This window comes from Cajanus cajan, chromosome 6 (assembly GCF_000230855.2).
Source record: "Cajanus cajan strain Asha chromosome 6, NIPB_CcT2T_4, whole genome shotgun sequence".
In the NCBI taxonomy this organism is placed as follows: domain Eukaryota; kingdom Viridiplantae; phylum Streptophyta; class Magnoliopsida; order Fabales; family Fabaceae; genus Cajanus; species Cajanus cajan.
In genome coordinates, this window is record NC_138522.1 from 49,364,597 (window position 1) to 49,418,587 (window position 53,991).

A 53,991-nucleotide genomic window follows, 5' to 3' on the forward strand; every position below is an offset into this window, starting at 1 on the left:
TCAGAATATTTTTACATTAATAGAATTAAAAATTCTTTTAAGAAGGATTTCCAACAGAAACCAAAAGAATTTGATACCAAAATTCAGAAAGGGAAAAAGCCGTTGGGTGCATATGGCGTATGCAATCGGTTCATTTTTTTTCCAACTACAAAATTATAAAATAAAATAAAATAAACCTACCTACCTTTAATGAGCAAAAGACAGTTTCAGACTTTCAGTACTTTTTTTTATTTTTCACAAGGTTCCTAAGGCTTGCTATTAACATTGGCATGTGGGGTATGGACCTTACAAATTTATTCATTTTTTTCCTCATACAGGGAGTTCATCCCTGTGACAGAAGAACCGTTAGCCAGTATGAATTTCTTTTGCTGCTGTTGATTTTTCACTGGCATGTACTTACATTTCAAGTGCCTGAATGCTTGGCATCTAATTACATTCTCAGAAGATGTAACAAAGACATTAATATACAATTCACTTAGAAATATGTCTAGATCAAACTCTACAATCTGACACTAATTACAACTTACACCAAATCTGGAAAATTCTACCATATAAAGCATTGCAATGGAATCAAAGCAGTTTATTTAGGCTAAACTAAGCTACTGTTTAAAAATTAGAACATTACAGATAGCTCCTATTTATGGAAGTACACTAGTTTCAAGAATAAAACTTCATTAGATAGACATCATCGTAGGATTACAGTATGGTCAAACCAATCTCTTTTCGAACTGCTTCAGCTGTTTCATTCTTAACTGGATTTCCAGATACATCAGTCACATAAAAAACATTCATGGCTTGGGAACCTTATGTGCTTTTAGAGACTAATTTTTTCAGGGTTATTGAACGACCATAAAGTTTGTAGTGGTTTTACATTAACAAATTCTATTTTGTGATGATATAAGTTAAGGGTATTAAAAAACAAATGAAGTGATCATATAACGACTAAAATTAAACAAATTCAATCGCATTGAGTTGATGGAAAAAAGAATTAATTTGAAGATACAGGTTCATGACTCTGATTTAGGAGGTAGCAGGTTGGCAAAACCAACCGCAGGAGTTGGAATGGGACGAGTTTGGTTTGGCCAGGCCATGACATGCAGCTGAATCGTCTCATATTGCTCTATAGCTGAACTCAGAATCTCCTTTATTTCAGATTGGTCGCAGCAATGAACAAGACCACCAGAACAAGCATTGCTTGGCATTATGCTCTTGCATTGCAACCGTGATATCACCAGAAGAAACCCACTTGCACTTGACTCTTCATACAATTGTCTCATTCCAGCACGATCAGCTGCTGAACCTGTAATCACTGAATAGATGCACACAAAGCCCTGCACACGTACGTAAACCTTTTAGTAAAACAATTTTTTTATCAATATAAAATATTACAATAATGACATGACGGCAGTAATGTTCAAACCTAAGATCTTACATATACTATGTCAATCTCATCACTAAGCCGATACCAGTAGTTTAGTAACACATTTTGAGGAGAAATTAGTATTAAGCACGTACCTCTTCAGTTCGTTTAATTTCCATGCCAAAGCGCACCTCTCTAGGTCGAGGGACTAACACGAATGAAATTTCTGCTAGTCCTGGTAGAAACCACAGCCTTATACCATGCATTATTTGGGTAGCGTTGTTTATTTTTTGTTTGTATGTAGCTGTTTCCCTTTTCCAGAAATGAGTTTCCCCCTGCGGTACAAGTGGGGTTGAAATTGATCTACTATTAGTTCATTATATATCTTAACTAAGCTACTTGAGATTTCTCAACCAATACTAACATGGCAAAATTTCAAGCTTATAAATATGAAATAAATTAAGAATTTATTACCGTGGAGGGAATTAGTTCTGTTTGGATATTGACAAAAACAAGAGGGACCCCAGAGGAAATTGCTGCACTAAACCATGCCATGCACCTAGCTGTCGTAGTATGGATGCAGTACTCACTAGCTAGGGGCATAAACAGAATGGAGCTTATTACAGAACAGCATTGATCAGGCATATAGGTGGCTACTTTCATTTTCCAGTCATAATTCATCCCACTTCTGCGGAATTCTCTGCCCCTCTTGTTCACTCTCCTGCTCATTTCTGCAAATTAGAGACAACTCACAATGTTTAACTGCTGCCACAATTGCATTAAAAGTTTTCATGTCGAAAAAGATCCTTCTTAATTAGCTTGTTAAAGTATGAGTTTAATTTTGATACACTTGAAACGTAAAAATGTCAACTAATTAGAAATCCCCTGAATATGATTTTTAAAGTAATTCTTACTGACAAAAGCCAACAATTTTCAATTATATAATATTTTCAGGTATCTTCAGGTTGTTAAAGAATTTTCAAGTAGCAGAAGATCCTTCTGAGGTTGCTAAAGAATGAGTTTAATTTTGATACAAGAAGTTTACTATTGTCAATTAATAAGAAATCATGCTAAAGTAATTACTTTTAAAGTAACTATTACACATGACAACATTTTCCAGTTATATAACATTAAATGACAGAATAAAAATTCTTTGTATTATCGGTATATTCTAATTAATTTCAAATAGTATATTAAGCATGTATAAGAATATATAATTATCTTGAGCTTCAAATTAATCCCCTCTAAACATAGACAAGAATAAATAACTACCCTTCTGATATATGTGTATGTGTGTTAATTAGTGTTTAATAAAGCATGGACAAGAATAAATAACTTGATGGTTCCAACTTTTGATTGTTGCTTAACATATATGAAGACTTGATGAAAAGAGTACCCTGCAGTTCATTGCACTGGTCTAATGTCAGATCCCCTAATTCTGCAACATGTCTGTTATCTGTTGCAGCTTGGATAGTATACTTCCTTTGAAGTATGGAACCCCTCTGCTGCACAACGCGTGCTTGGAGTTTCACTAAGGTATCACCTCTTCTAACCTTTATCCATATGAATTCCACCCGCTGGTTAATCTTGCCAAGCTGAGAACTAAGTTCTGAAGTGGCCTTGACAGGTAAAAAGGAATCATCAGCACCATGCTCAGAAAACCCTTCAATGATGTCCCCTGGTAATGGCATGCTCTCATCCCACTCTTCTGCCACCTCTTGCTTCACTTGTCTCACACAAACAAGTGCCTGATGGTCAGAAGTAGCCATGTCCTCCCAGTAGATGAAGCAGGATTTGACCATGAAACTCGATCCAAGTTAACCCCGCAAAAATATTCATATTATGGAGAATTTTGTTTGGTTTCTTGAGTCCACGTCTTAATGGTTAATTAACGTTTTTGTATCGTATCTGCATGTATATGCTTTTAGCATGTTCTCTTCTTAGCTTATATAATATCGTCCTTCGTACCTTTCTGATAAGACTCTTACCATAATAATGCCAAGCTTTGGCCAGCTCCACATTATCGTTACCGACGGCAAATTATATTTTATCTGTTGTTATTTTATTTCTAAGAAAAGAATTCGTATTATTAATTCGTATCAAAATAAATAAATAAATAAATAAAAACGGAAGAGGTTATTTCTTCCTTTTTTACACATTACTAGTATCAATATACGGTTAGCGATAAAGGAATGAGATAGTATGAATGTAACTTCTACGGATAAAAATAAATAATAGGTATGAGAAAAGTTTATTAATAGACTAGTACACTATATAGTATAGTATGTTAATAGAATTTATAAATAATGGTATAATGTGATAGTCCTTAAACCATTGAAAAAGATAATTAATTTGTTTATTTTATTGGCATATATTTGTGTAAAATTTCCCAGTAGTTTATATATATATATATATATATATATATATATATATATATATATATATATATATATATATATATATATATATATATATATATATATTCAATCATTGACATGTATAATAAATGTATTAATTTATCAATAACTACTTAAAAGATACCTTTGTAGTTTCTAATTAGTTAGTAGTGTAAAATGCTTTACAATAATATTGTATACAATTTAAAGCCTTAAAAAAAACCTAAACAAACAAAAGGTAAGGTGCTTTAATTAATTATTGAATTTATTTGCTATAAAATAAAATACACTCTTTAGACAATAAAATATAAATTATAATTTTAAAAACTAACTATCGAAATTTTAACTTATAATTTGTTATATTTTTTTTTATTATATTACAAATTGTTGATTTTTAAACAATAATTATGACCAGAACTTTATTTATTTCTAAATTATAACGTTTAGAGTTTAAGATTTTTAACAAATATTGGTCACTAACCGAAACGAAGATAGCATGTACAGAAATTTAAATTTAAATTCTTGTCCTATTATTTTTTCTTCATAAAAGTATTGTGTTTATTTATAAAAAATATAAATGGAAAACGTTATATTCTTTCATAAAAGTATGTATTTTTCATGAAAAGATATCGGTAACTAAGGTTCATCCGTGAAAGAATGTCTTTTTACCAACAGATATAAAATGTGTCTTTCATTTAAAGACGTGAGACATGTCTCTTCACTAATCGTTATAAGTATATCTCTTTCGAGGATTGTATCTCTTCATCAAAAGATATAAAATTTAATTATCTATACTAATATATATAAAGAGAATACCTTTTCAGTAATTACCTTGATTTCTATTTTTTTAGACTATTATACTTTTTATTTTAAAAAATTAGAAAAAATATTGTTAATCAAATTTAAAAACTTCAAATTAATGAATCTATACTAATCTATCTATACTAATATATAAAGGGGATACTCTTTTCGGTAACTACCTTGGTCTCCACTTTTTTTTATCATTATACCCTTTTATTTTAAAAAATTAGAAAAAATATTTTTAATCAAATTTAAAAACTTCAAACTAATAAATTTATATATAAAGGGAGTATCATTGTCAATAATTATTTTTGGTTTTCATTTTTATATGGACCATTTTATCCTTTGTTTATTTTTTAATAATTATCTTTTTATGAATAACTTTTCATTTTTTAATTTTTTTAATTTTTTCTTTTAATACAATGTAGGCATGTAGTGCCTTTTTCCTACTAGATAAATAATATAATCATATAAATAATTTTACAAGAAAACATATATGATAGAAAAGAATGGAGGAACAAATATGCACGAACTATTTTTGTTCCTTTCGATTCGTATAAACATATCCCATTTGCATGAATTATCCAATACGAGGTGCCTCGGCCCCTCTAGTAAAGATAATTTTATTTTATATTTAAAGAAAATAATAAACCTATGTAAGATATAAAACAAAATATGTTTCTATCATATATGTTTATACGAATTGAAAGAAACAAAAATAGTTCGTGCATATTTGTTCCTCCATTCTTTTCTATCATATATGTTTTTTTGTAAAATTATTTATACGATTGTATTATTTATCTAGTAGGAAAAAGACATTACGTGCCTGCATTGTATTAAAAAAAACAAAAAAAATGAAAAATTACTCATAAAAAAATAATTATTAAAAAATAAATAAATAATAAAATGGTCTATATAAAAATAAAAACAAAAAATAGTTATTGACAATGATATCCCCATTATATATTTAGTATAGATTTATAAATGAAATATTTATTTTCATTTATAGAAAATATCTTTAACACGGAACTTTATAACAATGAAAAACTATACTAATTACATTTCGATGGAATAATTATAACAATGGAAAAACTATACTAATAACTGAATTGTAATTTTATCTCTCGTATTCAAAGTATCAATTGTAATGTTATTATTCGTTATAAAGTTTCAATTAAGGTTAAGATTTAGCTTATAGGATTTAGGGTTTAGGGTTTAAAAGATGTAAATAAGAAAAATTAGAATTATACCTATGCTTTCAAATTTCAATTACCTTCCCCCGAATTTTCCAATCCTTAATTTATTTTCAATTATTAATAATTATTTGAAAATATTTTTTAAAATTAATTCTTAATTGATCATATTGAAATTTAATTTTTAAAAAAAGGTGGTTGAAGTTTTGTTCGTGCAGCAATGTTTCGATATCTAATTAACCTTTCAAGTTTACTACCAATTAAATTGGGTAGAATGGCCACAAATAAATTGATTAAGATAAATGTCATTTTTTTTTAAATGTATGTAACTACCTTTTTTCTTTAATCATTCGATACACAACTTCCATACAACCCTGTGCAATATTATAAATATGCATGGAAGTAAAAATCTGTGCAAGGCATATCAAATGGAAAGGAAACAGTTGGAAGGCACAAAGAATCAGAATTGGGAATTGGCATCCAAGACCACATATTTTAAAACCAATCATTGAAAAATTACGTCCTATAATTAGAAGGTATGCATGCTAGGTTATATATTCTCCACAGAATATAAAATGTTGTAGTGAGAATTTATTGGGAAAAAAACGTAAACATAACGTTTATTTCAACTCTCAAGTATGGACAACTTAACTTTACAGGATTCATAAAAAAAGTTACACTTATCCACACAAACACTCGCTCACCACCGAGAAAGTCTAACTATATGTAAACAACAGTCTAAAAAAATCTAATAACCCACCTCCAAGCAACATTTCAATCCGACTCACTTACTATACTTGGAGCATTTCTATTCCAGTTGGGGCAAGTCCACCACAATACTCAACCATTTCTTGTTGGAGTCTTTGAATTTCCACTCGAGTTTTTTCCCTTGTTCCTGGATTAGCCAATCCTCTTCTGAGCACTGTGATCTTCCTCATATTACTTTTCACCTGAGCACAATAACTGCATGATGTTAGCAAATCAAATCACATAGAGAAACAGCAAAAGATTGCAGTATATAGCAACCTACCTTTCTTTGGGGCCATCTATATAACTCTGCCTTGCGACATACTTTCTTCACCACAGAAGTGCTTACTTCCAGTAGTTTCGCTGTCTCCTTAATCGGTATATGGAAGTAATCGCTCAAATCACCCAATGTCATCTTCGCTACTCTCTCCCTCTGTCAAATTCAATGCAGGCAGACACAACTAATTGTCAAAACTCAATTTTTCAACAGATTAAAACATGTATGCACACGTGCATGCGCATGATGCAGCAACACTTCTTAAGAAAACAAAAACTATAACCTGAAGTCGTCTAGCATTTGAAGCCATTTCATTCTCAGGTTCATGCTCCGGCTCTTGATCTTGCTTCATGTCATTTTCTACAAACATAACGATTCAAGAATGAAATTGTCATAATAATGGATGAGGAGAAAACGTGACAAAGACCGACCTGATATCAAATCATCGTCTTCGTCACTGATATCTTGAGCCCAATCCATTCCAGTGCTGAGGGCATCATAATACGCAGACAACGGATCATCCATAATAATGTACCCGAATATATTTTGCTGCTCACAGTACTGTTTTAGGAAACTCTTAATTTCTTCTTTTTTTCTGTTGCAGAAACTGGTAACCACCCAAAACAAAATGACCGTTAAAAAATGCAGATAAATGTAATTTTATTATTATTATTTTTAAACTAAAAAATAACAATGAAAAATTGTTTTAGATAACAGTTAGCGCTCGAGAGTGACATGCATGCAAATAGTAGTACCCAGACTATGAGTTAATTAGAACGTACTCAACCATTTGATAATTGCTTGAAGGATCACCCGGAGTGGTATTCCGGATTATTGCATGGCTAATCATCCCTATCGTTCCATGTATCTCAAGCTTGTCAAACCTAGAACCTGCCATATATTATTTCAAATTTAAAGAAAATCGAAACGGGAAATAAATAGTTAAAACCAAAAAAATAGTGTGGAGGCCATTTATTTATTTATCTATATATGGTGACATGAGTGAAAACTTCATTACCATTGGTGTGAATTATTTGTCTAAGAACTTGACAGCAACTGCAAAAGAATGGCTTTGGTGACGGTGGCCAATGCGGAAGTGACATCATATGTTCATGTTGGTAAATGAGTGGACCAATATTCTCAAATTCCGGTTGACTGAAGTTACCGAATGTTTCTCCATTGATAAAATTATCATTTCCATCATGCAAGAATTGATCTTGCATCATGTGTTCCTTACCCCTCATGGTGGATGATGAACCCGCTACACAGTTAGCAACTCCTTTTCCATTTGGTTGATTTTGAATCACTGGATCCGGCAAGAAAACACACCTACCACCAAAAGAAACATGTTGTTGCTGCAGGGGCTGCTCATTGGGTACCTCATCATTGGATAAATAGACAAGTGGGTCCTCCTCCTCGAGGAAGTTTTGGAGAAGTGTAATGTCAAATGGGTCAGAACCAAACAAAGGAAACTCCGAGACACTATCCATGGATGCGTCACAGGAAAAATTGAAATGTGTGTGGTGGTGGTGGTAGCGGCGCCAGAAAGACAGGGCCGCTACGATAAATTTTTGAGACACGATTGGAAACAACGGTAAAAACTGTGAAAGACATGTCTGAATGCAGGAGAATTATATAAGGGAGTAAGAGGCTCGAAAGGCGGTTATTATGAATGTTGGAAAATTGAAGTCGCTTCGGTCAGGCTTTTCAAAAACTTCATAAAGAGTAGAGGCACTTCAAAATAAAAAAGAAGGTTCTGAGAGAAAACATATTTTGTTTTATATCTTAAGTACGGTTTATTATTTTCTTTCAATATAAAATAAAATTATTTTTATTAGAGGGGGCGAGACCCTTCGTACAGGAGAATTTATGTAAAAGGGATTGTTTATACGAATCGAAAGGAACAAAAATAGTTCGTGCATATTTGTTCCTTTTCATTCTTTTCTATCAGATACGTTTTCTTGTAAAATTATTTGTACAATTGTATTATTTATCTAGTAGAAAAAAAGCACTACGTGTCTCCAATATATTAAAAGAAAGAATAAAAAAAATGAAAAGTTACTCATAAAAATATAATTATTAAAATATAAACAAAAGATAAAATGGTCCATATAAAAATGAAAACAAAAAATAGTTATTGACAATGATATCTCCGTTATATATTAATATAGATTTATATATTAATTTGAAGTTTTTAAATTTGATTAAAAAAAATTTCTAATTTTTTAAAATAAAAGGATATAATGGTCAAAAAAAGTAGAGACCAAGGTAATTACCGAAAATGGTATCTCCTTTATATATTAGTATATATTATTATAGATTAGTATAGATTCATTAGTTTGAAGTTTTTAAATTTGATTAAAAATATTTTTTTAATTTTTTAAAATAAAAGGGTATAATAGTCCAAAAAAGTGGAGATCAAGGTAGTTACCGAAAAAGGTATCCCCTTTATACATTAGTTCAAATAAAACAAAAAAATAAATAAATAAGAAAAAACTGAAAAGTTACTCATAAAAAGATAGTTATTAAAAAAATAAACAAAGGATAAAATGGTCCATGTAAAAATAAAAACCAAAAATAGTTATTAACAATAATATCCCCTTTATATACTAGAGAGGCCGAGGCACGTCGTGCCTCTAATAATTATACATAGACATAATATTAGAAATTTTAGAAGATATAAGATTTCTTTTTTACATTCAAGGTATAATAGTAATAAGTAATGTAAAATTATTTATACGATTGTATTATTTATCTAGTGGGGACCGAGGCACTTCGTATTAGATAATTCATGCAAAGGGGATATGTTTATACGAATCGAAAGGAACAAAAATAGTTCGTGCATATTTGTTCCTCTATTCTTTTCTATCATATATGTTTTCTTGTATTATTTATCTAGTAGAAAAAAGGGACTACGTGTCTGCATTGTATTAAAAGAAAAAATGAAAAAAATGAAAAGTTACTTATAAAAAGATAATTATTAAAAAATAAACAAAGGATAAAATAGTCCATATACAAATGAAAACTAAAAATAGTTATTAACAATGATATCCTCTTTATATATTAGTATAGATTTATTAGTTTGAAGTTTTAAAATTTGATTAAAAAAAAATTCTAATTTTTAAAATAAAAGGGTATAATGGTCAAAAAAAGTAGAGATCAAGGTAGTTACCGAAAAGAGTATCCCTTTTATATATTAGTACTAGAGAGGCCGAGACACGTCGTGCCTCTAATAATTATACATAGACATAATATTAGAAATTTTAGAAGATATAAGATTTCTTTTTTACATTCAAGGTATAATAGTAATAAGTAATGTAAAATTGTTTATACGATTGTATTATTTATCTACTGGGGACCGAGGCACTTCGTATTAGATAATTCATGCAAAAGATATATGTTTATACGAATCGAAAGGAACAAAAATAGTTCGTGCATATTTGTTTCTCTATTATTTTCTATCATATATGTTTTCTTGTATTATTTATCTAGTAGGAAAAAGGCACTACGTGTCTGCATTGTATTAAAAGAAAAAATAAAAAAAATGAAAAAAATGAAAAGTTACTCATAAAAAGATAATTATTAAAAAATAAACAAAGGATAAAATGGTCCATATAAAAATGAAAACTAAAAATAGTTATTGACAATGATATCCTTTTTATATATTAGTATAGATTTATTAATTTGAAGTTTTTAAATTTGATTAAAAAAAATTCTAATTTTTTAAAATAAAAGGGTATAATGGTAAAAAAAAGTAGAGACCAAGATAGTTACCGAAAAGAGTATCCCTTTTATATATTAGTATTAGTATAGATATATTAGTATAAATAAAAGAAAAAAATAAATAAATAAGAAAAAAATGAAAAGTTACTCATAAAAAGATAGTTATTAAAAAATAAACAAAGGATAAAATGGTCCATGTAAAAATAAAACAAAAAATAGTTATTAACAATAATATTCCCTTTATATACTAGAGAGGCCGAGGCACTTTCGTCCCTCTAATAATTATACATAGACAAATATTAGAAATTTTAGAAGATATAAGTTTTTTTTTTACATTCAAGGTATAATAGTAATAAGTAATGTAAAATTATTTATACGATTGTATTATTTATCTAGAGGGGGCCGAGACACTTCGTATTGGATAATTCATGCAAAGGGGATATGTTTATACGAATCGAAAGGAACAAAAATAGTTGGTGCATATTTGTTCCTCCATTCTTTTCTATCATATATGTTTTCTTGTAAAATTATTTATACGATTGTATTATTTATCTAGTAGAAAAAAGGCACTACGTATATGCATTGTATTAAAAGAAGAAAAAAAAATGAAAAGTTACTCATAAAAAGATAATTATTAAAAAATAAACAAAGGATAAAATGGTCCATATACAAATGAAAACCAAAAATAATTATTGACGATGATATCCCCTTTATATATTAGTATAAATTTATTAGTTTGAAGTTTTTAAATTTGATTAAAAATATTTTTTTCTAATTTTTTAAAATAAAAGAGTATAATGATCAAAAAAAGTGGAGACCAAGGTAGTTACCGAAAAGGGTATCCCCTTTATATATTACTATAGATAAAAAAAAAAAAATGAAAAGTTACTCATAAAAAGATAGCTATTGAAAAAATAAACAAAGGATAAAATGGTCATGTAAAAATAAAAACCAAAAATAGTTATTAACAATGATATCCCCTTTATATACTAGAGAGGCCGAGGCACTTTCGTGTCTCTAATAATTATACATAGACAAATATTAGAGATTTTAGAAGAAATAAGATTATTTTTTTTACAGTTAAGGTATAATAGTAATAAGTAATGTAAAATTATTTATACGATTGTATTATTTATCTAGTGGGGGCCGAGGCATTTCGTATTGGATAATTCATTTAAAGGGGATATGTTTATACGAATCGAAAGGAACAAAAATAGTTCGTGCATATTTGTTCCTCCATTCTTTTCTATCATATATGTTTTATTGTAAAATTATTTATACGATTGTATTATTTATCTAGTAGGAAAAAGGCACTACGTGCCTACATTGTATTAAAAGAAAAAATAAAAAAATAAAAAAATAAAAAGTTACTCATAAAAATATAATTATTAAAAAATAAACAAAGGATAAAATGGTCCATATACAAATGAAAATCAAAAATAGTTATTGACAATGATATCCCCTTTATATATTAGTATAGATTTATTAGTTTGAAGTTTATAAATTTGATTAAGAATATTTTTTCTAATTTTTTAAAATAAAAAGGGTATAATGGTCAAAAAAAGTGGAGACCAAGGTAGTTACCGAAAAGGGTATCCTTAAAGGGGATATGTTTATACGAATCGAAAGGAACAAAAATAGTTCGTGCATATTTGTTCGTCCATTCTTTTCTATCATATATGTTTTCTTGTAAAATTATTTATACGTGTATTATTTATCTAGTAGGAAAAAGGCACTACGTGCTTGCATTGTATTAAAAGAAAAAATAAAAAAATGAAAAGTTACTCATAAAAAGATAATTATTAAAAAATAAACAAAGGATAAAATGGTCCATATATAAATGAAAACCAAAAATAGTTATTGACAATGATATTCCCTTTATATATTAGTATAGATTTATTAGTTTGAAGTTTGTAAATTTGTTTAAAAATATTTTTTCTAATTTTTTAAAATAAAAGGTTATAATGGTCAAAAAAAGTGGAGATCAAGGTACTTACCGAAAAAGGTATCCCCTTTATATATAAAGGTATCCCCTTTATATATACTAGCAGGAAAAACGCACTTCGTGCCTGGATTGTATTAAAAAAATGAGAAATTACTCATAAAAAAGTAATTATTAAAAAATAAATAAAGAATAAAATGATTCATGTAAAAATAAAAACTAAAAGTAATTATTGTAAAAATGATTTATTAGTTTCAACTTCTTAAATTTGATTAAAAAATATTTTTTCTAATTTTTTAACATAAAAGGGTATAATGGTCCAAAAAAGTGGAGACCAAGGTAGTTACCAAAAAAGGTATCCCTTTTATATATTAGTATAGATAGATTAGTATAGATTAGTATAGATATATTAGTATAGATAAAAGAAAAAAATAAATAAAAAAGAAAAAAATAAAAAGTTACTCATAAAAAGATAGTTATTAAAAAATAAACAACGGATAAAATGGTCCATGTAAAAATGAAAACCAAAAAATAGTTATTGACAATGATATCCCCTTTATTTACTAGAGGGGTCGAGACACTTTGTGTCTCTAATAATTATACATAGACAAATATTAGAAATTTTAGAAGATATAAGATTTTTTTTACATTCAAGGTATAATAGTAATAAATAATGTAAAATTATTTATACGATTGTATTATTTATCTAGTGGGGCCGAGACACTTCGTATTGGATATTTCATGCAAAGGGGATATGTTTATACGAATCGAAAGGAACAAAAATAGTTCATGCATATTTGTTCCTCCATTCTTTTCTATTAGATATGTTTTCTTGTAAAATTATTTATACGATTGTATTATTTATCTAGTAGAAAAAAGGCACTACCTGCCTGCATTGTATTAAAATAAAAGATAAAAAAAATGAAAAGTTACTCATAAAAAGATAATTATTAAAAAATAAATAAAGGAAAAAATGATCCATATAAAAATGAAAACAAAAAATAGTTATTGACAATGATATCCCCTTTATATATTAGTATAGATTTATTAGTTTGAAGTTTTTAAATTTGATTAAAAATATTTTTTCTAATTTTTTAAAATAAATGGATATAATGGTCAGAAAAAGTGGAGACCAAGGTAGTTTTTGAAAAGGGTATCCCCTTTATATATTAGTATAGATCAGTATAGGTTAGTAGAGATTCATTAGTTTGAAGTTTTTAAATTTGATTAAAAATATTTTTTCTAATTTTTTAAAACAAAATGGTATAATGGTCCAAAAATGTGGAGACCAAGGTAGTTACCGAAAAAGGTATCCCTTATATAGTATAGATAAAAGAAAAAAATAAATAAAAAAGAAAAAAATGAAAAGTTACTCATAAAAAGATAGTTATTAAAAAAATAAACAAAGGATAAAATAGTCCATGTAAAAATAAAAACTAAAAATAGTTATTGACAATGATATCCCTTTTATATATTAATATATATTTATTAGTTTGAAGTTTTTAAATTTGATTAAATTAGTGTGCTTTTTCTATCATGGATGTTTTCTATTATTTTTTTTTTGTTCCTTTGCATGAAGTTGGCGGTGACATAGTATGGTCGAAACTAAACTATTGTCATTTACTCAACAAATTCAAATTTCATTTCGACATATATACCTACAATTTCACAAATTATAATTTCTAACATATTTAATTGAAGATGATTTATAAAAAAAATACTTCTCAATGATGTAGTTATCACAATCAAAGTATTATTTTTCTTCACCATATTTTAATATATACTAAAATTTCAATAGAAAAAGTAACAAAGAAATTCATTAAAAAAATATTGGAACATTAAAGAAGATGATTTAAAATATATTACAACTTGAATTGAAATGTGATTCATACCGAGATATAGTGTGATTGAGTTTGAAATACAGAGAAAATTGAGAATCGATTGGGATGAAAAAATCGTAGAGGGTGATATTGTAAAAAAATGTACAAAAGAGGGAGAAAAAACTTTTAAGAGTGAAAAGATAAAAATAGATTAAAGCATAGGTATGTTCAACGCTTATTGTTTTTTTTTTTTTTAAATAGTTATTGTTTTAAATTAAAAGAGAGTTACAACCAATAAGGATTGAAATAGGATAAAAAAAATGGAGACCAATACCTTTTTGTATTGTTTTGTCTTAATTTTAAGTTATATATAAATTATAGAAGTTATAGATTATAGAATAATCACATGTTTTAAGGGTAAAATAGCGTGGATATCAAAAGGATTAATATATGTATTGTTATAGATTATAAATTATAAATTATGGATTATAGATTGTAAATTATAGATGATAAATTATAGATTATGGATGTTATAGATAGATGCATGTTATAAATACTAAAATACAATATAAATTTCAAAACATTGATAAACAAATAATGTGTATCTACCACCATATAGACAGGGACGTATCTAGGTTGTCCATAGTGGGGCACTTGCCCCCACTTCCATTTGATACATGCATATTTTCTTTATTTAAAAAAAATTATATTTAAAAATAAAAATTATATTTTAATAAAATCAACATACATATTTAAATTATCATATGTATAAAATATAAATTTGAAGGAGATATTCATTTATTAGATGTTTGTCAAAATTTTGAAGGAGTTCTCTTATATAATAAATAATATTCCTTAATAACGAATCAATTTTTTTAAAAAGTTTAATTATACTATATATATATATATATATATATCTTAATACTCATATATAATATAATATGTTAAAAAATTAATTTTTGTTAAAATAAAGTTTGCAGCATATATGTTTACCTTTTGTGTTTTCTATTTATTATATACGTTGATTAAAAAAAATCAAAATAAGAAAGATCAAAAGATTTGTACTGTATTTAGAATTTTTATTATAAAATATATTTTAAAATAAATTATCATCTAAAAATACATATTAGATACATGTTTATATCATAAATAGATTAAACTTAATTTTATAAAATTTAACTTATTTTTTTTAATATTTTTTTATTAGTGTTAAATTATTATAAATTAGATTTTTAGGATTGTAGTTCTAATCAAATTTATGGCAGATAAATAAGTCATATTTAGGATATATATTTTTTAAAAATTTATGTTCAAACTTACTAAATTATAATATAATCTAGTATGACCTAATTTATTTTTATCTTTAATTGTAATCGACATGGTGATAGGTTAAAGATACCAACCACTCCACTCAACCTATTTTAGCAAGTTAGACAAGTTTAGAGTTTAACTCAACCTGTCATCTTAATTTAAACTCACAAATTTTAAATGTGTGATAGTTCAATGACTACTAAACTAACATGTGTTACAGTTGGATAAATATTGACATTGCACTGTCAAGATCAATAATACAACATTTTTTGGCAACATAAAATTATATGGGAATCAATATATAATAACAAAGTATGGGAATATGTGTGGGGTGACTATTGTGTAATGTATTTGGAATACAAGAAACAAGTGTGTATTTAAGGGTGAAAATTTTAATAGAAGGGAATTGGCACAAAATATAATATATACATTTTGGTTGTGACTTAAATCGTTATCTCAATTCCAATATTCTTATATATAATGGATAAATTGCACAAGTGTTTGTATCATGTAATAAAATGTTGAATTATTTTATTTTATTTTTGTATTGTGGTGACTTAAAAACGAGGGTTTGAATTAGATTTATAATGAATTTTATACAATGTAAAATGCTTAACAAAATATCATTGTATGCTTAACTATAAAATATATGTTAAGATTTCAATTAATAAGATTTTTTATTGCTACATTTAGGAGGATAAAGACAAGTAGAAAAGCTATTAATTTTTTCACATATATATTATGGCATAACTTTTAATTTGTATATATTAATGTAATAATTTGCTTATTTAAAAAACCTAATTTAAAAATCCTAATCATTAAAGATAATTAAAATGATTTTTATAATATACATTTAATTTTAAACTAAATGCTTAATCATATATTAATTCCTACATATCAATGAAAGATATGCATCGTTAAGATTTTTAAGAATATTTATATAAGTTTATATAAAATTTGGTAAGTTTGATTTCTTGTTTAACAAACTCTAATCATAATTTAATAATTTTTAATAATTTTAACCAATAATAAAAAAGTTAAAAAATACTACTATAACTCCTTAATATTGTTCCATGTTTTGGAAAGTTCACATTAACCTTTAAATAAAGAAATTAAGGTAAAATATGAATATTATTTATTTATTACAGAAAATAAGACCCGATAAGGTGAAAGCGGGTGGGATCCGTTTGTGTGAGCTGACATGAAATAAAAGCGAAGGGTTTGGATTTCCGATAGCAGAAAATGAGAGCATTCGCGTCATCGTCACTGATTAACTTGAAATCTTTCACTCTACACCACACTCCCACCTTTAAGAACCCTCGCTCTCTATCTCTTTCTCTCCCCTCTCTCTCTCCCTTCATTTCCCCTTCTCCAATCATGGCTGCATCCTTCAACTCCGAACGCGCCCGCGCTCCACCCGCCATTCCCATGCCCCCTCCTCCTCTCACCAAGGCAAGTCCTCTCTCTCTCTCTCTCTCTCATTCATTTTCTCTCACTCTCACTCACGCGCTTTGTTCCATTTCAGTTCAAAATCGGTCTCTGTCAACTCTCCGTCACTCCCGACAAGGACAGAAACATCGCCCACGCGCGCACCGCCATTCAGGACGCTGCATCCAAGGGCGCTCAACTTGTTCTCTTGCCTGTCAGTTCCTTTTCCCTTTTTGCTTCTTCCGCGTAGGATCACGCGCCTTACTGACTGCGATGCTACTTTCTTTATTTCAGGAAATTTGGAACAGTCCTTATTCCAATGACAGTTTCCCCGTCTACGCCGAGGATATCGACGCCGGCGCCGGCGCTTCTCCTTCCACCGCCATGCTCTCCGAACTCTCGCGTCTCTTAAAAATCACTATCGTCGGCGGTTCCATTCCAGAACGTTCCGGAGGTCGCTTGTACAACACTTGCTGCGTCTTTGGCACCGATGGAAAACTACTCGCCAAGCACCGGAAGGTACCTCTCTTCCTCGTAATTTGTACGCTTGCATCTTTTGTAGATTGAATTCCTTGATTGAACGGAACGGAATCTTGCTGTGGTGACTGATGCGTGAATCGATTTTATTATTTTTGTGTGATTTTTGGCATACTGGTTTTATTGCAGATACATCTTTTTGATATCGATATCCCTGGGAAGATTACCTTTGTTGAGTCAAAAACTCTTACTGCTGGGGAGACTCCGACCATTGTGGACACAGGTCTAACACGTTCTTTCATCGCGGTAGTTCTGTCTGTTTCACTATTGATGCAGTCTTTTGTTCTGCTATTATGTTTGTTGTGAACTTGTGTTGAAATGAGAATGTATATTTGAAGTGTAAGTACAGAGCTGACGCTAAAATTAGCCAGCTGCAGGTTTGTATGACGAAGGGAAATGAAGGTTGTTGTGGTTTTGTTCTGTTGGATAAACCTCTAAAATGATTGGCTTCTTGTACTGTTCCATAGTTCATCTTCAAGTTACATGTTAGGCTATCTTATGAAGTATGAACAATCACTGATTGCATGTCTCTGAGTCTGAGAGAAAATTTTGTTAATTATATCGCTGGTTCAGACTTCATGCTTTTGTCTATTTCTGGCTTCTCCCGTTTGTGCATGTGTATGCATGATATGAAAGGGGAAAAATTATAAAGAAATCAGGAAATTAGCTCAGAAGGAGAGGTTGATGTGTATGCGTGTTTTTAACTAGTTATGGAGTATGTTTTTTGACGACCATGTCACAAGAATGATTTAATTTTTTGGTTCTTGCCACTTTTTTTTTTTTTTTCTTGCTATGAAGATTTCTATGTTGGGGTAAACAAATTAAAATAATGAGTTGATTCATGCAGAGGTTGGACGCATTGGCATAGGCATCTGTTATGACATCAGGTTTCCAGAACTAGCTATGATATATGCTGCTAGAGGTTTGTCTTTTCCATTAATATGCTTGGAAACAATTAATCTTGCTCTATAGTTTGAAGTCTCCAAAGTTTTTTTTTTTTTTTTTTCCATTCCTCCTAAGGGCCATTAGCATCATAGAGTAGCAATTTTGATTTTTTGGGGGTGGATAGAAGAGGAGGGTTCATATACATAGGGCAACACTGCCTGTGTATTTCTCATTTCAGGAATATACTAAAAGAAATTTCAAATTCATATTCCTTGGTATGATATTTCATTCCCTTTATTATGTTATCTGTCATTCCTCTTTTCCTTTATAGGCTGTAAACTGTAAGGTTTTCTTGAGATTAATTGTCAGTTGTGTTGATTTATTTTCAAATCAACATAGCTATTATTATTATTATTATTATCATCATCATCATCATCATCTTTGGCAAACTTACAGTATCAATCAGCTTTTGACTTCAGGTGCTCACTTACTCTGCTATCCTGGTGCATTTAACATGACAACTGGACCATTACATTGGGAGTTGTTGCAGAGGTCAAGGTAATAATGGATACAACTTAATGAAACATTTAACAACCTGGAATATATGTTGTGCTTGTGTTCCTTTTAAATTTTAGTCTTGTAACTTGCAAGTTTCCAGTAATATATTAATGTCCAAATAAGACCTAATGTATTTTTGATCCCTAAAAATATGATGATATTTGAAATTAATACCTATTACATTTTTTATTCATTTCTTGTTCTTAAAAATTATATAAAAAAAAACTGGGTGCTGTTTTTTGCTAAATTTTGGACTAATCATGAATAAAATTTGATAGGGACTTGAATCCAAAAATGTCTTTGAAAACATATTTAAGCCAATTACGAGCATGCATGTTACTGTCTGGAAACAACCTCATTAAGCTTGATAGTTTAATGGATTTTTGCACTAGTTACATTCAGTATAATGGACTGATAGTTTCCTGTACCATATATATCATTTTTATTTTGTAATAGGATTTTCTTTACAAATATAACCTTGGTTGTAGAAATTATGAGAAACTAGTTATCATAATTAAAGAGAGAGTATACATTTACATTTAAGTTGGCTTTCACCTTGTTTTGCTTCCATTTCTTTCTGCTGACTCTTCCTTGTCTTTGTCACTGCAATTTTTTTGTTATTTTTTATTTTACTTTTATATAATATTTATGATTACGTAGTAATTACTAATCAACATTCCACGGCTAATATGTGTATTCCTTCTTTAAATGCAGGGCTACAGATAATCAGGTAATGACTTCCCTTATTTTTTGAATTTTGGTGGCTTTTAGTGCATGTATTCTGATATTTTAGTTTAGAAGTGTATGGAATGTGAAATCATCTATTTGTTGTTTTTGGTTGTTGTTGTTGTTATTATTATTATATATTTACACTTAGTGTAGTTCTTGATGGATGAACTAAATAATAGGCTTGAAATAGTAACTATAATTTGAGAGATATATGCACTGTGAATAAGAAATAAAACCCCCTTCACACTCTCCACAAGGAATTTATAGTAAATGTGAGAAGTTCTGGAAAACGTACGCTACCTTACATTCTTACAGTGCGATTGAATATGCATTATGCCAAATGTGATCTGCGTCTTAAGAGAAGCTACTCTGTGGCTTCCGCATTTTTCCCTTGTTTGACATGGTCTCCAAACATGCTATTGGTCTGATTTAGCCACTTAGATTGATTATCCACAAATGAGCAATGAATTTTGCGAAAGGTCCATGACTCTACACATCTCATCTCAGTATTTTACTGTTGAATCATTGGGATTGCGTTTGTAAACAGCCCATTGAAGGTTTATAGCAGGAAGAGGAAGAGTGCTAACAGAATATTAAGAGTCATTAGGATTTATTAATTAATAACAGTAACAGTTTAGTGGGCAAATAATTTTAATAGAAGGCATGAATAAATAGGGAAGATAGAGTTTTCAACTGTCCAGTAAACAGTAATTTCTAATAAAGAGGAGGCTGAAAGAAAGAGGAAAGGGGGATAGTTATGGGGTACGTGATATTTGAATAAGAATTTCAGTGGGAGAGTCAAGGTCTCTTGAATACAGAATACCCTAGTTACATTTTCTGTTTTCAGTAATTGTGAATATCCATTTCAGTTTATGTATCCTTCTGCTACTGACTGAGCTACAAAGTGCGGATTGATTTAAATAAGTTTTCCATTTATTTCTTATTGTTTCTGATCCAGTTCTATTAGATTGATGCGGTTGATTGTGTGATTAAAGCAGGGTATAGTTAGGGGTTTCTCTGTATATTCTAACCATATTAATCATTTGTGAATTGTATCCTTTACTGACAGTTATATGTGGCTACCTGTTCACCTGCCCGGGATACTGGATCTGGTTATGTGGCTTGGGGCCACTCTACTCTTGTTGGACCAGTAAGTAGATCCTTTATAAACAGCTTTCCTTGAATAGAGCCATTTAAATTAGCTTATGGAAATCAGAATTATATTTTCCGAGTTTTAATAACAAATATAAAGGGGAATATCCAGTACTTACCGTGTAATATATCAATTTGGCAGTTTGGAGAAGTTCTGGCTACTACAGAACATGAGGAGGCAATCATCATAGCAGAAATTGATTATTCAATATTGGAGCAGAGAAGGTTTTGTTTTCTACTTTTCTTCACACAATTCTGCACATGTTTAGCTTTTGATTGCCCGTCATAATAATCATTTGAAATGTTTTCATAAATTATTCAGGACAAATCTTCCTGTAACTAAGCAAAGACGAGGTGATCTTTACCAGTTGGTGGATTTTCAGAGGCTGAATTCCCGGTGATGAGAACATAACTATTGTAATTGAGATATCCGGATTACCTTGTATGTGGCATTAGCATGCCATTCATTTATATTATCGCTATTTGGATGCTGTATTATTGCTGATATGGAACTCGAACCTTGTAGGGAATAAAGAAATAAAGGAAATTGTGCTTTCTCGAATACTTTGTTTTGTTTTTAATTGCTTGCATTTCTTCTAATATTTCTGAATTAAGGGTTCTCCTCTAAGTTTTTGTGACCTATATGATGTGACTCAGATTGATTTCAATGTATAATCCAGATCAGGCGTTTGGGAATTGGTTTTGTACAGCCTCTGCTCAATTCACAAATCAATGAATTTATGGTTATAACCTACAATCTGTGAAGTGCCTCTTTTGAGAACACACACCAGCTGAGTAAATCCTGCACCCAAATAGATATTTTTGATGATTCTTAATTAAATCATCCTCCACTTTTAACAAATTTGAATCAGATTGCTGTATGCACGATCTATCATGTGAGGATCAGCTGGGATGGTGTGTTTAGGCTTAACAATCAACTATTTGTTGTTGTCCATGGTGGAAATGTAAGGGGGGAGTGGGTGCATTTGTCTGTCGGACTCTGACATTAGACCTGAGTAAAACTGTTAAGGTATGTTTGGAAGGAAAAACGTGTATTATTAAGGTTAAGTAAGGTCGCTATACCGATTATACATTAAAAAAAACCAACTTTTTTAGAAATGTTATTTATCATTATATTCTTTAAATAATTTATTTCAACATCTATTTTGGGTCTTCTATGCTTTTCACAAGATTAAGAATCACGTGATATATTCTCCTCATTTATCCCTTCGGTAATTCTACATGTATTCAAAATTTCTTAATTATATATATATATATTTATTACAGAAATAAGTTTATTTAAACTTCATTCAGTAACTCATATTCTACATCAATTTTTAACAATCTAACAATTAAATTTAAAATTCTTAATGTATATATTAAATTTGTAAATTTTTAAAAAATTTAAAAATTATTTGATACTTTATTTTATTTATTTAAATTGATAAATAATCATAAAATTATTTTATATGTTGATTTGAATTAATGAAGTGAAGTATTAAATAATTTTTACTTTTTAAAAAAATTTATACATTTGATTTATATATTAAGAACTTTATATTCATCAGTTAGATCATTAAAATTTGATGTAGTATATAAGTTATTGAATGGAATAAGTCTAAATAAACTTACACCTAGAATAAACAGATCCCTTTGTCACATTCGTATACAATTATTTTTAAAGATAGAAGTGATAGATGACGCAAAAACAATGTAATTTGCAATGACAACAAAAGGAGTGGAGTAGTGTTAGTAAAAATAGGAGAAATTGTGATGCAAAAATATCTATGGAGAAATGTCAGCCCATTAAATGGATCTAATATTTAAAGGAATTACTCATAGACTTCTTTTAGTTAATGAATACTCTGTTTCACCAAAGTGAGAGAAAGTTTACAACATAACAAAAAAATGACAATTATAAGATATTACTTAACAATTGCCGTTAATTCTATTATGTAATGATAATAAATTGTAAATTTTTAGTATAATAACTGTAAGTTATATATATTAGAAATTAAGATAGCAATAATTTTATTTTTGAGATTTATTTAACTTGAAAGAATATTAGAACAGCTTTTCAGAATTTTAAAAACTAAAATGTAACTTACTGATGAAATATGGGCTAACTGAATTGGAGGTTGAAACAGTGGGTAACTGGCGGTGCGAATTCCTTTTAGGAGAACCATACATTGATACATATATACTAGTAGTTGATTCAGTCTGAATCATCAGAGAAGCTTCATTTAGTAGTGCATGAGGAATGTCAGGGAAATGGAGGGACATTTAAAACATGCACGTGACGATTAAGAGGAAGAGGGAACAAAATGAAGAGGCAATTGATGAAAGTGCACGTGGGTGCGAGACTCACTTATATTAAATTTTGCATTAGTATGAAGACCAAGTTAAGCCCCACTTGCTCCCCCATATGTGTCATTGCCAAGTTTGGTTCCGAATGGAATGAATACCAAAGACACGACAAAGAATAAAGGAGATGAACACACAGGAATGTGACGATGCTGATATGACCATCAAATACACACGACTACTATTTCACATTCCCAACTGGAAAAAAACACGTAACTTACTAAATTCTATAGTATTCGGATTTATGATCTTAAAAATTATACTGCATTATGTCGAAATATATGACTGAAAATCTTGCATTTGAGGAAATTTCAAGAAGAGATATACTCCTTTTATTCATTTTTTTTCTCTCTCTCTCTTTTTTATTGTATTTATAAGAAATAAATACTCATCTTTTTTGAAAAAAATTTAGCGATAGTCACTTTTCAAAATAATAGTATCTTAAAAAAAATATCTTCTTTGCAAGTGTTTGACTAATCATATATTTTGAGAGTGAAATGCAGGAATATAGATAATAAAGGATTTTTTTACCATTCATGTGAAAGTATTAAAGAGCATTTAAAATTTTTAATTACCATGTAATATATAATTAGACCTTATTTTCTCTTATTTTAGTCACAGGGTAATGGGTCTCGATATGCTCGAGACCATTTGAATTGACAATGACACCTTCTTGACATATCAAATAATAATAGGATGTATCTTGATTTTTCCTTCTTGATACTTTTCCTTAAGGTTGAGGTGTCTACGATTGCTAAGGTGGTCCAAAACCTATCCAAATTATTTATAAAAATTATTTTATATATTTTTGTACCCTCTTGACTTTTTTTTCGAGAGATTTTGGCTAAAAGGTTATGATCGAGAGGATAAGGTCGAGAGGGTTTGGCCGAGAGGGTTGGCTGAAAGGATCGGGTTGAGTGCCATAACTTAGTCTCTACGTCTCTCAAGGTTAATGGGCAAGTGTACCCCTTGACTTTTTGTCAAAAGGTTCTGACTAAGAGGATCAAGCCAAGAGCGTTTGGCCGAAAGGTTTTCACTGAATACTCCTCCAATCATACCCCTAATAGATTGAGTAACCCAAATCCCAAAGGAATGTCAACAAAAATTTGACCTGAGACCCGTATCTGGTACAAAATCTTATCTTTATTAGTCAAGATTACATACTGATAAGTAAATATCCTATCAAATACCAAAATTATTAGGATGCATAAACGCATAGTAGTTAAGTATAAAAATCGTAAACCTAAAGTAAATAGGGACAAATGACACTTTTGAATGCACTAGCTTTGGTTGGCACCTATACAAAAACTCTAGACGTTCTCCAAATTGGAATATTTTGGCGCCCACTATGAGACTACGGTGAAACTTCTATTACGCCCTAAGGACGAATAGTGAAGAAAGGTGTAATGAGGTTTTGAGGGAGATGGCAAGGGGAATGGCATCAAATCATGAAGCTCAACATCCAACAATGAATGAGATGAAGCTATTAGAAGGAAGAGAACATTCAGGCAAAGGAGAGAGAGGAAGCTATTAGAAGGGAGAATGAAGAGATACAACGACGAGTAAATGAGATGTAGGTGACGATAGAAGCTAATCTCAGGTTGGTGGATGAAGATGCGATGGTGGAAGTATAAAGAGATTTTAGGCCTTTTAAAAGGCAAAAGTCATTCCGCGAGACCATAGAGTACCCCCAAGTTGATTCCTTTGATGGAACATAGGATCCCAATCAACATTTGATGAAATTTCAAGCTCAAATGCTAATCTATGGAGGGAGCATGGGAATGCAATGCAAGCTATTCATGGGAACCTTAACGAAAGTAGCTTTGAATTGATTTATTAGCCTACCAAATTGATCCATTACCAAATTTGACATGTTCAATCGTTTGTTTGTGGCTTAATTTGCCACAAATAGGTGAAAGCCTCATATTATTACAATTTTGTCCAATTTAAAATAACAATGAGGGGAATCTTTGAAAGATTTTCTTCAAAGATTCAATGAAGTTTCTTTGAGGATAGCATCCTTGGACGATAGGATGGGGATCATAATGTTCTAGAAGGACCTAAGATCAGGGGATTTTGATGTTTCCTTAGAAAAGATGAATTAATGGAAATGGCTAAAGTAAGACCATTTGCTTTAAGTTATATAAAGACGAAGGAAGGACGGATTAGTAAGAGAGCAATTGAGAACCAAAAGTTGGTTGTGAATAATAAAGAGGGGAACAATCATCTCTGCCCACGATTTCCAAAAGAAAAGACCGTTATATTCTAAGAAGAGAGGAAAATTTCAAGCAATCAAATTATGGAGGACGACTCAAAGACAATTGGACGACGACTTAGCATGAAAAGTTTACACCACTTAATGTAACTCAAAGACAAACTCATGGTTGATCGGTAAAAATCTTACCAAGTGAGTATAAATAACTAGAAGGCAAACTCGTGATTGATAGATAAAAATCCAACTGGACAAGTATAAATAATTCGAAGACAAACTCTTGATTGATGAGTAAAAATCTGACTAAGCAAGTATAAATAACTTGAGGGCAAACACGTGATTGATCGATAAAATTTTGACTGAATGAGTATAAATAGCTCGAAAGCAAACTCGTGATTGATTGGTAAAAATCTGACTGAACATATAGAGCTGTCAAAATGGGCTTGGCCCGGTGAGCCAACCCGGCCCACCACGGGTTCGAGCCGGGTTGAGTTAAAAAAAATTTGAAAATTTTAATACGGGTCAAATTTGAACCCGGCTCACTAACAACCCGGCTCACTCGGGTTGAACCCGTGGTGAGCCGGGCTGGCCCACCAACCCGTGATTAAATTTTTTTTATAAAAAAGTACAATAATTATTGGGTCATAGTGCAGCCCAACATGAGACTAATGATTTAATGTTGGATTGTGATTTGTAATTTTTTATGATTTTGGATTGTATTTGAAGTTTAAGATGATTTTGGATTATATTTATCTATTTGAGATTATTTAGATTTGATTTGATTGTATTTAAAATTATCATTTAATGTTTGAGATTAATGATTTATTTATGGATGTCTTAATTAAGAATCTCAAATTTTTAAAATAAGTTTAAATTTTTGGGCTTTAGTTGTATATTAAGGAAAAAAAAAATAAAATTTATTCTTTTTTAAAGGTGAGCCAACCTGTTTAACCCACCAACCCGTGAAGGTCGGGCCGGGTGCGATTTTTTTGAGCTCACTGATAAATGAGCCGGGTTGGGTTGGCCCACCGAATGGTCAACCCGTGGTGGGCCAGGCCGGGCCAGGCCGGGTAGCCCGTTTTGACAGCTCTAACTGGACAAGTATAAATAACTCAAAGATAAACTCGTGATTGATTGGTAAAAATTCAACTAAGCAAATATAAATAACTTGAAGGAAAGCTTGTGATTGATCAATAAAAATCCAACTCGACGAGTATAAATAACTCGAAAGCAAACTCATGATTGATTGATAAAAATCTAGCTGGATAAGTATAAATAACTTAGAGACAAACTCATGATTGATAGGTAAAAATCTGACTACACGAATATAAATAACTCAAAGACAAAACTTGTGATTGATCGTTAAAAATTAGGGCTGCCAAAATGAGTCAATCCCGTTCGTTTGGCCTGGCTCACCTCAACCCACTTAAAAAGTGGGTTGGCCTGACCTGACCACCAACCTTAATATTCAAAATTTTCTAAGTCAGTGTGACATCTAATTTTTTTTAAAAAATAAATTTAAAATAAATTTCAATTTAAAATAAACTCAAATCTAAAATAAAATTTGTCAAACTAAGTATCATGCATATAATAATAAACTTAATTTAAAAAAGTATACAACTTTAAAATATCAAAACAAAACAAAAAAAATTCTTTCATTAGATTGATTGTCCATCAATAGTAAATCTCATTGAAGGCTTGATTAGATAAATTTATAACAATTTCATGTTATTTAACATCAACTTTATCTTTATCTAAAAATAAGTGATACCTTGTTAAATAATACTTATATAATAATAAATGGTTAGGTGGGTGGTTGCTGGATTGAGTTGATGAGGGCATAAATGGGTTAGGTGGACAACCCAACCCACCATGGGTTCAACTCAGGTGGGCTGAGTCAAAAATAGGTCAGGTTGGATTTTTTTGACCCATTATGAAGTTTTGAATTTTTTGGCCCTGTCCAACTCATTTTTAAGGTGGGTCAGGTTGGCTCACGGGCCCAAAATCTACTTTGGCAACTTTAGTAAAAATTTGACTAGGCGAGTATAAATAATTCAAAGGCAAACTCATTATTGATTTATAAAAATCTAATTAAACGAGTATAAATATTTAATTCATTCCCAATCCTAAATTGGTCCATCATTCTTGGCTACAATGTCAACATTAGGCCGATATGGTCATAGACATATTTTAAGAATTTACATTTAATATCATAACATTAACGATATACATGATGTGTTTTCAAAATATACCTTGACCTTATCATGTTAAGAGATTTTTAACTTAGTTATTTTTTCATTTATCATGATATCAAAATTTAGATGACATGTCTGAATACATTTTCAATTTGGGTTTTAACTTAATTAATTTTTCATTGATCATGATATCGGAATTTAGATGACATGTCTTTATATATCTCAACATGGCTTTTAACTTAGTTAATTTTTTGTTGATCATGATATCAAAACTTGACATGTTATTGAAATTTAGATGCATGACTATATACACTTTCAATGTGAATTTTAACTTAGTCAATTTTTCGTTGAGCATGATATTAAAATTTAGATGATATATTTATATACGCTTAATGAGGATTTTAACTTAGTCAATTTTTCGTTGATTACAATATCAGAATTCAGACAACATGTTAGTAGAGTCATAACGTTTTAAAAATTTATTGACATTTGTGATATCAGAATAATTATATATTTAGTGTACTCATCATCATTTTAAACGAGATTTTGATGTAGTTAACTTTTAAGGAAATACCAATAATGAAAATAGAAATGTATAGAACATTCATTATTGATATTAGAGACTAACTATATGAGATTCCTAATCAGCGTATGACCAATATTATAGGATTGAATATCAATTATGTCCCAAATACACCTAAGTCTTCGTAGTTGACTTGTCACATCTCCGATTGGTGGGACGAAAAAATATAACTTAGAGTATTATCTCGATATTGTAAAGTCAAAACCAAACCCTATTTTTAATAATCAAAATAATATGACAATTGTATCCTCCTAACTTTTAGTCAAGAGGGTTCGATTGAAAGCTTCGAGCCAAGTACCTTAAACATTTGTCAAGAATGTGACTTAAATTAGCCTTTACACTTTTTATGCTCGAGATTGGTGGGCAACTGTACCCTTTTAGTTTTTTCTCAAGTGGTTTTGGTCAAAAGGTTCTAATCGAGAGGATCAAGCCAAGTGCTGCAACTTAGCCTTTACACCATTCATACTTAAGGTTGGTGGACAAGTGTATTCTCTCGACTTTTTGTCGAAAAGTTCTAACCAAGAAGATCGAACCAAGAGATTTTAGTCAAGAGATTCTAATCGAAAGAATCAGGTCGAGATGACTTGTCCAAAAAATTTTGATAGAGTACTCTACCAAACATACTCCTAATAAATATCTACTTTATCAAATCTCAAAATTTTCAAAATCCATAATCTCATAATAATCAAGTATAAAAATTGTAATCTTAGAATAAAAAAGTACTCATAAGACTCTTGAATATTTTACCATTACTTGAACGTTTAAACAAAAACTAAACATTTTTTTTGGATTGAAACAAATTAATAGAGTAAATTTTATTATCCTCTCATATTCTCAAATTCTTATCAATACCTGTTTATATCTCTATACTAAATTTTCCTGAATTATTTAAAATATATTTTGGCATTGAGGTGTTGGAGTACTGGGCCTGTGAAGCACGTGTGTATTCACGTGGCTATGACATTGGAGATGTTATGCCCGTGCCCTGACACGTGGTACACTGCTCAGAAGCGTGCTGTGGGGTTCAGTTCACTTCTTTCCCTTTGGTGTGACTTGTGGGGTTACGTACCATTAAATTAAGGTGACGGTATACGACAATCTTTTCAAAAAAATTTACACTTTTAAATAAATGAATAAATTTTAATTTAGTTAATAATATTGAATTTATTAATAATTTTAATTATTCAAAATATTAATCTATTTTATTTATCTAATTAATTAATGTTGAAATAAGAAAATATATAAGTGTTGTATCCGAAAATTGTGTCTGTTCATTGTTCGGAAATAACCTCTCATTAATTTTTAGCTTTTCTAAAAAAAATAAAAAGTAGCTTATATATAGAGGGGCAAACGATATCTTCTCAATCAATTCTCTTATTTGTCATCTTGAAACTTTTAAATATTCATTATTTTATTTAATATTTACATAGAGACAATTGATATTGTGAAATTATAATGTTATTTTTTAACTATATTTGACATATATATATATATATATATATATATATATATATATATAGGAAAACATAAAATAATTATCGATAATTTTTTGATAACACTTTATATAAATTAAATTATATTTTATATTGATATAACCATTGAACATTTTAATATTAATTTAACGATTATTAAACTAAATTTTAAATAAATCAAATGTTTGTAGATGTATAACACTATTTTTAACATTTACCTATTTTTTTAAAGTTATATTATTGAATTGGATTCATTTATTACAGTGTTGTATCGTTATTTTAAAATTTTATAGAAAAAATACACACTTAATATATTAAATAACAAATTTAATTTAATGTTTGAATTTATAAAATTAAATTTGTAGAAACAATTATAAAAAAGATAACTTTGTCGAAAAATACTCTAACAATGATTAAACTAATTGACTAATTAACATGTTGATTAACTGTATTCTAAAACGCGAAAACAATCATAAACTTTTATTATTTTTATAAGTATAAATATAGATATATAATTATATATGCATGAATAATTAAAGTTTAATGCTACACAACTACATTAAAGAAAAGGTTATATATATATATAATTAAGATAGTATTTTAACTATGTTACTGTTGTTATAATTTTGATAAATATAAAAAAAAAAGTTATATTTGTTTCAATATTATTCATTTATAATAGTCAATTCTTACACCAGTAAGAAAAATATTTTTCTTGATAAAATATCTAAGAAAATCATTAAAATCTTAAAAAATTACAATAAGATACAAACTTCGTTCAAATTCTCCTAAATGTCTGCCAGCATATCCAGATATCCTTATATGTTTAGAGAAATGCAAAACTTGTTTGGTAAAATATACTTTAAATGTTTTCATATCATAAAGCTAAACAAACTCTTCATTTTTAAATATATAAAAATTTATACTACATTTAATTATGAGGAGAAAAATAGGTAAGAAATAGGGTGAAAAGAAATATAACAGAGAAAAATAAGTGAATGAAAATAGTAAGAAATGAAAATTTAGTTATTTGGTTTAAAAGAAATAGATGAGAAATAAGTGAGAAACAGATGAGAAATAATATTATGTATATTTGGTAAAATAAAAAAATAGGTGAGAAATAATGTATATAATAAAAATAATAAATACAAAAATAGAGTTAAAACAAGTAAAAAAAGAAAATAAATAGAAAATAAAAAAAACTGAGAAATAAAGTATATAAAAATAAAAACTAATTAAGAAAGGAATAAAAAAATACAAAATATTTTAACTTTTTAATAATTACTTTTATTTTAATAAATTAAATTTAAAAAGTTAATCAATACGTAAAAATCGTTATTCAAATATGATGGTTGTTATTCGAATATGTGATGACTTTTATTAGAATCACTACTAGATTTTAATCCTTTAGCAACAATTTTTTGTTTACATTTGTTAAAATGTTATTATATATTAAATAAATATGTTATTTTGTAACATTTTTTTAAAAAAATGTCATTATAGGTAGAGTAACATTTTTTATTTCAATATTATTCTTTTTAATTATTTTCAAAATCAAAGTCCCATATTGAGTAAATTTTTTTTACATAAGTTATTTTGCAACATTTTTTTTGAAAAATGTTACTATAATTGCTTCTAAAATTAAAATCCCACGTCGAGTAAAAAAAAAGTATATTTCTCTTATATCTAATTGTAACCTATAATTAAAGTCTCATATCGAATGAATTAATGACTCATAAAGAGTATATATACTCATATAGTTATATTTAAGATAAATAAAATTTGATATTCTATATTTAATTAGTGGTGACTAACTAAAAATGTCTTTCTCTAAACTTAAGGAACTCCTAGAAGTTTAGGAGATATAAAAATATAATAATTAATAGTAATATTTAAATTAAAATTAATTATTATTTTATAAAGTTAACAAAATTTTGGCAACATCATTAAAATGTTACAAAAATCTATTAAAATGTTACAAAAATACTACTTTGATAACATTTAAAAATGTTACCTAATTATACAAAAATGTTATTAAAAGTCTTTAGCAACATGGACTATATACAACATTTGATAATATGTTGTTAAAATAAATTAGTAACATTTATACATAATTAAGTAACATTTTTTAAATATTGTTAAATACCATTTGTGTTGTAATAATAGCTGGTGCCTTATTCAGATATACGTGAAAAACAAACATATCTTATTCAAATGGATGGTGTTTTATTTGAATACGTTTATGTGAGAACAAATTTCTCCGCTATTTCTCTTAGGTTAAGCTTGAAAATAAAATTTAAAAAAAAGTGTGGGAGTGGCACTTTTATATTTCTCACCTCTCTCATTTCTTATTTATTAAACTCACATACTTGTTTCTCCTCTCTCATTTCTACTTTTTTTCTTCTCCTGATTCTTGGCTACTAAACAATATTTTTTACAATACCATCTATTTTAAACTATCTTAATTCATTTTAAGAATTTTCGTTTGTTTTAATTTTTATATTACTTTACTCATGTTGTTGCTTAATCCAAATTCTAATTAATGACACGGTTAGTAGTCAAGTAGAGTAAGATGAAATATTGCATATGACATGTTTTAAGTCAAGTCTCTATTTATGATTTTAAGTGAGATACATGTAAATATCTTTATAATTACTTTAAGTTCGAAGGTTTTCCCTGTTTTAGATTGAAGCATCATATTCTCTCTTAATTTATAAAAAAATAAAAATAAAAATTAATGATGTTCTACTCCTCCTGAGTCCCGATATACAATGGACGATCATTGATGTGATTTAAATTTTAAAAAATACTATTTGGGTAGTATATTATTTTTATTTTAAGATAATATAATAATATCTATATATTTTTTTAAAAAATATTAATTGCATAAATTATATGTTAAACTATTGTTTTACCAAAATTATGGTCATTAACTATGAGTTAGATGTACTAATAAATTTAACTAAATTTTTAGATGGGATAATAATAAATAAAAATGTTATTGAAAAAATACATTTTCTTAGTTTTCTTAGATGGAATAAAATATTTCTTTAAATGTTATTGAAAAATCATAAATGTGTGAAAAGATATAAAACATTACTGTATAATTTTATATATGTCTTTTTATGATTACTCAAAATCTTAAGATATTTCAATTCAATTTTACTTAGTACATTATTTTTTTCATTAATCATTGTGTTATTAGTGTACAGTATCTCAAATTTTTGTTAATGATTAAAAATTGACAAACTAACTATTTTTAGTAAAGTATTTTCTTCTTACCACATTCTTTTCTATTAAAAAAAAATCGAACTCGATGTCTTAAATCTTAATCAAACAATCTCAGCCTATACTATATATATTAACATGTTAGTGTTACGTTGGTACTTTAAATTAATCCATGATACTTATATTTTTAATTTTTTTCACTTTATAGTTAAAATTGTAGAACAATTAAATTTTATTTCTTCATAGATTAATTGTAAAAATGAAAGTATGAATGTTGATTCCGTCTTTACTCCTTATTTGTTTACTTCGACGCATAATTTTCATTCCTAGGTGGCCTGAGTGATATTGTCGTCAAAATCAAACGAACCCAACACAAATTGTCGTTACGAGCTTTTGAACAGATCCTGAAGAATGATTGAAGCTGTGGGTCTCAATTCCAATGCTGAGAAACAACAATGTTTTCCTTTTTCCCACACCAATTCTTTCTTAGCTCAATTATCAACCGCTTATTCAAAATTTATTAAATTCGTCAATATCCTCTTGCTAACACCATATACATGCAATTATTCTAATATATATATATTCAGCACTGTCCCTACCAACAATTAAATCCCATTGATCTGCATCTGCATTGGGATCGGACATTGAAACTTGAAAATATGTAATGAAGATCATTCTCTTACAGTTGTTGGAATTGCCAGCTTCACCTTGTCTTGTTATAACCATGTTCTAACTGGTAACATACAACACCCTTCATTCAAATTAGTTATTACTTTTTCATGCTCTGAAGCCGAATTAAGGGACCAAATCAAGGACCTTTCTGAGTCATTTAACCTTTTCCTTTATCTCCAAGATAGGGTGCACAAAGGGTGTGGGTCATGTATGTTATAGTTTATGTCTTGAGTCAACTAAACCAAATATAGGACGACATGTGATCATGGCATGTTCTATGGGGGAAAATCCATGTATGCAGCTGATGGCAATACATATTGTGGGGTTTGTTGCATCTTGGTTTTATGTCTGATACATATCTTTTTCAGTGTAATTAATCATAGTGTTTTGCTTTCCATATCTAAATTAATTAATAGGCATATATAGTGCCTTATCAAATTAATCGGATGACAACAAACACTATCCATGGACCCTGATAGAGAGATGGAAATGGACTAATGGTGTTTGCGGTTACCTAGTTACGAATTATTTGATTACAATCATCAAACACATTATTTGATTGCTAATGGATTTATCAGTTGGATGGTTTTACTTTTCACGTAGTTCATCGATGGCTACTGTTCCATTGATTTTCTTATGGTGATTTGTTTAAGATATCACATAATATTATAATTAGAAATGTTATTTTTAAATATTTAAAAATGTATTTTTTATGGACATAATTCATGTAGTGTCTCAAAATTGACATAATCAATAACTAATACACATTTGTAGGATGTAATTTTTATTAACCAAATATTATTTAAAAATATATTTGGTTATATTTTATTGAGTTCAATAATTATTATATACAATGTTAGTGTAAACCTTTTTACATTGTTAACTAATAAAAACACTGTTAGTGTATCTTTTAAAATAATTATTATAAAGCTCAATAAACTTCCTATATGCGTGGTGTGTGATTAATTTTTTTTTATTTTAATATTTTTAGGAATATCTTTAAAATTAATAACAATTTAAATAAAAAATAAGTACAATTAGAAGTTAAAAGTGTGATGGAGCAATTTTAATCACACTACTTGCATGTCCTTCGTTTAGGTTCTTCAACGGTCAAAGCATATATGGTAATGGTGATCAGCAATTTTCCAGCAAGCTTTTGAGACTTCAACGTGTGTTTAGCCTACGACAGATTGATGAAAGAAATTTCCAATAAATATTTGGATTGAAGTTCTTCTTAAAATGTAGGTTTGGACTTATCTCAATGAAAAATGTTTAATCTTTCAAAAGGAACAGTAGAAAACATAATAACATTTGCACATTAAAACCAATAATAAATATTTCATTCTATTGATGGATGATTGGACAATTTGGATCAGAAGATACAACATAACTCTAATTTAATATTATAAAATTAATTTGTAAAATAAAAATTATCTTTATTTATATACTTTCTTTTGATCTTATATTTAGTTAATGTGAAACATAATTTTTTTTTTATATTATCTCGCATCTAACAATATTTAGCTCAATATATGATAAAAACAGTAAATAATCTTTTTAGATCTCATATTAATTCATAGACTTAAATTTTACTTAATACATTTTTTTATGTTTAACATTATTAGATTTTGCACATGTATAAATGATAAGTAGATCTTTTCTAATGAATTTATGACAATTTTGATATCATATTAAAATATAAATTATGTATTTAATTCAATCTTACAAAATTATTTTGTAAAATAGGTGTTATGTTTCAAAATATACACTCTATTCTTAACTTAGATGTAAAATTATTTTTTTTAATGTACTTACATTTAATACTTGAATAAATGAAAAATAACACTTTTAATAAAAATAATAATAAATCTAATCTAAAATAAATCAATTAAAATTCATTGATTTACACTTTATTTTATCTCATACGAACCAGATGCCTCGATGAGTGGAGCACCTAATGAATTAGACCTATACAAGTATGCAATAAATACTTGTTTCGAACTTTCAAATTTTAGGCGCTTTACTTGCATAAAAATTATTTTCCCGTACAGCATATTTGGTGAATTCATTTATGTCATTTCATTTAATTAATTTTAGAATTAAATATCTTTTATTCTTTAAAATTTTAGAATTCTGATTTATTTTTTATAATTTTTTTTGTTCATTTTTAATCTTTTTGGAAGCTGACGTTGTGATGAAAAATAAACGAGAAAAAAAATTATAAAGACAAAAAAAAAATGAAATTTTTTAAGGATCAAAATTATATTTAACTCCTAATTTTATTGTCATATCATTACTTAAATTAGTTCAAAAAAATAAAATAATCACTCTACTCTTGGTAAATTTACAATTTATTCCTGAATTATAACATTTTTAAGAATTTTTTTTATTTTTATTTTAAAATCATGTGAATTATTTTTATATTAATTATACAAATTTATTTTCTTATATTGTTTTAGGTTTCACTAATTGGTGTCTTAGGGCATTGATAAAATGAAGAAACTTGTTTTTATTGAAAAACTAAACTTTTCAATTAGAAGAAAAATCTATTTTTTTTATAGTTTGCATCAAGTATATTCACCAAATGGTAATTATAATAAATTAATTCTTTTTTAAGGCATTGAGATCCTTTTCCGATAAAGCCTTTGCTATACACAGAAATTGAACTCTGTTAATATACTTCCAATTACAAAACCTAACTATCTATGACTTTGTTGGTTAATTAAATATTTGTTTTTTATTTGTTAAATATTTTATTAAAAAAATAAAAAATATCAGTCAAAACCAATTTGATTGTCTTGGTTTTAAAAAAATGTCACTTTGGTATCTATTCTTACCAAAGACTAATGATAAGAAATTTCGATTTTCTTTTTAGCCTTTTCTCTGATTCTCTCTTTTTGTGAGGATGTTCTGATCTTTCGGATAATCTTCGAAGGGTGTTTACCTGCAGAAAATACTATGGCAATCAAGTTAATATTTTTCTTAAGTTAATTCACATCAAAATAAAAGATTGTTACATATTCATTAATGACCGTCTATTTTACATAATTGATAATCACCATATTTTCTAAGTTTTATTACGTTAAGTCAAGATATTCTAAGAATATTCAACTATGTCGAACTATAATAAAACTCAATCGAATAGAATTTGACTTTCATACTCATCTATCCGAATTTTAATTATATAGTTAATAATGATAATAATAATAATAGTAATAATAATAATAATGTTTATTTAATTATATATAAACAATACAGTTAAAAGAACATTATGGAAAAAATATCTAAAAATTTTCATCATTTATTGACATCTATTTATCATCTTATATTTATTGTTTATTTTAAATTTGCTTTAATTATTTATAAAAAAGGTCACCATTTCATTCACCTCTATCAGATAATACACCATTCATTGCTTTAAACATGCTCTTAGGAAACATTGTTGTCATCTTTGCTTTGTAAGAACTCTCAAAGATTTTCATAAATTTTCATATTACCCGATACCTTTCTATTCTATTCTATCTTTGATAGCTATGAATTATAATTTTGAGCATCATGAGTCATCTGACTCTAATAGATCAAACTCACAACGTCTACTCTCTCGTGAGGTTCTTAATATAGGTGGTGAAGATACATCTTCTTCTAAAATTGTTACTAAAAAACATTATTTTCCTTCTATGGATTCTTTTGAACAACTAATGAATTTTAGGAAAATTAAAGTTGTTAACTATTCTATTTCATATATTATTTCTTTATTTAATATTTCTATTAGTTCGCCTCTTCCATATACCACATTTGTGCCTCCTGTTGTTCCACATTTATAAGTTCCTCGTAATGTTACTTCTTTTGTTTGTAATTTTCCCATCTCTTCCTCAACCAAACAAAGAAATAAAAGGTCTCTACTCCCAGAAAATACTAAAGAAAAGAAAAAGGCAAAACCTGATAAGTCCACCACAATAGAAATTCTTTTTTTTTAGAAGGTTTTGGTTGGGTGAAAAAATAAGTAAAAATATATATCTCTTATTACAATGAGTAATCATCAATTCAATCTCTTTAACTATTTGTGTCTTTCTGTTCTCTCTCCCAAAAGGTTATTTTTATTGTTGAACCTTGCTTACCTTACGAACTCATTTTCCTTTCTAAACTTGAGGAATTTCTAGCCTTCATCACTTTTATGTATCGAACTTTATGTGATGACCTTCAAGTCTCTATCCCTTTATCTAAACTTGAATGTGAACTTTTAAGAACTTTCAACTTAACACCTTCATAACTCCATCCAAATAGTTAGGCCTTTATAAAAAATTTTCAAACTCTATGTCATTATCTTCATATCTCTCCAACTAAAAATAAATTCATGTACTTTTACCAAATCAAATATGGTACCAAAGTCAACCGGGTATCACTCAATGGGGGACATCTAGGTGGATTATTTGATTTGCATAATTCATCTTATAAGAACTTTAAAAATGATTATTTTAAAGCTTGTCCTTCCAATACACACTCAAAGTCAAAAATGATATTGTTTGATATCAATGATAAGCCTAGATTTCCTTTTTATTGGCAATCCGAACCTTATAGGTTAAGAAAAAAATGTACTTTTAAGCTCGAAAAAAGTTACTGATACTAAAAAAACTTTTGTATTTACCTTGTCCTCTCCCTTGCAAATCTATTATCTAGTTGCCTATTCTTGAAACACCTACTGGCAATGTCAAGTTTAGCAGTAAGTACCTAAACCTATACTTCAATGTCGAGTTGTTCGGATTTTTAATAGGCAAGCGCACCCAAGTCTCTGTAGTAAAAATAAAAGGTTGTCGAACCTCAGGGACTTGTGAGATAACTTAGATTTCTATTATATTAGTTGATGCTTATAAATTTAAAACTGGAATAGTTACACATATTCAAATTTGAGATATATGATTTTCCAACTTCAAGAAACCAAAGAGTAATTTGATTTAAAGAAAACAGATATAAGAAACAGTTGGGATTTGACTTCATCAATCTCCCTCCTATGCATTCCTATTGATTCTTTTCAAAAGTTCCATTACCCATTGTCATTAAGTTCACTAAATTCATTCCAACCCAATCCCTTGGCATAAGAAATTCTAAGATATCTAACTTAATGAATGATCCCTCACTTCATTTAGTTAAACATCCCGCATTAAGAACTAGAACTTGAAATAACTATTAATCTCAAGACCATTCCTGGATCTCAAAACTAACAGGTGATTCGTTCCAAGTCTAGGCTTGCAAAACGTCTTCCGACCGAATCCCAAACCCCAAAAGCATGGATAAGTGATCAGTTTATCAAAGCATTAAGAACAGGAAGAAATCACTAACATCAAGTAATGGATGATATATATATATGAATCAAAGAGAATACATAGGAGTTTGATGATTACATCTATCCCAACCCTGGAGATTAGCTCTCCATATTACAAGAAATCACCAAAACCCAGGTTGAGAGGTAGAAGAAGAAGAAGATCCCTTGAAGATTCGCGTTCCCACGAGCTCCAGAGCACTCTGTTTCTCTCCCCCCTCTGTTTCTTTTCTTTCATGCAGCCTCTTCCCCCATTTTCTCTCTCCTCCTTTTAATATATATGAAAACAGGGTAACACTAAAAAGATAAATCCGCTCAGCGCCTTGGAACGGCTGAGCGGATTGGGAATTCTTCACCCTGAAGAAATCTCAATGGCTGAGCGCCTTAGATCCGCTGAGCGCTTTAGAGGCAGAGAGCACCCCTTGTTCCTGGATGAAATCCGCTGAGCGGATTTGAGTGGCTGAGCGGATTTGAGGCAGAGAGCACTCCTTCTCCAGCACAAGCTAATCCGCTGGGCGCTTTAGAATGGCTGAGCCAGTCTTCTCCAGGTTCCAAAACCTACAAAATGCACACCAAAATGGATCAAAAGCTTCATCATTCCATGTACTTGCACAATCAAAATACCTCTTTGATTCTAAGCATATATAGATCAAAATAATGTTGATATGTACACAAAATGTGCTAGATAAGTGTCTCAAATGGTTGTTAAATCAAGCTTAATTAGACACTTATCAAGCTACCCCCAACTTGGAAATTTGTTTGTCCTCAAACAAAAGGTCTTAATTGAGAGTATAATATCACTAACTTATCTCTATCCGGTGAATCACTAAAAGTTTCACCCAAAAAATATATGTTAATGCACTTACATGATTTCAAAGAGTCCAATGAAAACTTGTTTACAAATCCAGTGAGTACATGCTACAACAAATGGTGCCCACATGATAACAAAAATTATAAACCTCAAGCACACTCAAGGGCAATATTCACTCATCTTCCATTGTTTTCAGTCAAGAGCACTAAAATTCCTCACCAAAGTGTATCTCTCAATGATATATTGTGAAGGGTGAGTGTTTCTCTCATTTCATGCACTAAAACATGCTAAGTCTGTTTTGTTATTCGTCTCCCACAAATCTATTGTTAAGACTACACATGGATCACTAAGGACTTAAGAGGGTTGTAGTGTGGCCTGGCTATCAGAGATTTGGTTTTTCTTTGGGAATCTGAAGGCCTGTTTGACAAGAGACATTCTCACTCATATGGGTTAATTCCAAATTCATGCACTAGTTTAAACTCTCTTGACTCTTTTTTTGTTTCATCCCTCTTTTGATTAAGTTTGTTAGTTCCTTCCCTTTTAGACTATTTACAATTTGATGAACTGGTAACAAGGAACTTTGAGCATAAAATTAACTCTTGAAATTTTTATCTCTTTTTTTTTTTTTTTTTTTTTTTTAACATCAAGTAATTGATTCACCCAAGAAACAAACTTTGCCTGTACAACTCAGCTCCAACCAATGATTTCTTCATGCAAGCTACCCCAACTTGGTTCAAATCCCACTTGTTTCATGAGAATGTCTCTTACCAAAAAGGCTAGGGACAATCATGGTTTTTCTTCTTAAGCTTAGGGGTTCTGTTTAGGCTCACATTTGCTGATTAAAGATCAAATATAATTCAAGGGTTGGCTATTTGGTTCCTGGCTAAGTAAAACAATTGCCTTAATGCATTCCAGGCTAGCTTAACTACAACTCATGGGAGACTCAAACAAAACTGACCGCATGAACCAGTGATGACTCTCAGAGATTAGATTTCAACTGTTTGGCTCACTCACTCACACGGCTTGGTTAAGTGCCCTAGACATCAACAACTTAAGACTCGTTTCAACTTCACTTGAACAAACTTGAGGCACACAATTAAAATCAACCATGTACAACCACTTGTGCAACAATGTAAATTTCCAGATCAGAAAACACTGCTCATTGAAAGCTTGAATCATGAAATTGCTTCATCCAGAAAAATTTTTTAGTTAAGTTCCCAAAAAGAATTTTGTGTGTGTGTGTGTTTTTTTTTTTATTTTTTTTTATATATATATATATATTAATAGACAAGTATGAGCTTAAGTAATTGAAACGTGCAATTAAGGTAAAACAAAGCAACCATACTTATACTGTTGTCCCAAAAAGTACTTACCAACCAACTGAAGAACCACAAAAGAGTAATTAAACCAAAGACAAGAAATTAAAGTCTAAGCAACTACTGTACCCAAAATAACTGCAACTTAAAGTACTGAAAGTAAATGAACAACTACTAAAGCTATTGCAAAATAACAAATTAAAGTGCTAAAGAACCCTCAAGTGTCCTCCTCATCATGGTCTTCCCCTTCTTCTTCTCTTTCAACTCCACCTTCTCCTTCTTCATCCTCAGCTCCACCTTCTCCTTCATGCTGCTCCTCCTCTCCTCCTTCAAAGTTAGGACTGTCCCCAGGCCAATAGAAGTGTTGCTGGAAAGTCTCTGGGGATGGCCACTGAAAGGGAGGTCCTCCATGAAACTGTTGTTGATGAGCATGATACATGCTTGTGTTGAGAGACATCAACGCCAGATGATTAGCCAAATTTTGCTGCTCTATATGGTGAAAATGGGCAACCATGAACTCTTGGCCAGGTAATTGGGAGGAAGAAGATCCTTGCCATTGCCTTGGAGGCCTAGGTTGAGAGGCATCACCGTGCGGCTCACTTTTACAATGAATTTTAATATATGCAGCATTGATGGGAGGTCTAAGAGATTTATTTAAATTACCAGGCAGACGAGAACCATTAACTAAACATAAACCAATAATTAAACCTGGAAAACCCAAAGGTTTATAAACACCTGTTGAAGAAGAAGAGGATAGCACAATCTTATGTATTTCATCTGAAATAACAGTGGCTATATCTATCTCAGTCTTTTGCAAAATGGAGTAAAGAAGTGTGGCTCTGGGCATGTTCAAATCAGATATGTGGGTGATGCAGTACACATTGCAGTATAAAAAATTTTGCCAGATACGTGCAATGGTAGTCAGGTTCTTCCGTAAGAATGAAACAGGGTTACCTGTGATTCCCACTGTATATGTACAGCCCGGTAGACACAACACTTTGGCCATTTTATCAGCATTAAAAGCTCGGGCCTTCTTCAACCGGCCATATTCATCCAAACCATCACCTCCCATAACATCACGAGTGCTCAAATATTGCTGAATGGCATCTCTAGAATAACTGACCACGGCTCCTCTAACCCAGCTAGTTCTGTTCTTATCAGTCCTCTGAAGTGGGAGAGCATTGGCATAAAAATCCTTGATAATCTCTTCATTATATTTCTTCTCAGGAGTAGCCAGTTTATTCCATTTCCTGTGAGTCAGTTCTCTTTGAAATTCCATATATTCTCCAGCTTCCAACTCCACCCGTCTTTCAGCAACTATTTGGCGGGGCTCCAACTCAGTATATCGCTGCTGCTTAGTTTTGGTCATGAATCTGCTTCTATCCAGACGGATTGAAGCCACAGGTGACTGAGTAGGTTCCTTAGTTTCAGACTCATGTGGAGGATGATTTGAAGAAGTAGCCTCCTTCCTCTTCTTACTAGCTGGGATCTCATGAGTGGGTCTCGATTTTCCCATCTGCAATTCATTTAAAAACAATGGCAAACCACAAGTGTTAGGTAAAAGTTAAATAATTCATTTAACACAAGGAACTATGACTCTCTGTTGTCCATCCGCTCAGCGCCTCAAAATCGCTGAGCGCCTTTGAAAAGGATGTGTTTCTGACCTCTTTCCGCTCAGCGCTTTGAAAGCGCTGAGCGCCTTGAGCACTGGGTTTCTGCCCCTAATCCGCTCAGCGCCTCAAAAGCGCTGAGCGCCTTACTCCAGGTTTGAAAAATTAGGGTTCTCTGTATTTGAAAAAAATCTGGAATTTTCTGGGTTGCTTGAGAACCCTAGTTCATGAAAACTTTTCTCAACTTCAAATTTTTGAAAGACAATCAAGGAAAAGCAGCAGAATTTGAAATCCTAGAGCATGCATTGTACAATTATCAAACAGCCACACAACTATACACAGGATGTGAACCCTAACACAAACTTTAACCCCAAACATGTATTGTTGAACGAGACCACTGGGATAACAAAATTTAACCCCAAAATGGTGAGAGCATAACAAGAATCAAACCCTAAACCTATCAAAGCTGAGGGCTATTGCCCATAGAGGGGTGAGAGTGGACATACCTTGAACCAGAGTAGTCTCGTTGTACACAGGAAAATCAACCACAAAATCGAAAAAAATTAGAGAGCAAATGCGTGAAGGGGAATAATAAGAACGCGTGCCAAGAGCAGTTACAAGTAGTGGGATGTAGAAGTGGAAGAATGGGAATATGCAGTTCTTACTCCTTGGGCCATTGGGTTTTATGTTTTAATACCTTTTAAGTAAGGCCCATGCCCGACACTCATCCGCTCAGCGCTTGGGAAGCGCTGAGCTGTTTAGCTCCAGAGAGCTCATCTTCCCCAAGGCGCTGAGCGCCTAAAATCCGCTGAGCCATTTGGCTCCAGAGAGCTCCAGGTTTTTTTTTCTCATTTCCAGGCGCTGAGCGCCTTCCAAGCGCTGAGCGCTTTACCTCCAGAGGCCAATTCAAATCTAAGGCGCTGAGCGCCTGTCCTCCAGGGACTCATCTGGTTTACTTACTGATATAAGGGGCTGAGCGCCTCTGAGTGGCTGAGCCACTGAGTCCTGGATCAGAAATTCTGGTTTCTAAATTTAACTAAGTGTTGATCCAGGATTCCTAAAATTCTTCTTCTACATAATTTTTTTAGCAAACAAACATCAAACATCAAGGGAGAATGTATGATATCAAACAAGCATACAAGCAAGTTACTAAGTTTTAAATCCTACTTACTCCTAAGTACTAACATAAAATCAAATCAACATGCAAAAAGTGAATAATCAAAGCCAAATTCAAAACATATTCACTGGGTTGCCTCCCAGAAAGCGCTTCTTTATTGTCATTAGCTTGACACTCCTTCAAGTCATGGATCATTTAAATGAGCAACTGTGATGAGTTTCTCAACCTCACCACCCAAGTATGGCTTAATTCTCTGACCATTCACCATCCAAGACCTTCCAGAATTTGGCTCTTCCAACTCCACTGCCCCATATGGTTTGACTGATTTGATCACAAAGGGGCCTGACCATTTGGATTTGAGCTTTCCAGGGAATAATCTCAACCTGGAATTGAACAATAACACCTGTTGGCCTGGTTGGAAATTTCTCTGGACAATCTTCCTGTCATGGTAAGACTTGACTTTGTTCTTATAAATCCGGGAAGATTCATATGCTTGTAACCTCATTTCTTCAAGCTCATGTAGCTGGAGCTTCCTTTTTTCACCTGAGGCCTTCAAATCAAAATTCAAAGTTTTCAAGGCCCAATAGGCCTTATGTTCCAACTCAACTGGTAGATGGCAGGCCTTCCCATACACAAGCTGGAATGGAGATAGTCCAATTGGAGTCTTGTATGCTGTCCTGTAGGCCCACAATGTATCATCCAATTTCACAGCCCAATCCTTCCTTGAGCTGGCTACAGTTTTTTCTAAGATCCTCTTTAACTCCCTATTGGAAACCTCTGCCTGTCCATTTGTCTGAGGATGGTAAGGTGTAGCTACTTTGTGCCTCACACCATAGTGCTCTAACAACTTCTTCAGCTGTGTGTTGCAGAAATGAGAACCATCATCACTTATGAGCACTCTCGGTGTTCCAAATCTGGTAAAGATGTTCTTTTTCAAAAACTTGATCACCGTTCGTGCATCAGCTTTCTGAGTCGCTACAGCTTCCACCCACTTGGAAACATAATCCACAGCAACCAGAATGTACTCATTGGAATAAGATGATGGAAGGGGTCCTACAAAGTCAATTCCCCAGCAGTCAAAAACCTCAACTTCAAGGATATTCTGCAATGGTAATTCATGTCTCTTGGAAATTCCTCCAGTTCTCTGACACTTATCACAATTCTTGCAGTGTTCATGAGAATCCTTAAAGATAGAAGGCCAGTAAAATCCAGACTGAAGAATCTTTGCTGCTGTGCGATCTCCATTGTAATGACCTCCATAAGGTGAATTGTGGCAGTGCCACAAAATATCCCTGATCTCTGCACCTGAAACACATCTTCTCAACAAACCATCAGCACCAATCTTAAATAAATAAGGATCATCCCATACATAGTAAGTGGAATCCTTGAAGAATTTCTTTCTCTGCTGCCAATTAAGATCTTCTGGAATGACCCCGGCTGCTTTAAAATTTGCCATATCAGCAAACCAAGGTCTTTCCTGCACAGAGAATAACTTTTCATCTGGAAATTCTTCATGGATAGCACTCTCTAGTATGGTCACCTCTTCATTTTCTAATCTTGATAGGTGATCTGCGATGTGATTCTCACAGCCTTTCTTATCCTTTATCTCTAAATCAAATTCCTGTAACAACAAAATCCATCTTATCAACCTGGGCTTGGAATCAGATTTAGTTAGCAAATACTTAATAGCTGCATGGTCAGTGAATATAGTAATTTTTGAACCAATCAAATAAGAACGAAATTTCTCAAGTGCATATACTATTGCAAGTAACTCTTTCTCTGTGGTTGCATAATTCATTTGAGTCTCATTTAAAACTTTACTTGCATAGTGTATGACATGAAAAATTTTGTTTTTTCTTTGACCCAGCACAGCACCCACTGCATAATCACTAGCATCACACATTAACTCAAAATCAAAATTCCAATCTGGGCTAGTAATTATGGGTGCTGAACACAACTTTTGCTTTAAGAGTGAAAAGGCAGACAAGCAATTATCATCAAATTTAAACTTAACATCCTTCACAAGGAGATTGCTGAGCGGTTTAGCGATCTTTGAGAAATCTTTGATGAACCGCCTATAAAATCCAGCATGTCCAAGAAAACTTCTAATTCCTTTCACATTTGATGGTGGAGGAAGCTTAGAAATGACCTCAACCTTAGCTGGATCCACCTCAATACCTTTCTCAGAAACTTTGTGGCCAAGCACTATTCCTTCAGTCACCATAAAATGACACTTCTCCCAATTAAGAACCAGATTTGTTTCTACGCACCTCCTCAGTACCATGTTGAGATTCTCCAAACATGAATCAAATGATGATCCAAACACTGAGAAATCATCCATGAAAATCTCAATACATTTTTCAACAAGATCAGAGAATATGGCCAACATGCACCTCTGAAACGTGGCTGGTGCGTTACATAATCCAAATGGCATCTTTCTATATGCAAAAACGCCAAAAGGACATGTGAATGCTGTCTTTTCCTGGTCCTTCGGGTCAACTGCTATCTGATTATACCCAGAATAACCGTCCAAGAAGCAATAGAAAGCCTGACCCGCCAACCTCTCTAGCATCTGGTCCATGAAGGGCAATGGAAAGTGATCCTTCCTTGTGGCCTGGTTCAGCTTCCGATAATCAATACACATCCGCCAACCAGTGACTGTCCTTGTAGGAATTAATTCGTTCCTGTCATTCATCACCACCGTCATGCCTCCCTTCTTAGGTACCACCTGAACAGGACTAACCCATGCACTGTCAGAAATAGGGTAAATCATTCCAGCTTCAAGTAACTTAATCACTTCCTTTCTGACAACCTCCTTCATTGTTGGATTGAGGCGCCTTTGAGGTTGTGCTACAGGTCTATAATCCTGTTCCATCAAGATTCTGTGCATGCAGTATGAAGGACTAATACCTTTAAGATCAGACAATGTCCATCCAATAGCCCCTTCATTCGCTTTTAAAACCTCAACTAACTTCCTTTCCTCCTCCGAAGATAAAGAATTGCTAATTATAACTGGTTTTCCACCATTTGCCTCTAAAAACACATATTTGAGATGGCTTGGCAATTGCTTCAATTCTAGCTGCTGAGGTTGAGACTTGTCCCCTTTGTTTAACTCTTGTACACTTGCAGGATTAGTAGAAACCTCCTTGGCTTTGTCTAACTCCTCCAGACATTTCTGAATTTCTCTTTCTTCTTCATCATTAATTTCACTGACCACACTCATCAATGCCTTCTCCAATGGTGTAGCTACTGAGAAATTTCTTTGAGCTTCCAAACACAGCTCATCAATCACATCCACTCTGAAACAACCTGCCTTATCACCTGGATGCTTCATGGCCTCAAAGACATCAAAGTTCACTTCATCATCCTGAACTCTAACCTTGAGTTTCCCATCATCAACATCAATAATAACTTTGGCTGTCTTCATGAATGGTCGTCCCAAAATAAGAGGAACCTCAGAATCTTCCTCCATATCCATGACAACAAAATCTACTGGGAACCAAAACTTATCAACTTTTACTAAGAGGTCTTCAACAACACCATGAGGATACTTGATGGACCTGTCAGCCAACTGCAGAGTCATTCTAGTAGGTCTCACCTCCACCTCACCTATCCTCTGTAGCATTGACAAAGGCATCAGATTGATACTAGCTCCTAAGTCCAACAATGCCTTCCCCACAGAAACATTTCCAATAGTGACTGGCAGAGTAAAACTCCCTGGATCTCTAGACTTTTGTGGAAGTGACTTCTGAATTATAGCACTGCAACCTGCCTCTAACTCCACTGTTCCATCTTCACTCAACTTTCTCTTCTTTGTCAAAAGATCTTTCATAAATCTTGCATAAGATGGCATCTGTTCCAAGGCCTCTGCAAAAGGTATGTTGATCTGTAACCTCTTGATTATATCAAGGAACCTTGCAAACTGGCGTTCCTTGTCTTTCTTTGACGGAGCATGTGGGTAAGGTAGATTCTTCACTGGAGGAGGCCTAATGACTTCTTTCCCTTTCTTCTTTCTCTCCTCCCTCACATCTCCATCTCTCCTCTCATTTTTTTCACTCTCTTTTTTATTATTTTCTTTTTTTTCTTCCTCTTTATTCAACTCCACCTCTTTCTCACTTTCTAACTCAACTACACTCTTTTTCTCTTCTTCCCCAACACTACTGTCTCTCAAATTGTCACCAATCCCCTTACCTATCACAGTGCCTCTCCTTGTTGTAATTGACTGACACTGCTCCTTCGGATTGACCTGTGTATTGGCGGAAAAATTTTTATTTTGTTGATCTGCCAACTGCTTGGCTAGCTGCCCTACTTGAACCTCCAGATTTCTGATAGACGCTTCAGTGTTCTTCTGATTAGTTGTGGAAACCTGCATAAATTGTGTAAGAGCCTCCTCCATTTTTGACAACCTATCAGGCTGATAAGAAGACTGATTTTGATATGGCTTTTGTGGGGGCTGCCTTTGTGAAGGCCCTGCTTCTTGTTTCCACCCAGAATACTGATTCTGATTACTCCTCCAGCCTTGATTCTGATTATAATTACCAGAGAAATTCCCTTGCCTTCCTGGATTGCTCATGTAATTAACTTCCTCCTCCTGTTCTGATTCAGAGACAGAGCAATGCCCATTTGGATGATCACCTGCACAAAAATCACATCTCATTACCTGCTGAGAGCGTGAAGATGACCCTACTTGCAGTTTGGACATCTGCTTCTTTATCTCTTCCATTTGCTGAGAAAGAAGCTTATTCTGGGCCAGGATTGCATTTTGGGTATCCAATTCCAGAATTCCCCTTTTTGAAGGCTGGCTCCTATCATGATGAGCTTGGTAGTCACTGGCTGCTAAAGCATCAATAATGGTAATTGCTTCCTCAGAATCCTTCATCATCATCGAACCACCTGCAGAAGCATCCAATAACATCTTTGTCTGTGGTCTTAACCCATTACAGAACATATTAAGTTGTGCCACATCATCAAACCCATGATTCGGGCATTTCCTCAGCAAGGATTTATATCTCTCCCAAGCTTCACACAAAGGCTCATCAGCACCTTGAGAGAATGTTGCAATTGCTGATTTGGCACTTATATATCTGGAAGGAGGGAAGAATCTTGCCAAAAACTTCCTTTCTACATCCTCCCATCTGGTTAAGCTCTGATTCGGATGGGCCTGCAACCATGTCTTGGCTTTACCTGTCAAAGAGAAAGGAAACAATCGCAAATAAACTGCTTCTTCATCTTCTCCAGGTACACCCATAGTACCAATAAGCTCATAGAAAGTAGACAGATGTGTGTAGGGATCTTCATGGTCCATTCCTGCAAATTGATTGGCAGTCATGAGAGATAATAATGCTGGCTTCATCTCCACTCCCTTGGTTGGTCTAGCTATACTGGAGAAATGCCTAGGTCCCAACTGATGATTGTATTCTCCTAAGAGTCTCCTTGGTTGATGATGAGGTCTGTCACCACCACCCTGTCCTTCCTCAGCCATTGATTCAGAAATAGAGTGTTGAGCTGAAACTGAAGTGGAAGTACCCTCCTGTTCCTGTCTCTCCTGTTCAAGCTTCCTTTGTCGCCTTCTTCTACTATTATTTTTCCTGGCTGTTTTCTCAATTTCTGGATCAAATAGCAACTGCTCAGCAGGAATCTTTCCTCGCATACAAAGACTAACTTAAACAGAAAAGTTAGAACAACAGGTAAAGAATATATTCACACAATAAAAGCTAAGAAATATATACAATAAGATCCAACTAATACAATAGAAATCACAACTATCTTGACACAAGTCCCCGGCAACGGCGCCAAGAAACTTGTTCGGATTTTTAATAGGCAAGCGCACCCAAGTCTCTGTAGTAAAAATAAAAGGTTGTCGAACCTCAGGGACTTGTGAGATAACTTAGATTTCTATTATATTAGTTGATGCTTATAAATTTAAAACTGGAATAGTTACACATATTCAAATTTGAGATATATGATTTTCCAACTTCAAGAAACCAAAGAGTAATTTGATTTAAAGAAAACAGATATAAGAAACAGTTGGGATTTGACTTCATCAATCTCCCTCCTATGCATTCCTATTGATTCTTTTCAAAAGTTCCATTACCCATTGTCATTAAGTTCACTAAATTCATTCCAACCCAATCCCTTGGCATAAGAAATTCTAAGATATCTAACTTAATGAATGATCCCTCACTTCATTTAGTTAAACATCCCGCATTAAGAACTAGAACTTGAAATAACTATTAATCTCAAGACCATTCCTGGATCTCAAAACTAACAGGTGATTCGTTCCAAGTCTAGGCTTGCAAAACGTCTTCCGACCGAATCCCAAACCCCAAAAGCATGGATAAGTGATCAGTTTATCAAAGCATTAAGAACAGGAAGAAATCACTAACATCAAGTAATGGATGATATATATATATGAATCAAAGAGAATACATAGGAGTTTGATGATTACATCTATCCCAACCCTGGAGATTAGCTCTCCATATTACAAGAAATCACCAAAACCCAGGTTGAGAGGTAGAAGAAGAAGAAGATCCCTTGAAGATTCGCGTTCCCACGAGCTCCAGAGCACTCTGTTTCTCTCCCCCCTCTGTTTCTTTTCTTTCGTGCAGCCTCTTCCCCCATTTTCTCTCTCCTCCTTTTAATATATATGAAAACAGGGTAACACTAAAAAGATAAATCCGCTCAGCGCCTTGGAACGGCTGAGCGGATTGGGAATTCTTCACCCTGAAGAAATCTCAATGGCTGAGCGCCTTAGATCCGCTGAGCGCTTTAGAGGCAGAGAGCACCCCTTGTTCCTGGATGAAATCCGCTGAGCGGATTTGAGTGGCTGAGCGGATTTGAGGCAGAGAGCACTCCTTCTCCAGCACAAGCTAATCCGCTGGGCGCTTTAGAATGGCTGAGCCAGTCTTCTCCAGGTTCCAAAACCTACAAAATGCACACCAAAATGGATCAAAAGCTTCATCATTCCATGTACTTGCACAATCAAAATACCTCTTTGATTCTAAGCATATATAGATCAAAATAATGTTGATATGTACACAAAACGTGCTAGATAAGTGTCTCAAATGGTTGTTAAATCAAGCTTAATTAGACACTTATCACGAGTTTAGTTCCAAAATGTCCTTACTAAAGACTAATGATAAGAAATCCTAACTTTCTTCTTGATATTCTTTTTTACTCTCTCTCTTTCTCTCCGTTTGTGAAAATGTTATGATTTTTCTAATAATCTCTAAAGGGTGTTTACCTTCAAAAACTCTCTGACGATCAAATTAATCTTTTTCTTAAGTTAATTCATCATTAAAATAAAAAGACAATCACCTATTTGTTAATGACTGTTTATTTTACATAACTGACAATGATAATTTTTTTTTTTAGTTTTATTATGTTATGTCGAAGCATTCTAAGAATACTCAACTATACTGAACTATAATAATGTTTAGTCAAGTAAAATTCAATTTTCATACTTATCTATCTGGATTTCAATTATATTTAGGTTATTCAAATTGTTGTTGTTATTATTATTATTATTTGTTTAATTGTACAATATTTATATTTAAAAAGTTTCATTTTAGTCTTTTTAAGTGTATTTGTTAGATTAATTTGTTCTTTCATAAAGAGATTTTAATGACCAATTTATTTTAACAAAGAGACTATAAGTGATCAAATTGGTCTAAAAAAGACATTTTAAGAGACTAAGTGAAATTTTTTAGCCTTCGATAATTAAAATAATTTTTTTATACATAGAGGAACAAATTGAAAGGCTAAAAATTGAAATAAGAGACTAAAATTTTAATTTATCCTTTTTAATATTATATAATGTTTTTAAGTGATAAATTAATGCTAAATTATGAGAAATCAATTTCTAAAAATTATACAATAATAAAAATAATTGACAAAATACTTTATACTTATATAAATCTTTAAATATTTGTTTTTACTTATGTTGAAATGTTTTATATTTAATTTTAAAAAAATTGAAAAGTATTATTGGTTCAAACTAGTTTTTTGCATTAGATTTTTATACCAGTTTTTATTTGGCAACCATGATATTAGTATGAAGTATCCACTGTTGAAAGCATCGATTAATTTTTGTCATAGATCATGAACGTACATAAGATAATTATTTTTCTCTCAACATAATCTATTTCAAACCTAAGACTAGAATTCGAATACCAAATAACTTATCTTTTTAATCAATTTTAAATCAAATTTTGAACGATTATTTATTTGACCCTTATCTATGATGAGATGCTCCATTATTTTTAGAGTTAATATGTCGACTATCAATTATCAATTAGATCAGTTAAACTTGGTTATTCCAGTCCATTTATAATATCAAGAATATTTCTATTTTCTTTAATTTATTTATATTATTTTTCTTCTTAATTTAATATTTTCCAAACGATGCACAAAAAACTTACTGGTTTATTTTAATTTGGTTTGAATTATATTGATCTCTTTATTTTTTGTTATAATCTTTATCATATAATTCAGAAAAAAATTAATTTAATTTTACAAAAATGCAACAATATAAATTCAATTGATCAAAATAAAATAAATATTAATTTAAATAAATTTTAAAAGAAAAAACTACTTCAGTCAACCTAGTAATAAAATGTTGGAATAGTATGTGTTGAGTCTTAAGTCTTAACTTTGAACTTTATTAATTTTTATAAAAAAAAAAATTGTAAAAGAAAATATTAGTCACCTATAATATCTTTAATTGAGGGCAAGACATTAATCAATAGAGATAAGATAATCTTTGATATTTTTTGATAAATGTTTTATAACAAATTTAAGGGTCAAAGTCTTAACCACGTGATTCAAGATCACAGTCATTTTTGTCTATTTTATTACACTTTGTTTAAGAATAATTTAAAAGATTGTATTTTAATTAGTTTGGATATAACTAGTTTATTTTGATTAAAGAATAAAAAATACTGTACTTTTTGAGAGAATAACTATAAAATAAATTCCGTTTATTCTAATTTACATATACTGAGGAAGAATTAATTTATTTATAAACAGCTGTAATTTGTTTTTGGTAAAGTTAGTAGGCTCTTGGAATCCAATTTGGCATGTCACCCGTTCCAAGAGAGCCTCCTCCTTCATTAATATTCTTCACTTTAATCATTAATTTTAAAACACCATTTTTACAGGCTCCCTCCATCTAAATCTCTTCTTCCTCTTAAAACACCCCTCACTCTCCATCCTTAAATCCTATCTTTGTCTCATCCACCTCTTTTTCTTTTCTTTTTACTACCTTTTTTAGGAACACCAGCTTTTATGATCATTTCCAAATTCAAACAACCTAAATATGTTTTTCTTTTGAAAAAAAAAAATACAGCATCAGTAATAGGAAAGAAATATTATAATTATTGAACAACATGTCAAACGGGTCCCATAAATCATAATCCCCAAACAAAGAAATTAACCGAGACGTGGATTCTCTAGATACTCATCTCCTTTAATTGGTAAATCCATTTCTGTTGGATAGCCTTGGATGGTAACACCAAAACAATTTTTCTTAAAAACATCAATTTCCATTAATACCAAGTCCCAACCAATTAAGCGTCCGATATTATTCCCAAAATTGACCCATTGGCTAATTTGTCCCTCAACTCAACAAAATTCATGTTGCATGTTTGCTTAATTTATCCATTGAGCTATTAGCTCCTATGCTTGAGAGCTTTTAAATTAAAGATTATGCTAATTGTGTGTTAGTGATACTGATTAACAAATACTTTTAATATATCGTAATAAATATTTTTATATGTTTAATATAATAAATAAAATTATTTTGTTGAATATTATTTCTTTTTATTTTCTCAATCAATATTGTAAATTAAGACCCTCATTAATATTTAACTTGATCAGTTTTCTTCGGTCTCGAATTCTCTACCAATCATTACAATTAATCTGCTTTTAATTTATATACCAACCACAACAAACCAACCTTGGTGCATATCCATCCCTTCTAGACTATAGTCCAAAAGATCAATATATATATGCAACAAAAGGCATAAATCAATGACAATGTTGAATCTCACCTAGAGGAAGACAGGACAATTATTTGATTCTGTAACAATAGGGTTATTTATTGTGCCTTGATGAGTAGTACATCATTTTAAGACGTTAAAAATTAAAAAACATTATATAAAATATGAAACATTTAATAGAGAGCGTGCCTGTGTATATATACTGTACTACTACCATCTTTAATTTATTGTGGCCGT

General features: G+C 30.9%; 3 protein-coding genes across 4 annotated transcripts; 1 reads left to right on the top strand and 2 right to left on the bottom strand.

Annotated features, from left to right (window-relative positions):
* Positions 1-344: 344 nt before the first annotated feature.
* On the bottom strand, positions 345-3,644 carry LOC114915209 (uncharacterized). The gene is made up of 4 exons (XM_029269575.2): positions 2,757-3,644; positions 1,835-2,091; positions 1,516-1,695; positions 345-1,331 (listed from the first exon to the last, which is right to left on the bottom strand). The coding sequence occupies exons 1-4, from the start codon at positions 3,160-3,162 to the stop codon at positions 1,008-1,010; spliced, it is 1,167 nt and encodes a 388-aa protein (XP_029125408.1). The 5' UTR covers positions 3,163-3,644; the 3' UTR covers positions 345-1,007.
* A 2,654-nt stretch (positions 3,645-6,298) lies between these two features.
* Positions 6,299-9,104, bottom strand: LOC109790026 (uncharacterized). Of its 2 annotated transcripts, none has more exons than XM_020349111.3 (6): positions 7,793-9,100; positions 7,557-7,665; positions 7,206-7,381; positions 7,058-7,134; positions 6,781-6,930; positions 6,299-6,700 (listed from the first exon to the last, which is right to left on the bottom strand). In XM_020349111.3, exons 1-6 carry the CDS (start codon positions 8,262-8,264, stop codon positions 6,542-6,544), a joined length of 1,143 nt encoding a protein of 380 aa, XP_020204700.2. In that variant the 5' UTR covers positions 8,265-9,100; the 3' UTR covers positions 6,299-6,541. The 2 variants fall into 2 exon arrangements, with proteins under 2 accessions (XP_020204700.2, XP_029125409.2); XM_029269576.2 differs by having other exon boundaries at positions 6,583-6,713; positions 7,793-9,104.
* A 7,691-nt stretch (positions 9,105-16,795) lies between these two features.
* On the top strand, positions 16,796-21,423 carry LOC109793463 (Nitrilase/cyanide hydratase and apolipoprotein N-acyltransferase family protein). The gene is made up of 10 exons (XM_020352936.3): positions 16,796-17,022; positions 17,096-17,212; positions 17,293-17,517; positions 17,665-17,758; positions 18,383-18,457; positions 18,900-18,978; positions 19,693-19,708; positions 20,777-20,857; positions 21,002-21,084; positions 21,182-21,423. The coding sequence occupies exons 1-10, from the start codon at positions 16,813-16,815 to the stop codon at positions 21,258-21,260; spliced, it is 1,059 nt and encodes a 352-aa protein (XP_020208525.2). The 5' UTR covers positions 16,796-16,812; the 3' UTR covers positions 21,261-21,423.
* The last annotated feature ends 32,568 nt before the right edge of the window (positions 21,424-53,991 follow it).

Excerpts from the sequence above, each read along its gene's own strand:
- LOC114915209 (XM_029269575.2), bottom strand. The coding sequence starts at position 3,162 with ATGGTCAAATCCTGCTTCATCTACTGGGAGGACATGGCTACTTCTGAC. Across the intron at positions 2,092-2,756 it reads CCAGTGCAATGAACTGCAGG|AAATGAGCAGGAGAGTGAAC; the intron begins GTACTCTTTTCA and ends TCTAATTTGCAG. Across the intron at positions 1,696-1,834 it reads CAGAACTAATTCCCTCCACG|GGGGAAACTCATTTCTGGAA; the intron begins GTAATAAATTCT and ends CTTGTACCGCAG.
- LOC109790026 (XM_020349111.3), bottom strand. The coding sequence starts at position 8,264 with ATGGATAGTGTCTCGGAGTTTCCTTTGTTTGGTTCTGACCCATTTGAC. Across the intron at positions 7,666-7,792 it reads ACAAATAATTCACACCAATG|GTTCTAGGTTTGACAAGCTT; the intron begins GTAATGAAGTTT and ends AATATATGGCAG. Across the intron at positions 6,701-6,780 it reads ATAGATGGCCCCAAAGAAAG|GTGAAAAGTAATATGAGGAA; the intron begins GTAGGTTGCTAT and ends TATTGTGCTCAG.
- LOC109793463 (XM_020352936.3), top strand. The coding sequence starts at position 16,813 with ATGAGAGCATTCGCGTCATCGTCACTGATTAACTTGAAATCTTTCACT. Across the intron at positions 17,213-17,292 it reads CTCAACTTGTTCTCTTGCCT|GAAATTTGGAACAGTCCTTA; the intron begins GTCAGTTCCTTT and ends TCTTTATTTCAG. Across the intron at positions 17,759-18,382 it reads TCCGACCATTGTGGACACAG|AGGTTGGACGCATTGGCATA; the intron begins GTCTAACACGTT and ends TGATTCATGCAG.